The sequence below is a fragment of the Vigna unguiculata genome, chromosome 5, assembly GCF_004118075.2.
Source record: "Vigna unguiculata cultivar IT97K-499-35 chromosome 5, ASM411807v1, whole genome shotgun sequence".
Lineage (NCBI taxonomy): Eukaryota > Viridiplantae > Streptophyta > Magnoliopsida > Fabales > Fabaceae > Vigna > Vigna unguiculata.
In genome coordinates this window covers 13693144-13765232 of record NC_040283.1, presented here as the reverse complement: position 1 = coordinate 13765232, position 72089 = coordinate 13693144, and the positions used below count along the sequence as shown (strand labels likewise).

General features: G+C 31.4%; 3 protein-coding genes across 5 annotated transcripts; 2 read left to right on the top strand and 1 right to left on the bottom strand.

Moving 5' to 3' along the window:
* The first annotated feature begins 2557 nt into the window (after positions 1 to 2557).
* Positions 2558 to 3664, top strand: LOC114183959 (RING-H2 finger protein ATL33-like). The gene has a single exon (XM_028071169.1). It carries the CDS (start codon positions 2830 to 2832, stop codon positions 3454 to 3456), a length of 627 nt encoding a protein of 208 aa, XP_027926970.1. The 5' UTR covers positions 2558 to 2829; the 3' UTR covers positions 3457 to 3664.
* A 17107-nt stretch (positions 3665 to 20771) lies between these two features.
* On the top strand, positions 20772 to 22644 carry LOC114183506 (dof zinc finger protein DOF2.4-like). 2 transcript variants are annotated; one of them, XM_028070544.1, is made up of 2 exons: positions 20772 to 21075; positions 21231 to 22644. In XM_028070544.1, the coding sequence occupies exons 1-2, from the start codon at positions 21022 to 21024 to the stop codon at positions 22278 to 22280; spliced, it is 1104 nt and encodes a 367-aa protein (XP_027926345.1). In that variant the 5' UTR covers positions 20772 to 21021; the 3' UTR covers positions 22281 to 22644. The 2 variants fall into 2 exon arrangements, with proteins under 2 accessions (XP_027926345.1, XP_027926346.1); XM_028070545.1 differs by having other exon boundaries at positions 20871 to 21075; positions 21234 to 22644.
* A 22850-nt stretch (positions 22645 to 45494) lies between these two features.
* On the bottom strand, positions 45495 to 57382 carry LOC114182948 (U-box domain-containing protein 13-like). 2 transcript variants are annotated; one of them, XM_028069760.1, is made up of 5 exons: positions 56841 to 57382; positions 55961 to 56077; positions 54822 to 55274; positions 49040 to 49319; positions 45495 to 46574 (listed from the first exon to the last, which is right to left on the bottom strand). In XM_028069760.1, the coding sequence occupies exons 1-5, from the start codon at positions 57102 to 57104 to the stop codon at positions 45775 to 45777; spliced, it is 1914 nt and encodes a 637-aa protein (XP_027925561.1). In that variant the 5' UTR covers positions 57105 to 57382; the 3' UTR covers positions 45495 to 45774. The 2 variants fall into 2 exon arrangements, with proteins under 2 accessions (XP_027925561.1, XP_027925562.1); XM_028069761.1 differs by lacking the exon at positions 56841 to 57382 and having other exon boundaries at positions 55873 to 56066.
* Between the last annotated feature and the right edge of the window lie 14707 nt (positions 57383 to 72089).

Below are 72089 nucleotides of genomic sequence, written 5' to 3'. Positions count from 1 at the left end.
GTTAAGAAGTTCATATAAAAATTTCATAGGGTCACCCATAAACAAGCACATTTATACCCACAACTATTTTTTAAACTCGTTTTAACTTTGATGAAAAATATGTGTTAATCAAGCATGGATATGTGCAATCCTCAATTAAAGCAGGCATGAAAATAAAAATAAGTATGTAAATATTTATCACATCCTCATGTTTCGTTCTAGTTTTAAATTATTTAAATATGTTTAGTTTATTAGATAATATAAAAAGTTATTTTCAAGCTTATCTTTAGTCACTAGTTTCCTTTTATTTGAAGAACATTTATTTTGTCGTACAGTTTTTCATTATCTCTCTTAATCATTCAACTCATTTGATATCTCTAAATTAAGTTAGATTCCCAAGTTATTTTTCTTTTTGCTTATAACCTCAATTACACCATTTTTTTTCACAACCTTGATCTAGAATTATATTTTGTTCTTATATTAATTCTTCTAGGTTTTCTTGGAGGAGAATTGAATGGAAGTCAACATGAGTGAATCAATATAAACTTGGTGTTCATTACTACTGTTATTTCACATTTACACTCTTTAACTCAAGTTATCATTTACCCAAATACTTGCAAAAAATGTTTATTCAACTCTATTCAGACTAGTTTATAATTTCAAATGAAGTAGTAGGTCAACTCTAAAATGAGGTATGAATAAGGTTTGAGATTTTTTCGCAAAGTATGATAAAAAAAATACTGATCAATGTATATAAACGCTAATAAGCACTAGATTTTCATTTGAGTTGATATATATATACCAACTTTAGACTATGTCCTATTCTCCTTTAAATTTTTCTTAAAAGTTCTACTATAATAAATGATTACACACCAAATATTCATAATGTCATTTTTATTTTTATCTACAAATACATAAAGACACTCCTAACTATATCTTTTAATTTTCTCCATGACTAAGAGCTATAGAGCCTTCTAGATTGTTATTTTTGGCAACCAGTAGATAAAAAATGAAATAATAGATACAACTCTCAAAGAAAATATACGAGGGAGACAATTCTGATTAGAATCAAACTTTAAAAAGTAAAAGATATACAGTAATTTGGAGATAGAATACTATAAAGCATAGAAAAATAAACATTAAAAAAATTTAAAATGTTAGATGTAGTTGTATTTTTGTTTTTTATTTTTATTTTGTGTTCGATGTGTTTTGTTTTACATAGGTTGATTATTGCAAATCAATCTTACACTTAATACTTTGTATTAGTTTTGACCGTAGTCTTCTAATATATTTTATGGCAAAGTTACTTGTAATAATCTTGATTTTTGTCCAAAGTTTTCTTTAGGAAGGATTTATTACATTTTATTGATAATGCAAAAAATATTTCCTTTAGTTGAGACTGTACATTTGATTGTCTCAAATAAATCAATTCACGCATGATTCACCTTGTTTTAGTTTTAATACAATTTTAGATTAGATTACAAATTTTAGTCAATGAAAAAACGTATGATTTTTGTGGACATGGGATATTTTATATGAATTCAAAAGAAAAAAAAAATATACATATATATATATATATATATATATATATATATGAATAATAGTCATTTTTAATATAAGAATATGAAGGCATTTGATTTATTTACTTAGTCTGATTAGTCAACTAAAATAGTTAGTTTATATATATAAAGGTTCAATAAATTTCTCTTTTACTCTGAAGGATGACAGCAATTTAAGTAAACAAAATAATAAACTAGAAAATTTGTTTAAGAATAACTATTTTTTTAGAGGTATGTGAAATAAGGTGAACAAATTAAATTTGACTAATACTGATTAGATTAACTTATTCAAATAAAATATATGTAATTCATATATGATTAAATTACATATTTGTGAAATTTTCTTTCATATGAAAAATATAACTTATAAATAGAATAAAGATAGAGAATAAGGAGAACACGAATGGAGGGAGAGATCAAACTTGGTCATTTAACTAAAAACTCTACAAACAATTGTTCTTTTTTTTTTTTTTTTGATTCTCTTATTGTATCTAAGATTAAATTGCTTAGTGATTAATCCTCTTTCTGTTGGGATCATATGTACTTTGTGACTTTTATGTAAACTTTCTACTATATGTATGTGTAAAAAGAAAGAAGTAGATTTTGTTTTGCAATCTTGTGATTTGGTTGTTATATTGAATGCTTGAAAATAGAAGAATTTATGTTCATGATCTTGAAATGGATTGATATTAGAAAATACTTTCTAAACTATGTCAAATCTTCCATTATCTTTGACAACTAGGATCAAAGCTTGAAGCTTTTGTTCCTACTTTTAATGTAAGAGTATATATTTGTTGATGAAGAAATTGATAGATTATTTTAAAATATTAGAAGACCCATATTAAAGAATTAACTTAGACTAATGTTTTGAACTTGAAAGGTAGAAACTTATCAACAATCAATTTAGTTTCTCGAGTACCCTTAATACTATAAAATTATAAAAGTAAAAAAAATATTGAAAAAAAAATAGAGAATGAGAAAGAAACAAATTAAAGAGGGTCCAGCTACGACTTCTTTGTTCACATATCACCTAGAAAAAAATTCTCCATTTTCTTCACTCACCCACCCAAACCAATTATTGCTTCAAAGAATTCATCCACCTTCAATCCCTTTCATTACTAACAACCATTTTCAATCACCTTTTCTACCATAAATAAATAAAAATAAAACCAACAAAAAAAAAGTTAAAAACGAAAAAAGTTCCCAAATGAAACCACATATCACTTAATAATAATAGTAATAATAAATATTAATAATAATTATAATCCATTCTCTCTCTTTCTCTATCGCAATGCAAAACTCACCCACGGTCGTCGCGGCTCCGCCGCCGCGTCCCGCCAGCCAAATCACCGTCATACCCTTCCCGCCGCCGCATCCCTTCGACGGCGCCCCCAGCTCCATATTCCAGATCACCGTCCTCCCCTTTCCCCCGCCGCCGCCGTTCGCCGACCCTCCCAGCTCCGTCGATCTCTCCCCGTTCGAGTTCCTCCTCGCACTCCTCGCCGTCGTCACTATCCCGGCGCTAATCTACACCTTCATCTTCGCCTTCGGTTGCCCCTCGCACCGCCGCCGCCGCGGGGATCCCTCAGCTAGCGAGTCCTCCGTCGCGTCGGAGGCATCCCACCGTGAGATCGAACTCGCCAGCGTCGACGCAGGGGTGAAGTACCGGAAAGAGGAGCACTCCAAAGAGATCGGCGGCGAGTGTCCGGTGTGCCTCTCGGTGTTCGCCGACGGCGAAGAAGTCCGGCAGCTGAGCGCGTGCAAACACTCGTTTCACGCCTCTTGCATTAACTTGTGGCTCAGTAACCACTCCAATTGCCCGATTTGTCGCGCCACCATAGCCGTCGTCGCCGCCACCAAACCCAACGGTGATTTGCACGAGAGTCACCGTGAGCGTGATGAGTCAAGTATGGTTTGATTTCTAATTTTTTTTTTCTATTTTTGTTAAATATGGAGTTTTTAAGTTTTATATTTATGATGTTCAATTATTACCTTATACTAGAGTACAGATTTTCTGAGTAGTTTCCACTCCAAAAGGGTATGTGGCAGTTGAATAAAGACTGAATTGCAGTGTAATGAAAAAACTATTTCCTTAAAATGAAAAAAAAATTACTGTGGAATGTTTTGTACCTGGAATATTGTAATATTTTCAATATGATGTTTTCATTTTTAGGATAAGAAGGAAATAATCACTTAAATAAATTGAATTTAATCAATTGAAATCAAATTAAGATTTTTCCGGTGAAATATAGATTTGTTTCTTCCATACCTCGCGTGGAGTTTTGGATGTAGCAGATAAAGAGCCGAACTGGAAATGAAGGAGTATAACTAAGATAAAAAATTAAAACGCTTTCAATAATTTTTTTTGCTTTTTTACATTACATCAATATTTTCCAGGTCATATAATACAAGAAATTAAAATATAGTATGTTTCAACAAGTTCTTTCATAAACTCTCACCAAAATAGAAAGTAATAGTTTTGAACAACTTATTGACGTGGGAATCCTTCTGAATAGGGAAATAATCAACTTAAAAAATCTTATTTCTCACAACATTTTCTTAAAATTGATTTGAATAAAACTAAAAGTAACAATGTAAAATAGAAGTATTTTCACCAAATGGCGGCGCAAGGGATAAAGAAATATCTTCTTGTTATTCTATTTTGCCCATTGAAGTTTTAAAATTTAAATCTCAATCATAATTGGTTACAAAATTTGAAGTTATGATTATGTTTCTCATATGAAATTTGTAGTAGTATGTAAAAGCTAAAAGAAAAAGGTGGGTGGCATAGTGAAGTTAGAATAAGATTGATTGAGAAAGTAATGAAGCGTATGAAAATGCAGATGTAGTGGTTCCTGAATGAGTAATAAATGAGTATGAGATAGATCCATGGTTGCATCTTCAAGTTGTGATGAATGAAGTTGTTGTATTGAATTCACCTTTGACAAAAGAACGAATGAAAGCATGTGCAATTGTAATAACCACCAAGAAGACCTTACAACATGGGGTCCACCATTGCTTACAATTCATTTACACTATTGTAATAACTCAAGTTTAGAAAACTAATGGTAGAGTAAATTGAAATTAAGATGTATTGCAATTTGAACTGCCTTTAATTTGTATGATTTTTCAAATAATTTATTTAAATATAATAATTTAATTTGTTTATTTAGATAGTGTATTTTAATTATTAGTAAATAAATAAATCATTTTAAAATTTAAATATATTTTTATCCTTAAAAAAGTATTTGTTTGTTTTAAATTAGTAGGTGTTAGCTAAATTTTTATTCAAGGTCTGATAGCAGTATGTGTGTGCGATTTGTTGTGAGGGTTGGTTTGCAAAATAAAAATGAATGGAAAGGGTAGGGGTTTTGGAGTTTATTACATGTTGGGTGGAATGGGGTTTCAGAAACTCAGCCATAGGATGCTGTTTATGGAAAAAAAATTGTTTTTATTTTGTTTCCTTTTACAAAAAGTAGTATATTCCATTTTTTTCTTTGTTGTGGTATGCCAAATTTTTCTTTACCTTCTCTCACATCGTGTTACAACTTTAGTTTGCAATTTGGTATTGTAAAATAATATTATAATAAGTTATTTCTTATTTAATACCGATGATAATTAGGTAATGGCCATAAAAGTAATTCCAACAATAAAGTAGGTTTAAAACAGTGTGTATAACATAAGACATAATTTATTTACTAAGCATCTACTCTTCATTAAAATTAACTCAAAATTATTAAGTTAATTATGTCACAAATTCAACTGAGTCGATTATCGTTAATACTATGAAAGGATGCTCAAAGAAAAAAAAAATCACCGTATGGAGTTAAGAGTAAGATGTCAACTAGCAACCAACTTCTTGTTCCGATAAAAAAAAAACACTTTTTCTACCGACAACCGGTATTTAGAATATCCTTTAAACTCAAAATCTTTTAATTTGTGCTCTCTGAACTCCTTCTGCAAAAGGGAGCTCCTCCATATTTATAGAGTCAACATTCAGTTTTATATTGAGATATTTTCCCCTTAACTCGGGATACAGTGGTTATAACTACTCGCTAACTACTCGCAAGATCATGGTTTGAATGGTTGCGAAAGTTGCAAGTCGTCTCCTTAGGTATTAGGATATTTAGGTATTTATGCTAGGGTGTGGGTCTAGGAGCTGAGGTTGTGGCTTTGGCATGTGTGGTTCGCCCCCTCTGGTGGATGCATTTGGGTAGCCTCATCTTCTGGATGAGCTATTTCCCCAATGCCTCACCTCGTCTATAGGATGAGGGCCTTATCCTTTGAATGAGCTGTTATGGAGACATCATCCTCTGAATGGTCTGCTTCCCAGGTATCTCACCTTGTCTTTAGGATGAAGACCTCATCCTTTGGATGAACAATTATGAAGACCTCATCTTCTGGATGACCTGCTTCTCAAGTGTCTCACCTCGTCTCTAAGATGAAGACCTCATCCTCTGGATAATCTGTTTCCCAAGTGCCTCACCTCGTCTCTAGGATGAAGACCTCATCCTTTAGATGATCTGCTTCCCAGGTGTCTCACCTCGTCTATAGGATGAAGACACGATTCTCTAGATGAGCTGCTTCCCAGGTGCCTCACCTCGTCTCAAGGATGAAGACCTTAACCTCTAGATGAGCAACTATGAAAACCTCATCCTATGGATGATCTACTATGAAGACCTCATGGATGAGATGCTATGAAGACCTCATCCTCTGGATGAGCTGCTATGAAGACCTCATCCTTTGGATGAGCTTCTTCCCGCTCTAGGGTGTTTGAATTTGTACCAGTAATTAGGTTGAGACGGTACACTATAGTTTGTTAGTTTTGTCATATATATATATATATATATATATATATATATATATATATATATATATACTTTGATTATTTTCTTTACATGTATTGAATAATACAATGTTCACAAATACATTATGTTTCTTGTTTCTTTCTCTTGTTTGTTTCTCCTTTCTTTTTCTTTGTTCTCTTGGTCCTATTTCTTGAAGATGGATAATGATTCTATGTTATGGTATCAAAGCTCTTTTTAGGAAAAACTTTATTGTGATTCACTCTGTTTATTTTTCTTGATTTTATTTTCTCTTTTCTTCCATTATTGTCTTCTTTTCTTTCTTTCTTTCTTCCATGGCATAAGAAATTTCTCCCGTGAACAACTGCATGTATTTTCATCCCAACAAGAATCCTGCTACTTGTTTTGTTTCACTAGTTCTTGAAGGAAATAATTATCACTTGTGGAACAAGTCTATAGAAAATGCGTTGAACATTAAAAACAAGTTAGAATTTGTTGATGGAACCATACTTGAGACGAAAAAAGACAATAAGAAATATGTGGCTTGGTAGAGGTGTAATAAGATGGTTGTTTCTTGGATTCTTCACCCAATTTCTAAACGTATTTGTCAAAGTATCTCATGGATGGATAAGGTGTGAGAACTTAGAAAATCTTATTTTTAGAGTGACAATGTTTTAAAATAATGAGATCCTATTATTATTTTAATAATAAAATATTTATATATAAATAGAAATTTTAAAAAAGGATTTCATTATTTTAGAAAACATTTCATCTCTTTGGAATACGCCCTTTCTAGAACTCTCTCTCTTCTCTCTAAAATCTCTCACCGTACGTTCATCTTTTTGAAGATTGGAGACCTCTAGAGTGATCACTACGGGGAGATTCTCAAGTCTGTCTGATCAGTTTTCTAAATTGAGTAAGTTGTGTTTCTACTATTTTCTTGGTCAATTCTTTTAGATTCTGCATTTAATCAATTCTGCATCGCATATGAGTCCTAAGTTTTCTTTGAGAATCTCTAATGATAAATGGTTCTAATAATGATGTTCCTGATCATGTTTCTATTATTCCTAGGTTGAATTGTGAGCCTTGCCAATGAAAGAAGGTTTTTGGGTACTCTATAGGTTGTATGAGTTATCTACAAGTAAGGGAAACTAATTATACTGCTTAGAATTTTGCATGATTGATTGATTGATTGATTTCATGATTTCATGATTTTATGATTTAAATTGAGTTGGACTGGTGAAATTGAGTTGTTCATTGATGTTTGTGATGCATGAAATTTATTTGTATACTATAATAAGATATTTGTGTGAAATTGCCTGAATCTAATATGTTCTACGAGTTCAAATTACATTGATACTGCTGATGAAATGAGATTGCATGTAAAATCTTATATATGTGAGGATCCTCTAGCTGTATGGATGGGTTATGGTTGCACAATTATGTAGAAAACTATTGTTCTGCATAATTATGCAAATTCGCTAAATGAGTATATACTCGCTGGTATGAATCTGGGATAGCCCTCATGTGGGAGTCGTTGGGCCAGTGATTCTCGCTGGACGAGTGATTCTCTTTGGGCGACTTTCAAAATAGGGATACCTCTATTCGTGTTTAGCTAGGCAAACATTTCTCGTTGGATGATTTATTGGGGATTTAATTCCCTAGACTCCCAATGAGACACTCGTTGGGCAAACTACCTGGTCATTGGTCGAAACATGTGTTTCGCCTAATGAGAGGATGGGTTCATAGGCGAGTGTTCTAGGTTCTACACATATATTTGACAATTTGAAATTTACATATTTTCTTATGTTTTTGTTCTTAATTGATGATGATAAATGCATATTCTTGTGTTTTCGATAGTATGGAATGAAATGTGGATTATGGAATTTCAAGGAGAAATTCTAGATGGAAGTAATTAGTGTATGCATTAGCATAATGATTCTTTATGGTGATATTCTTTCTCTAATAACTGTTCACACTCAAATAAAGTAGAGTAGGTTATGTCGTGAAGAGATGAAGGAGGTCCTAGCCACTAACTTGATCATGTCCTAGGCAGTGGCAGACCTTCTAAGGTCCGCGGGGGGCCATGGCCCCCCAAGATTTTTTACTTTTTTTTTTAATATTTTAATTTTTTTAAAAAATTTTAAAATTGATTTTTATTTTTTATAAAATATAATATTTAATATTAATAAATAATAAAATAAAAAATTAAACATAACAAAGAATAATAAAATTTATTGAGATATTTTTTTGTTCTCTCTCATTTGAAGTTTCTCAGGTATATTATTCATTTATTACTCTTGCATAAATTTATTGTCTCGCACTCTCAATTCTCATCCGTTCTCTTCTAAGATAAAAAAAAAAGATAATTTTCTTATGATAGGAAAATATTAGTTTGATATTTAGTTTTTTTTTTCATCTTATGAGTTTTTTTGTATATTTTTATAAATATAAAAAGAAAAGTTAGGTATTATATGTTTTTTCATAACCATTTCTTAAATGTGACTTCATTATCATATTTCTTTTAGTAATTACATCTCTCAATTTTTGATTGGATTTTGATAAATTATTTTTTAGTCTTAATTTTTTTAAATAGTTATTATTGATGAAAAATGAAATAATAGATTCATTTGTTTTAAGTGATAAAAGGGAAGATACCCTTGAAGATGAAAACAATACAAATTTACTTCTTCACCTATCTTCAAGCATGATACTAGGAATTCAATTGTTGAATTAAAGGACCATTTCTTAAGATTCAAAGAATTGTAAGTAGAAAATTTCATATTAATTCTTTTAAATTATAGGCGGAATGTTTTATATTATTTTTTTGAAACTTATTATAAGAAAACGTTTTCAAATATGAGAATATTCGGGAAAAGAGATGAAGTTAGAAAAACTTATTTAAAATGAGTTTCATATCAAATACAATTTCAAAACTATAATTTTTTTAAGAAAAAATATACAAGGATTTCAATACTAAATTATATATACTTTTTTTATATTAGTAATAATAATTAAATATATAAGATTTTAGTATAAACAGGTCAAGCAGGCCCGATGACTCGTACGGGTCAGGCAGGCCCATAGACCCGAACGGGCCCAAAGAATTAAACGGGTCAAGTGGGCCCGAAGACCCGAACGGACTAGGCGGGCTCGAATAATTGAACAGGCTAGGCAGACCCGATGGCGAAAACGGGCCCAGCGGGCCCGAAGACTCAGATGGACTAGGATGGGTTGGCCTGACGACTTAGACGAGTCGTGCCCGACAATTTGTATAGACTGAGTTATATTGGCCTTAAGGACATCAATATTAGAAAATTCAATTTAAATTTCTTTTATAAAAAATGGATTATGAATTTTGAACTTGATCCATATATTTGGACTGAATTTAAATCTTGATCTAAATATTTGGATATGGATTTTAAAAGAATCCAAACTAGTTTTGCTAAAAAAAATGAATTTGAGTTGAAAATCTAATCCAATTATTTGGATCTAAAATGGATGTGGATTGGATCATTAAAAATCCAATCCATTCTGATAACAACGTTAATTCGGGTCCAACACAAGCTAGTCAAGTTGCTTCAAAAAACATGTGTGAAAGTTAAGCTCAAAGGTAAAATATTTTGTGCTAACAAATTCAATAGAAATAAATGTTGTTGGAACCTTGATTAGGTGTGCAACTGACCATTTTCTTACTCCCTAAATAATTTCCTATCTTGTAATGTTGTAATGCTATGAAACTTGTCATTGTTAAATTGTCTAAAGGAAAATATATTAACGCTACTCATAAAGGATTTGTTAAGATCACTGAAAAATTGTTTTACAAAATGTGTTGTATATAGCTGATTTTGATTATAATATGACTTTTGTCTCTCAATCAACCTTCGGTCACAATCTTAAGCTTGCCTTCTTTTCAAAAACTTGTATTATTCAAGATATACAAACCAAAGAAAGGATTGGTGTAGTTGATGCGAAATTCGGATTGTATGCTATATGTGTAGATACCGATCTTTCTTGCTACTTGAATATTACTGCTATAAATAACATCACTTATATTTGGCGTTTAAGAACAATTCATTTATCCACTAAAAGACCTGTTAATAAAAAAAAAGACAATATCCTTTTATTGACAGTAGAAGCGATTTATTCTATAACACTTGTCATTTGACAAAGCAAAGAAAATCTCATTTCAATAATAGTAAATGCTCAAATTGAGTGTAAATTTGAGCTTATACATGTTAATATATGGGACCATGATTTCACATTTCTCATATTGAGTGTGATAGATATTTTTTGACTATTGTTGATTATAACATACATTTCACTTGGATATTCCTTTTGAAAAATAAATTTGGAGTTAGGAAATGCTTACTTGATTTTATTGAATATGTTATGACTTAGTTTCATAAAACTATTGAATACATCCTTCATAGAAACTCTTAAGCAAAAAGCTACTGTTGAGAGAAAACACGAACATATCCTAAATGTTGAAATGGTTTTACTTTATCAAGCTAATTTAAGTTAACAATTTTAGTGTTTTGCTGCCAAATATGTTGTTTACTTAATAAATAAAATTCTTACTCCTTATCTTAATAACACTTCTTTTGAAAATTTTTATGATAAATTGAATGATATTTCTAATATTAAGGTTTTCGAATGTCTTTGCTACATTAGTATTATTACCGCTCACAAAACTAAGTTGGACGCAAGAGCTAGTCCTATTACGTTTTTAGACTACAAATTTTGATAATCTTTTTTAAAATATCCATATATAAAAGTTCTTTCACGAGGGAAAGGAGTAGTAATTCTAAGTGACTCTAGATGAAATAAAGTTCTTAATATTAAAAGACTTTTTTATGTGTAAAATCTTTAGATTGAATAACAAGATGATAGAGAAAATATTTTCTTTTTTTGTAAAATTTTCATTATATGAATTTCTCTCTCATAAGTAACATTAATAATTTGATCCTATCTATTGAGAGCTTTCATTCTAATCATACACTTTTTTTTTTTGTTTTGCATTCATATGTAGCGGTTAAAGAATATTTATAAAAACTAAAAGTGATTGCATCGTTTTTAAAATTACCTTTGATCTCATGGGAGTTAAAAGAATAGTTACTAATTGTAAACAATAAACTCTTGATTGGAAAAACATTTTGCGGTTTTTAAAGAAAAATTAGATATAGTATAATATATGGATAACTCAATATAAAAACTTAAGTATTATTGTATTTATTGCATTTGTATCAACTTTTGATTATTATTTTTTAAGTTGTTGAAAAAAAAATCCTGTTGAAACATTTTTCAATTACTATATAATCATTCCTGAACTATTTGCCTCATAACAAAAAAATTATATAAAATTCTTTTTAAGTTTTATTCAACTCTCTTGTAAAATTAACATGATTTTTTATTTTTCATTTTAGTTTTCGTGAGAACACCTTAAGTCTAATTGTTTATAAAATACCTAATTATAAACTATTCATAGTGGGCTTCAAATAAACTTAAGGATGGAATTAAACTTGAATCTCCCAGACACTTATTTTTTATTTTTCATGAGCTAGAAATTTTACAATTTCACTCAATCCACCGTGAGTTGGTTGGTTAGTGGATTATCTCACTTACATTTTTTGTAATTTATTTTATATATTTATTATACTACAAAATATGGATAAAAAAATTATTGTTATTGATTTTACCTATTTTTTTTAAAATTTATGTAAGTATGTATAAATTAAAAAAGAAACATACTAATTTAATGGGCTAGATCAATCCGTAAAATGCACGTTACATGATATTTAATATATCGGATAGATAACTGAGTTTCTTAAATATGCCAAAAGAGGATTCAATTTTTTGACAGTGTATGAAAAAGACTTTATTCAAAGAAATAAAACTTAAATGTTAGTCTTATATAGCTTTCAATTATGGGATACCTTGTTCTACAAAAATAATTATGTGTTTTATTTTATTTTAGGATGTACTTTTTAAATGCATGTGTATACATTTTTCTATCACATATAAATTCAATTATTAATATTTATAAAGTGAAATTTTTATTTGAATATTATTTTATATAAACTTTTACTAATAATAATATATTTGAATTCTAAGAGGAAAAACACCCTTTTTATTTTGTGAACCTCTGTTTTGTGCTTTTATTTAATTTCAGCCCAAACATAATGCTCAAGTTTTCCTTTGGAGTTTGAACTATTACTATGAAAGCCATTTCTTTCTGCACCCCCTATAGTTTCTATATGCACTTTTACAAGAGGGAACTTCTTCCTACTTCCATATTTTCTTCCTTAACGATTATGGGTCATAATAAATTATTTTTTTTTAAATGAATATTAATTTATAGATAAATTTATTTGTAAAAATTCATATAATTTATTTAATTTTTCTATAGATTGTCATTGTTAGAGGTATCAATGTAATATAGTTCCTCTCACCTATAATAATTATTTCCGTCCTAATTCTGTTACACAAATAAAAAAAGAAAAATAATAAGCAGATGTACAAGAATAATACTTTAACGAAACTATTTTAATATTATTAAAAATTTAAAGTAAACTTCTCAAAGATATGAGTACAAAACTAATTAAGATTACATTAAAGACCAAAATAACACTGAGACTTATTTTTCGTACACGATACTTATTTATTATAATACGACCAAGAAAATAACGTTTCTACATTATATTTGATAACTCTTTCTCTAAAATTTATTCTAAGTAACAAGAGAATTTGCAAAATTCAAGCAAATTTTGCCAAATTCACCTTATTAATAATACCAAACCAAAGTATTATTTTAATTTATTGAAAGTCCACATTAACTAGATATAAACTGAATTTCATAATATATATGAGGTGCAAAGCTCATCTTACAAGTTGATTTTGTGGGGTTAAGTTAGGTATAAAATTCACTTATAATATAATTAATTAATACATTTTTAATAAATTTAAATTATTTTTGAATAAGTTCCTTAATCTTAATACCAAGTTCAAGTGAAACACACTTTCAAAAAGCATAAATAAATGTGATTAATATAATTAAATGATATTAATTGATATTCTTGCTCAAATGAAAAAAAAAATTGTTATTTTTTTAGGGGAGAGAATAACATTCAACACGTAATGATATATAACATTTATTTTAGCAGGAATAACTTTTTGATGGATAGAGAACTTTCATATATTATTTGTTTTAAAATCTGTGAAACCCTAATTTCTTGATTTAGTTGAATTTTCATTAAAGACGAACAAAACATATTAATTGGTATCTATTTGCATTTTCTTAAATTTATTATGGAATATCCTTCATGAAAAAAACAATCCATAGCAGAAGAAAAACAATTCATTATATATAAAAGAAATGAAAAGAAAAAGTAATTGTAACTTACCCCACTATAAATTACACTAAATTATAATTTTAGTCTTCCTCCATTGTAGATGTGATTTTGGTCTCCTTTTGGCTTTCGAAGGATAAAAAATTCACATTTTTTAGTTCAATTCTCAATTTTGTAGACCGTATATATATTTTTTAGATAATTTAACTAATTTTTTTTTTCAATATAATCTTAATAAACATGTTAAGTTCACTATTCAGTTAGACTAAAATAAAAATATGATTAAATTTTAGACTACAATCATATAGAATTGAGAAAAACATAAATAAAAAATTTAAATACCCACAACTTTTCTCAAAATGTATTTTTTTTTCTATACTAACTTCAGTGGAAACTTTTCGAACTCAACATTGAAGGCACGAACTGTATTCAACAATGGCAATTAAGTAAGGAAGAAGAGATACATTTGAGTGTTAAAAATCTTAGTTTCTATTTTCTTAATTCCCCATTGCAGCTGCATATATTTGATGTGACCATATCCAGATTTTGATGGCAGAGACCTTAATACCTAAGCAAAAGTCCCTTATTTTTGCAACATCATGATCTGACACATTTCATATATATACGTGTTTTGTTTTCTTTGGACAACATTGGATGAATCACTTTTGCATATCTATTAGAAGCCACTTTGGAGTCAACCTGGTGTGGTGGTGTGGATAGAAACACTGTGTCATTATTGGTATAACTTTATTAACCACAGATTGTTTGAAGTTTCATTTCTAATTTCCGATTCTTAGCTATATAAACTTTTTATTGCATAGATCTCCTTATTTATGAAATTATATATGTATATATTTATTTTAAAGTTTTAAAATGTTGATTTCTCATGGATAACAATAAATATATTATATACTTATAATATGATTATATTTAGTATTTAATTTGTAATACTTTAATTAGTATGGTGATATGTTAAGTGTGGGTGTTACATAATTCATGATTATTTATTATTACTATTTAAAAGTTGATTTTTTTTCCTTTTTGTTTACATTTACATATATTTAATATGCGTGAGTATTTAAAAACAAATATTTTATATGTTTTAAATAAAATTATCTAAACATTACTCTAAAAATATAAACTCACATAAATTATACTTCATAAAATATTAAGCAAATAAAATTTCACTCCAAAATATAAGTCTAAAAAACAAACATAAATACAAGTTTAAATAAATACTTCTCGAAACATCAATCTAAATAAAATTAATCTTTTCAAAACAAATTTAATAAAATATAAAAAATCTATCACTATTTTAGTGAAGGTGATGATACTTTTGTGGAATTAAGTCAATCGTACAATAGTAAGAGGTGAAATGGATAATACCAATGTCTTAACCTATATTTCTAAACAATTGGCAACAATTATAAAATCAAATTAATGAAGCCCACTTTATTTCCTATTGTTATAATAACATTTATTTAAATTCTATTTTCCATTTGCAACTATTTTCATTGGACTTTGTTTTTTCTAAACATCAAAAATGCATTTTTACTTGGTGACTTTGACGAAACATGAGCAATTTCATGAATTAGTTGCTCAAGGATATCTAATATAATATATCATATATACTTAAGTCTCTATATGGCATCAAACATTCACCTCACACGGTTTGAGTGTTTTCAGATTGTTGTCTTTTTGAATGATATGAAGTCATACCCATAATGTTTTGTTCTATTGTCATTCTTCCTAAGAATGTATCTATCTCATTGTATATGTGTGTAACATTGCTATAATAAGTAATCATAAAGAGGGTAAATTATAATAGACACACCAATGGATCTAAGTATTAAACTTGTACTTGATCAAGAGAAACTTTATTTCGATATTGAGAAATATAAAAAGTTAGTTAGTAAGCTAAATTACCTTAGTGCTACTAGTCTAGACATTTCCTTTGCATGAAGGGTAACAAGTTAATTTTTAAACTCTCATTCTTAAGACCAATGAGACATAGTCATACAAATCCTAAAAAATACCATGGTTCAGTTACATAGTTTACACGACTTTGAATAGTTTAAAAATTTTTATTTTTACTTTGCTCATGAAAGTCACTATTGTCTCATGTTGTTGAACGCGGACTTTTCCTCCTCCACCATGAAAGACGAGCCTTTCTCTTTTCTTCTTCTTGCTTTGGGTTGTTACCACCCTCATTGTCTTTTGTTTAGGTTCATGTCTCCTTCCTTCTCATATTCTTCCTTTTACATTAGTTTTTGTCCTTTCAATTGATGCTAAACCTTAAATCATTGTTCATGCTTGGTTATTTGCACCAGAGTGACCACCTATATTTTTGCTACCCTTTTGTGTGGTTGTGTTGGTGCCCACATTGGTGTTACTCATATTGCTCAAATATGTTCTCAAGTTTGCCTTCATCTCTTCACATATTTTAATGTATACTTAACAATTTGTTTATGATAATATTTTTTATTATTTGAATTTTTATGTGTTATTTGGATTTTTTTTATTGTTTGAATATGTTGTTTAGTCTAATTTTTCTATAATTTGTTTTTTTGTATGCACAAACTTAATTTGTCTAATTAAATTGTTGTTGCATGGGATGAACCTTAGTTTTCCTATTTAAGATTCAATATCAAAATTTATGTAGTTTCATTTTATATAAGTGGACCCTAACTAGTATCTTTTCTTTTAGTTCATGTTTCAGATATAATATGTTGAAGGATAAAACGATTTCAAGATTACAAAAGGTCACATGGCTACCACTCAAGGTTTTTGTCAACTATAATTGTTTCCTCAATTAAACTTATTAATTGTGTTGATATTCATTATTGTAGTGTAATATAATAACTAAGGGTTTTGAGTGTGAATACTATGTTATGCAATAGATGACAACTATTGTTCGAGCTAGTATTAAAAGGGGTTGAAATATTGTAGTGTAATAAACAAACTATGGGGTTTGAGTGTGGATACTATGTTATGCAATAAATGATAACTATTGTTCGAGCTGGTATTCAAAGGGAGTCAATGATGAATGTAATTGTTCACTCTTTTTGGTTTTGAGATCCATTGGTTTTAGTTTTGGTTTTAGTTCTATTTTTTGTCCAAGTTACTTGATTAGGAGCGGAGAAACTAAAACAAAATAAATATTAAAAAGACTTTGAAAAGAATAACTAGACTACCATTATTGGGAGAACCGTAGTTTATAATTGAATATAGACTACAGTAATTGTAGTCTAAAATGCTTAGTTTAGGCTACGACCTGATAGACTACGATTTTATAATATTCAAGTAAGTCCTAAAATAACTGTAGTCTACGACCTATGTTGCATATTGGTGAAATCGTACAAAATTACATAATCTCTCTAATCTTCTCATGATGTGAGAATCAAACATATCAACACTAGTTGTCATTTCAAAAGAGAAAAAATGAAGTATAAAGACAATCACTACTAAATTTATCAACTCTAATGAACAAATGAATGACATATTCACCAAATCAATGAGAAAATCGATAATTGATTATATTTACAGCAAATTACACCAGTGTAGTAAGGGCTTTTAGCCCCGGTTATTTCGTAATTCTGTCTCGGTTTTAGAACTGAAGCATATTGGGGCGAGGCTAAAAGAGGGGGCCTGTTGGCCTCGGTTATCACCCGAGGCCATAGAGTCGCTTTTTTCCTCGGTTGCAGTGGGACTCGAGACCATTGAGTCGTTTTCTCTTTGTGTCTGGAACGACAACATGTCACGACGGTGCTTGGTTCTGGTTTGGTTTTCTTTGCAGGTCTGTCATGGTGCCTACAACACGAGGAGGTGTTGTTCTTTCGCCTCCATGGAAGTATCTCCATCTATGTTGAGCTGTAACTTCGATGGCTGCGTGGTTGCCGGCATCGCAATGGTGGGGTTTTGCGGTGCGTTCACTGTAACAATGGTGACTGGTGGTGCTGCTGCTTGCTACTGGTAGTGGGAGGCATGCTGCTCCTTTCTTCTTCCTTGGTAGAGGTGTCATGATAGTAGTAGTGGTGGTCTCTCTTCCTGCAGCGGTGGCTCACGCAGAGTTCGCTTTTTGCGGTTTCGTTCACGTCTCCAGCGAGGGTAATGTGCTGGTTGCGACCGTTTCCCGTGAGTTTGTTGCTACTCGCCAGTGGTGGTTCTCGTTTTCGCATGGTGGAGGCGTCCTCATCTACATTTTCGCACAGCAGCTTGTAGAGAGAGAGGAGAAATGCAGCGCGGGGAAGGAGAAGAGGGGCTCGCGAGTTTTGTGCCCTAATTAAACTATCACCAGTGCAAGAAAGGAAAACGACAGCGGTTATTTTTCACTTTTGGCTTCGGGTTCGCACCCGAGGCATATACTGCCGAGGTAAAAAGATACTCCTTTATGCCTCGGTTATCAACCTGAGGCAAAAAAAATAGTTACTACCGCGGTCTCCACCAACCGAGGCCTAAACTCCTTTTCCCACTCTCTCTTCAAACCCCTTTGGGAGAACAAGTATATCACCACCATGCTCGAAGACATCACCTTTATCGGCATCCCTCAAGGGTTTTTTTGGGTCTTTTGGGGTCTTTTGGTTTTCTTGTTCTCCCTTACGAACACAACATCACAGTAATGCATAAGCAAAACCAGCCACATAGGTCCAAACTGAGATCGAAAACCAGATCCAAAACTCCAAATTTGAAACCAGATTAAAAAACAAATCCAAACTTCCAAAACTGATATGCACAAAATCTGCAATAGAGTTGCTCGGAGAAGACGAAGAAGTAGCGGCGCCGGAACAATCTCGTCGATGGTGAAGTGGCAGCGCAACGGTGGTGTAGCAGCGGTGTAGGCGGAACGAAAATGCAGCGGCGCAATGGAGTTGCTCGAAGAAGAAAAAGAAGATGCAGCGGTGGCCACGAACAACCTCCTCCACGGTGCAGCGGCGATGCAACGGTGGTGAAGCCGGGATGAACGATTGGGGTGCAGTGGAAGAAGAAGAAAAGATTTGTGATGCTATATGGAGGAAGATCGGAGAAGAAAAAATCGCAGAAGGTTTGCGCTGCTGCGAAAAGATTTGGGTTTTTTTATAACCCTACGAAGCCATACTGCCTCGGTTAATTCGAAACCGAGGCATATTGTCTTCTTATATGCCTCGGTTGGCAGGAGAACCGAAGCATAAGGTTCATACTGCCTCGGTTATAAAAGAACCGAGGCATAAAAGCAGGTAAAAATTTTCAAATTTTGGAGACAGCGCGCATTTGTAAAATTTTTTAAGCTATATGCCTCGATCAGTATAACAACCGAGGCATAAAAGGTGACTTTAATTACAAAAATGCCACCGCGTGTTTATATGCAGCGGGTGCGCAGGAACCGAGACATATACTGCGATGTAAAAACTCTAAAATGCACTAGTGTATATGGCCTCGGTTCATTTAATAACCAAGGCATACAACCCTATTTGGCCCCGGTTAAGTGCCACCCGAGGCCAAAGAGTCACATTTTTTGCTTCGAGTCTGTGCAACCGAAGCATATGAGCCACCTTTGCACCAGTTTTTTTTTAACCGAAGCATATAACCCTTTTTTGCTTCGGGTTTTAGCTAAACCAAGGTATAAAAGTTGTCTGGAATTGCAAAAATGTCACCGTGCCATTATATGCTTCGATTCCTAGCCAATCGAGACATATAAGACGAGGTAAAAAGCAAAATTTGCACTAGTGTTAGGCACATAAGAATAATATATTCCATAGTTTAAATGTTGTGGTTATACAAATAAGAGGTTAATGTTATATGATGAAAAATATATATAATATATGTATTAATTGAAGCATTTTTATTTATTCCTATATCATATATTTATTGTTAGAATATATATATATATATATATATATATATATATATATATATATATATATATATATAATACTAAATTTCTTCTATTTATTGTTTTCATTTTTTCCCAATATAAGTAAAACACTATATTGTCTCATAATTAGGAATGGCAACAAGGTGGGTAGAGTACGGGTAATAGCTCCTCCGTATCCTACTTGTTAAATAAATATTCGTCTCATACTCATACCTATATTCGTGCGGATATTCGTTATGTGGGTCCCTACATATTTAATATTGAACAATATATTTTAACCATAAATTCAAATAAAAATGCAATGCACAACATTCATAAATTTGATACAAAGTAAAAATAACTCATTTAAATAGTGTTGAATGACATTTTACAAAGAAGTGAAAGTTTTTCAAAACCAATTGATAAAAGACAACTCATTCAAAATCAATCTGTTAATGCTTTAATCACATTTCTTTTTATTTTTTTTTTAATTTAAATGAAAATATAACTGATACAAGTATTCATGATACTGATACTATGATACCAGTATCTGTCCCGTTAACACGCGAGTATAAAAAATACCCGAACCTATTACATGGGAATATTTATTTTTAATATCCATTTCTACTCCGTAAATACATAATTTTTTGACATCAATATTCATAATCACATTTTCATCCTAAAGCTTTTCTCTTCGCCACATTTGTGAATGGTTTTATATTCTAGATACATGTGAATTAAAAAAACAAAAAAAAGAGTGTAAAGAGTTGGTTTAGGGTCCTTGGCTTTGTTGTAAGCATGTAATGTAAGCCAACGTAGTCTGGCACATTCCACATATGAGTTTGACTCGATGTTGATGATGTGGCGCGTGAGATGCAAGGATAAATGTTTCCATGCAAAAAGAAAGAGGAGTGGGGAAGGGAACAGACCTGACCAAGAAAAGGTTCACTCGGTCGGGACACACTAAAGCACAAATGGACACCTTTTCTTTTTTTTCAACCCAATATTTAAAACCATAATCTATCATTCATTCATTCATAATCTATTTTATAATACAATCATAATTAAAGTTTCCTTTGCCCATTCCACACACCAAATTCCTACTATATACTATGCCTCTCTGGCTACGCTGCTTAGCACACATGACATATCAGACTCAACACTTACCTTTTTTCATGCACTCTTTTTTCTAACCACACCATCAAAAAAGAAGCTTATGGGTTAAGAAACATCGCCTTCTCAAAATCCTCAAAAGCAAAAACAACAAAAAGAGTGCTATCGGGGGAAATCAACAACAAACTAAAATTATATATAAATACTCAAAAGCACTTCCTTTATTTTTGCTTCTCATTACCTCTTCTCCCAAACCCTCCCCTCTCCTCTCTTCTTTCTTTCTTTCTTTTGCTTTCTTTCTTTCCCTTTCTCTCTTCTATCTTCAACTCTCTCTCTAACTCTTTCATGTGATTCTCTTTACAAAAGAGAAAGCTCCAAGAGGAACCATGGTTTATACCTCCATCCCAGCATATATTGATCCAGCCAACTGGCAGCAACAGGTAAAAAAAATTCAACCCTTCTTCAGTTTCCTTCTTTCTCATTTCATTTCTCACTTCAAAAGCCAAAATTCAAAAGATACATATTCTTTATACCCTTCTCCTGAATATACCACATATTTCATTTCTTTGCTCCTTCCAACTTTATGTTACTGCAGCAGCCAAATCATCAGCACCAAGGAAACAACACTGCTGTAACCTCCCACCTTATTCTTCCACCACCGATACAACCGCCGCCACCGCCGCCGCCCTCACAACCCCATGGACTCGGTGCTACTGCCACTGCCGCCTCCATCAGGCCGGGTTCCATGGCGGATAGGGCCAGGATGGCCAACATACCCATGCAGGAAGCTCCGCAGAAGTGTCCTAGATGTGAATCCACCAACACAAAGTTTTGCTACTTCAACAACTACAGCCTCTCTCAGCCCCGCCACTTCTGCAAGGCCTGCAGAAGGTACTGGACTCGCGGCGGGGCCTTGAGGAACGTCCCTGTTGGCGGCGGCTGCCGGAGGAACAAGAGGAGCAGAGGAAGCTCCGGTGGCAGCGCCAGGTCCCCGGCAAACTCCGATCGCCAAACGGCGAGTGCTGGCTCCGCTTCCACGACCAGTGGCTCATCTTCTGCTGACATGGTGGCAGGCCTTGGCGGCACCGGGGTGCCGCCGTCTCTTAGATTCATGGCTCCATTGCATCATCTTGGCGATCACCACCTCGGTGGTGGTGGTGGTGGTGGAGGAGAGATAGGGTTAAACTATGGCTTGAACTATGGCGCGATTTCAGGTCCAATGGGAGGAATAGGGGACTTGAATTTCCATATTGGAAACGCTTTAAATGGTGGTGGTGGTGGTTCTGTGTTGTCTGGTTTGGACCAATGGAGGATGCCACAAACTCACCAATTTCCCTTCTTGTCTGGTTTGGAAGCTTCTTCGTCACACGGGTTGTACCCATTTGATGGTGCTAGTGGTAGTGATGGCTATGGTGGCACTCCCATTAAGGTTTCAACTTCTGGGGTGATGTCTCAGTTTGCTTCAGTCAAAATGGAAGATAATCATCATCAGGAGCTTGGTTTGCAGAGACAGTTCTTGGGGGTCAACAATAACCCTAATACGAATGAGCAATATTGGAGTGCTGGTGGTGGTGGTGGTGCCACTTCTGCTTGGACTGATCTTTCTGCTTTCAGTTCTTCTTCCACTACCAGTAACCCCCTATAGAATTTTCTGCACTCTTGTGAAGTTTCTGGCTTTTGGTTCTTCTGTTTCCTTTCACAAAGTTTCAACCAATTCGGTTACAATTACCCCCACGTGAAAAGCTTCGAGGATGGTTAAGTACTTTGCTTTCTTTTATGATCAAATCAAAAACCCTAGGGATGTTAGTTTTTCTATTTCCCCCCACTTTTAATCTTTATATGTTGTTATTTCTTCTTCCTTTTCTCTCTCTTTCTTAGGTTTAGGTTGTTTTGTATGGGAAGGTTTTACTATATATGGTGAAATTATGAGTTCAAGAGAATGAATATTGCAGTCGATAATCAATCATGTCTGATAAAAAATTATGTCTGATACCAGTATCACTTGATTTCCTCGTATGTATCTATCGAAAATATGATCATTTTTCTAATGATGAAGAGTGTTGAATTAAGCAAGCTTTATCTTCACTTAATAAACGATTTGGAGGAAAATTTGTTGCAGTGATAATAGAAAATTCGCCCCCAAATCGTGGATTCAGAATGATTCATCTCTGTGCGTTTACAAGAATCAAATTTCGACCTATCATTTTAATGAAATAAAATCTTGAACTCATTTGTACTGTTCTTAAGACATTCTGAATTTTCCTAGTGAATGGATAGTAAAGCAAGAGTGGTGGTCAAAGAAGAATTAATAAACATAGGTTGTCTTTCTCATTGTATACATTCCTCATATATGTTTTGTAGTGGAAAAGTGTGATTTTCTTCCTTTAAAAATTAGATTTTCCGTTATTTTTTTCCTTTTAGAAAGTTCTTTGTAACGACTACAGGAACTTTTCCTTGATGTTAATACCATTATCCCTTTTAATATAATTCTCTAAAAAGATTTATCTTGCAACTTAGTGTGGTTATTTTATTCATAATGTAAAACAGCCTTTCTCTCCCTCTCGTTTTGTTTGGTTTAGTTTTTGGCTCTTCAAACAATTTTCTCATCATCCAAGATAATACCAACTTTGAATGCTTTTATTTTGTTGACGCATTCACTTTTCACACAGCTAAACCTTAGATCAATGGAAACAAACAAAACTTCTAAGCACAAAAAGGAAAGTTCTAATGTTTAAGTACTATATATATATATTAAGCTTTTCATTCTAGTTAATTTTAGAGTTGTATTATTGTCACCCTTTTAAAAGCATCACTTACCAGTGTTTATATATCATGACTTAAGCATATGAAAAGAATCCAATCTAAAAGACCAGTTATTAGGTGTTAGTGTTTGATCTCATAAACTATTACATTGAACTTCTTATATCTCAGTGATTAATGTGAGACAGCAAGAACTTCTTAAACCAACGCAAAGTAAGGTTAAATAAATTACATGGCATGCATAAATGACATTTTTGACGTTTCTTTTCTGTACCATATTTGGAGTGCGAACGAAGGATTTAAATAGTAAATCTTGGATTTGAATAGTAAACCTATATATCCTCTTTGTTGAACAACCATAGAAAGAATTTGAATTAGGCCTTGCTTGGTTATAGGGATTACTTGAGAGTTAATTATAGTGATGCAATTATTTGAGCAACCAGATGAAGAACTATTGAGAGACCCCATGTTTGGGACAAACTCTAACGACTTCCTAAAAACTGAAAAGGTGGTGCTTGTCATATTGTTGGGAATGTGATCTCTCAATTTGGAATTTTCTATGAACAGGGATAAATATTGTATGTAGGGTAGTTCCTATTCTCCAAAACCCAGACATTGTTGTAATTCCTTTTATTTCTTTTACAAAATGTACATGATTGTGATGTCTCATCTTGCGCAGCCATACCTAGAAATGGCTTCACTGAAGAAAGACGAAGTTTTAGGGTTTTTGTTTTTCCTTTTGAAAAATGGGTTCTGATATGTTTCATCTGGCGCAGCCAAAGCTAGGTAGGCATAGTCTGAGTGAAGAAATTGAGTAGTTCAAGAAATTGCAGCGGCTATATTATTCATGAATGATTAAATATATTTTCCCAATGGAGATTCAAATCTGAGGTTCCAAATTTATGTACAAAACTTTGAATACTATAACATAAACAAATCCTCCTTGAGTTTAGTGACTTCCAACTCTCCACAGAGAATCTGTTAGTTGTTATATCATTAAAAAATGATAATATTTTTGCATGTGAGTGTCCTTTTCTAAATTATTGATTTCTCCAATGACAAACGTTGTGTGAGGAAAGAGAGAGAGAGAGAGAGAGAGAGAGAGAGAGAGAGAGAGAGAGAATGATTTTGTGATAATATGTACTTGATATTAAGAGAAGAGAATGGACTGTGTAAAGTGTAAACTTTGGGTAATTATTTAGCGGTTTTGGTGGCAGAGACGCGGAGAAAGAGCATCAAAAGACGACAAAATGGCCACACAGAAACCTTAAGATCATAGTATTCTTCGAGATTAGTTTCATCACCAATCACCATGTTTATGATGGCATTTTAGGTATGTCAAAAATCTTCAGCTTCCGTTAAACCTGTTAAAGTTCACCTGTCATACCTTCCACCCAATATATTCCCTCTAATTTCACCAAACAAACGTTTTAATTAGTTGGATTAGTTTAAAAGGTCAATTTTTAATTAACAATATGTATAGTATCTATGAATAAGTTGATTAAAAAAAAATACTATTATCCAATGGGATTTGAAATAAAAAAACAAAAATAGATCTACATATGCATCATTCCCCATATATAGTAACCCGAAAAATAGAGCAGTAAGTGAGCAACATAAACATAAGGTTGTAAAAGAATGTTTGTCTCTGTCCCACGAACTAGCAGAGTCAAAAAGCGCAAAGATTTTAGCAATCTCTAATTTGATGCGTTGTTATTACCACAAAGTCACAAACTCAGCGACACAAGCTGCTACATGCTAATACAATGTCTGGACAATCTGACCAAATCGCACTTTCTCACGCGCTAAACGCGTGCTACTACATGAGGATTAATTAATCAAAGATTTTTTTTTTTACAATAATATTGTTGACCTCGTCTTTATTTATTTTTATTATTAGAAAATTTCTTCCAGTTGTTTTAAATCGAGAGTACACATTCTCGTATCCTTTTAAACATCAATGAATTTTGTTATGAACAAATTGTCAAAAATAGAAAAGTATGCCACCATAACAAGCAACCGATCTTAATTATTAAGAAAGTAAGTGAAAATAAATTTATTCTTAAACTTAATCATAATTATCAGTTTCAGTAAGATCAATAATAAAAATAAAATAACTCTTTTAAAATTATTCTCAAAGTAAGTATTTGTATGTTTTAACTAGCATGATACTCTATTTTTCCAATCTTAAGTTTTTGTAAGTTTCTTTTTCTTTATTTTAATTTTTATTTTACAATATATATGATTAATTTAAGTATTTTTCTTTATCACTTGTTGTGAAGTCTAAGTCAGAGATCGAATTATAGGTTTCTATTAAGGGAAATTAAAAATCAAAATATATGTGCCAACTTTATTTGATATAAAATGATTGAATATATTAGTACAACATTTGATGGCAAAGAAAATTTTAATCATTATCCTAATCTATCAAACATACGAATACAATACCAAAATTGTTGGTACTAGTAGTTCAATATTTGTATCCACTAACCAAGAATCAAAATTTGATCATCGATTCGAATATAGTTTTAATGGTCCTACATTAGTTATATCAAAATATACTGAACAATGGAAAGAAGAGTACTGGGTGTTCAAATAACCCCCACAAATCTCCTTGTTACAAAAAGCTTCTAATGACTCTAAAAGAAAAAAGAATTTTGTCGCTTAAAATAGTTGCATTAATTCAAATAAAATTGTCTTGTATAAATTGATTATGGTCTTTTACAAAAACAAAAATCAAAATAATAAATTATTTCTTTATCCAAATATGAAATTTAAATTGTAATTTGAAGTGCCCTGATATGGCATTAACATTTAAAAATAAAGCATTTTAAAAATTTAGAGTGTTGAATTTAAGATTTTGCTTAAAGTAGTGAAATATGTTAAGAGTTGAAAAGCTACATATTTTTCCTTAAAGAAGAGGAGAAGAGAGTGTATGTCAGTGTGGAAGTTGGACCGTAAGAGAGAGAGAGAGAGAGAGAGAGAGAGAGAGTGAATCTGGTGGCACGCCCTTCCATGCAGGCACAGCATGAATGAACACTAGTTGTGGCTTTCAACAAACATTGTTTGGTTCATTGTAAACGAGGAGAAGATAGATGCATACATACTGATGCATACTGCATGCGAACCTGCAGCACTTCTCTTCTTTTCTTTTGTTTTAATATTTCAAACCTGCATCGTATTGCATGCATCCTTCTCCTTCTTCTCTGGATCACATCACATCATCTCTCACTCCCTTTCTTTTCTTTTTCTTTTTTTTATTTACACTTTTTATCACATTATAGTTTAAATAATACAATGTTATACCATTAAATAATATAGTTATATACGTTTTGTGTGTATTAATTTTTAGTAAAAATTGAAAATAATTCATTTTAAAAATTTTGGCCAAATTTAGTTCCTCAATTTTAGAAATATTTAGATTTAGTCTTTTTAACCAATTTTAGTTAAGTTTATTTGACGTTTCAAATACATTTTAAGATATTATGATAGTGTCTTATTAACATTAAAGCGAAATGTGTCAAAAAATATAAACAACTCAATTTCAATCATGAACGACGTATTTGAAACGTTAAAAAGAACCTTAACAAAGTTATGTTAAAATGATTAAATTCATACATTTCTAGAGTTAAAAGACTAAACTGGGTTAAACTTTCGAAAAATGACTAATTTAAAATTTTACTAAAAGTTAAGGTATCAAAAACATATTTAACCTTAATATAAAACATTTTAAAAGAGAATTATTTTCCCACAATTTTTTTTTTACGTATGTTATCTTAGAATTTGTAGGTCTAACGTAATAAAAAAAGATGTAATAATAACAATAATAAATTTATGTATTTTGTACTTACAAGTAGGTTTATGTCTATTGTTTGTTACAATGTTGTAACGACAACAAGTATAAGTTTTTAATTTTTTTCTTTTCTCAAATTTACACCGATTTTTTCTTCTTTTTCTTCGTTTCCTTATTCTTCTCCTCCTCCTTGTTTTTCTTCATGTTTTTCTCCTCCTTTTTTTTTCTTCTTCATCTTATCCTTCTTCTTATTATTTTTCTTCATATAATAAATCTAGAATTATATAAACATAAAACATAATAAATCTAAAATTAATCAAACATCTAATATTGTTAAGAATAGTTCAAGTGTGAGCCAAAAATCCTATATTGGATAAAATAGACAAAGTTAAACACTATATAAGAATAAATATCCATAAACTATTGCCTTAAGATTTTTGGGTAAAAGTGATGTCAAAATGCAAAAATGAAGAATGAGAAACTAACATCAGTGTAAAACAATATTCGAAGGAAAAGATGTTTTCCAATAACCGAGAATAGGGATGTCAACGGGGCGGGTAGGGTACGGGTAATAGCTCTCCCGTACCCTACCCACTAGATAAATATCTGCCCGTACCCGTACCCATATCTGTTGGGTATCCGTTATGCGGGTACCCGCCTATTTTTTTCATATCTGCAGGTATCCATGGGTACCCGCGGGTATTTACAAAATTATTAAAAAATAAATATTTAATCATAAATTCAAATAAAATAAAATAAAATACATCATTATCATAAATTTTAAATAAAGTTCAAATAAACTCAAGTTCATACAAGTCCAAATAATTATAAAAGTAAATATAAAATGACGTTCAACACAATGAAAATTCTTTAATTAATATTTTGGTAAAAAAGTTCACCTTCTCCAATTGATTCCTAAAAAATAAATAAATAATAAACCTCAATTATCACGTGCCAAGTATTCTTATTTTGATTCCATTATTTGACAACAAGCATACCATAAACGTTATTGTCTATATAGGATTTGATGTATATGCCCAATTTCAAATAAATGAAAAAGAAGAATGTCAGGGGTGTACTTGGAAACGTACCAATAGTATTGAAGTTTGAAGAATGAAGACAAAAGACAAGATGTGCAACTTAGAAAAAATTAGACCAGAATATTTTTTACTAATATATATATATATATATATATATATATATATATATATATATATATATATATAAATATGAGGGTATTTTTGTGAATTAAAGTTTAGCGAATATGGATATCCACGGGTACGGATACTATGATACCCGTACTCGCCTCGTTAACATGCGAGTATCAAAAATACCCGTACCCACGGGTAGCGGGTATCCATTTTTAATATTCATTTTCTACCCATTGCGAGTTTTATCCGCGGATATCCACGGGTACGGATTTTTTTGACATCCCTAACCGAGAATGATAAAAATGCAGACATAATTAAGGGTTTTTATTCTCACGCTTATAGGTCATATGAAAATATTGACAATTTAATTATAAAAATACCATCTCACACATTTTGTACGTATGCTACCTATATGTCAGACACAAATTATTCAATTACGTAATAAGCTATTTTTGTATTAGTGTTTAGTCAGACGAATTTCCAACTTGAAATATGATTATTAATTATGAAAAATGTGTTAGAATTGTTTCATTATTAAAAAATTGAACTTTGGTCACTTTTCTCATAGAATTTAGGGAAAAAAAGGGAAAGGGGGAATAATAACATAAAAGATAATTAAAATTGAAACAAATAATTATAAATGTTGAATTGAGTTTTAATTTGGGTTGGGAGAAATAAAAATAAAAAATAATTTAAATATAAATAAATAATAACAAATGTTGAATATAATTTAAATTTGGATTTTTTTAATTTAATTTAAAATATAAGTTATTATTATTATTTTATAATAATAATAATAATAATGATAATAATAAGGGTTTATAAGAAAATTTAAAGAAATATATAACAAAGTATAAAAGTGTATTACATACTAATATAATTTGAAATAAAATATTATTTTTTTAAAGTGCATTAGCAAGTATAAAATTAGTAAGAAAATTTTAAAATAATTTATATTATACCATTTGTTTTATTAGTATCCACTTTTATTTTCTAATTTAACCCTTTAATTTTTTTTAAATTAAAATAATTACTTCATTAATTTACTATTTAAGTAATCGTTTCTTTAAATTTAATTGATTTTTTCAATTTGACTGTTTCTTAAATTTAACTATTTTTTAATTATAAAAATATCTATAAAATAAATAAAAACATTAACAATAGTTATAAAGTTTATTTATATTTAATTTTATAATTATAACAATATATAATAGTATTAATAATAATAATAATTTTTTTTACCTTTTATTATTATAAAAGGAATGAACACATGTGTTATGCATATATATTTTCACTGATAAATTTAATGAACATTCAAAAATATATGATGAATTAAAAATATTTTATTAACATAACATTTTGAAATAATATTTCAATTGTGTTTACGTTGAGTTAAATACGCAGTTTTATTATATGAATTCAAAATTTTTTAATACTAAAATAAATATATTGATAAAAATTAGCATGTTAGATTAATTTAAAATTTATTTTAATTTAATTCAGCGTGAATAAAATATTTGAATGTTTTTCATTGAAATTGTGTAATTTATCTTAATAGATTTGAATGTTATATTTTGAAAAAAAAAATGTAAAAGAATATTGGAAATAAAATTTAGTCATCAATGATGACCGTAATGTGATGGGTTATACTAAGGTAATTGTGGTTGTGGTGGATACTAAATCATATATTTTTTTATTTTTTTATTTTGGAGAGATATTGGGAATAGTAGAAAGATAGTGAGCTTGATTATTAAAGAACGTTTAACAATAAATTTCATCTAAGTATTACTTTTTTATGGTATTGTAAGAACCACTAAAATAAATAGAAAAAGAAAAGTTGAATTGTATGTGAATGAGTATCTTATATCGTTCATAGTAAATTATGGTGTAAATATCATCAATTGCTTAATTGTATGTGAAATTTTATTACAAAGCATTGCTTACAATACAATGTATTTCGGGTGTAGGGATCAAGCACCAACAATCAACATTTAAATTACCTTTTTTCTCCTCTTGTCTGACGTCCTCCTTACCAAACTTATACAATTCTTTCTCTTGCCGCTCAGTCGTCCAGTCAAGCTCTTCTCGAATCCGCCCACAGTTAACATCCAGGTCCTGCATTTCCCTCCGTAGCTCGGTTCTCCTCTCGTTCGGCTGGTCGAGCGATCGGGGTACCTGTCTAAAAGGCTCTGATGCTTAAGTCAGTTTAAGACCGATCGGTAGGTAGTAGTAAATGCTGTAATAAAATGCGAGTTGAAGGTGCTTACCAACCTACCTTGGGCTTCTATTTATAGTTTTTGGTTTGGGCTTGTGATTAGGGTTTCTTAATCATGGCCTAATTACATTTTAAACCTGATTATTGATTCAGGTTTTGGTGTGGCCGCCCGACCGATGGGTCGTGCGTCCTGTCGGTTGTCTTCATAAATGAGGGTCCACTTGACCGATGGTCCTTGGTCCGCCTGACCGATGGTCCGGTGGTAGGCCATACTATACACAAGCCCCCCAAGCCTTGAGCAATGTTAAAGATGAAGCGAAAATGGTTTATCAAAAAGCCCGATCGAGGCACAGTGAAATGATAGGATTCTTTGTTGATGATGATCAGCTTACGTGTTTGCCTCACTTTGGTTATTTATTTTCTAATCAGCTCGCGTAGGGGCATTCGTTTTGACAGCACATGTCACTTACACCCTATCGGGGTTTCGTTTGACCGCTTGGGTTGGTCCTGTTCACATGGGGCTTTCGAGAAAGCTCACCCCTTGATCGAACAAGCTTGGTTCGGGTCCCGTAGGAAGCCTCGGTCGGCCTATCGGCCCATCGGCATTGAAAAGCTATTTTTAGCTAAGTTAGTGGAATGCCCTGTAGGGGCATTCCTTTTGACAGCGCGTGTCACTTATACCCTATCGGGGTTTCGTTTGACCGCTTGGGTCGGTCCTGTTCGAACGGGGCTTTCGAGGAAACTCGCCCTTTGATCGAACAGGCTTGGTTCGAGTCCCGTAGGGAGCCTCGGTCAGCCTAGCAGCCTATCCGCCAATCGGCATTGAAAACTATTTTTAGCTAAGTTATTGTAAAGCCTTGTAAGGCCAAAACTTGAATTCTTTCTTAGTTGATCATTTTTGCTATTCTGCTACACTATCAATAGTTTCTCTAATATTCACGAAATTACATCAAAATAACATTAGTTTCATAATTACCTACTTCTCCATACTAACAAATTTATGAAATCCCTTAGTAATTATCGACGACATATACACCATCGTTAAGTTCATATTATCGATGGGCATTTGGCCATCTATAATGACATTGATAGGTTTAGCGGGACATTACCGACATATTTTTTTTCCATCGATAAGTATGTTATATAGAACTAGTGAAAAGTTATTTATTATATGCACCGAAACAAAATCTGTTAATATAATGTACACAGCCAAATAAAAGATACATTATAATATATTGAACTAATAATATCATATAATGAAAACTCCTATACAATGAAAACTCCTAACAATGAGAACTCCTAATAATTAAAACTCTTATACAATAAAAATCCTAATAATGAAAACTCCTACACAATGAAAACTCTTAACAATCAAATGATCGAACATCTTAACATATGAAACCCAATAAGAATGACATTTGAAGTTTATAGTGTGTGTAATTGATTAAATATTTTTCCCTCCTTTTCAAATAATTACAGTAATTTAACTTTTGTAAACTCAATATCACATTCTTTCAATTAAGTCTAAAAAGAGTAATTTATAGTTTAAATCTTTTAATCTTTACTAAAATATCAGCTACCAAAAGAGGACATAAATTTCTTTGTCAATAAATACCTTTCTCCGGTGCCGTTAACATTTGATTCCGAATGTATTATGTGAACTTTGAACTCAAGATGAATAAATTCTTATCGGACAATGAGCGTTTGACATTCAGCAAAGAAGTTGCCTCGTATTAAGCAGGTTAAAATGGTTTATGCTTTCTTCAATATGGATTAAGTAAATGTTGATGACGCTACTAAAGACAATTTGAGTCTTGTTGACAGCAAGAATATCTTTAGGGGTAGCATATGAGAATATATTAATAATTTTTTAAGGATTCATAATTCATTATATGCTAAATTGGTTATAGCAGTTCTTGATATATAGAGATTAGTAGGGAAAAGAATTCATTGGATTGCCAAATTGTTGAAATTTTGGGGTGTCACCGTCCTTATAAATTGATAAAAGTTCATAGTCATTCCCAATATGATTTAATTAATTAATAATCACAGAACTACTTCATATTATTAAAAATACTTATTATATATCTATGCTTTTCTTTTAGCTGAGTTCATTGTATGCTGGTATTTCTATATATAGCAAAATCTCACAGAATATATGGTGGTGGCCTGGTAGGTTGGTTTCTGGATTTTATACTTTATTTGATGTATGCTGAAGCATCACACCACCTTATACTTTACTTTTCCCAAACATTTTTTTTTTTTTTGTAATAACTAGTCTAACAAAATGTTATGCATTAGTTAAGTTGGATTTATTTAATTATAACGCTGGGATTTGAAAACAAGTGCATGAAATATAAAAATGGTGGCTGCAGGGTGCAGATCAATCTCTTAGAAACTTCTCTGAAACATTGATATGGTGTAATTAAGGGCCAAAGATACTCTTGTTTTAGGATATAATATATGCAAAAGAAATAGAATGCACTTTCTGTGCATAAGAAATTTGAAAATGGGATTGGCCACTCTGAAAGAAAGGAATCTTTGTTAGGGTGTTTGGATTCGCTTTTGATAGGACCAAGGAGGTCTTACCAAGAAGGAATAAAGCACATTCAAAACCACCAAACACATCAAAAATCTCACTCACTCTCCCATGGTTCGTCTCTCCCTCAGTCACTCTATATCTATATTTATTTATTTATTTGTTTGTTTGTTCAACAGTGATGTGCAGTGAGTTCTTGACTGTTGAGGGTGGACTTGTTGCAGAGTAATGAGTATAATGGGATTAGAACTTGAATGGACAAGTTGATCCCGAAATTTTCGACTTTGAAATTCGGGTATTATTCTCTGTCGCAATTTTTTCAATATTCTATTGTATTCAAATTCTGTGAAGTGATTGAATGAAAGTATAAAATCTAGTACCAAATCAAAGACTATTGTAGAATGACCAAAATACATTTTGTACGTTGTATATTTTTCTAAAAGAAAGGTTTTTTTTTTTTTTTATAGAAAATGCTGAATAAAAAAAATTAAATTATTAATGTAAAATCAGCATTTATAAGAAATGTATTTATTTAGAAATTAAAAAACAGCATGAATCTTATACAACATCAATTTAATCTTTCATATTTAAGAAAATATAATATAATATAAGAAAAAAGATTAATAGAAGGTTTTAAAAAATTTGAGGGCTCCGAATTCCAAGCTATGAATCCATCATGATTGTACTGTCTGTATTCCTATGTATGCAATATATTTGAGGCAAGTTGTTGATATATGATAGCCACATGCACATCTAGATATATATGCTGCATCTTTCTCTTTCGTTTTCTCTAAATATGTATTGCAGCTTTCACTTTTGTAACGTCCTTGTTATAAATATTACAACACTCTCTCTCTCTCTCTCTGTAAGATGAGTAGTGATGTTGATGAACACATGGTGGCAAAAGAAGGAAAGGCACTGAGATTCCTAGCTGTTCTCAGACTCCTCATGTTCCCCCACATGTTCTCAATCATAAACATTAACCCACAAATTTCTATTCCCTCTCCCTTATTATCATTACTTAATACTTCAATACTTCAACTAATAATACTTAATTAATTCAATATTTCTTACACCTAAGAAAATGATTGAGAACATGCCTCTACTTCAATGGACCCCATAACTATAACATATGCCACTTTCCTTAATTCATCAATCCATCAACTCCACTTCAAACAAACTACAAGATAGGCCAAGAGAAAATCAATCCACAACTTCATCTTTTATAATTTGAGATAACTTTTGCATATATCTATTCATAATAAAACTAGTTAGAAATCTCATCCACTAAAGGTAAAACAGATTTATAATATATAATTGAATACAAATTTTATCTAATAAATCAATTTAATAAAATTGAGTTAGATTTAAAGACCACTTCTTAATAAAAATATTATAAAAATTTACTACACGAAGCTAGTGACATTATTTTATGATTAAGTGCATCAGTTGCATGTTGATGAAAATGGTCCTTAGGTGCTGCATGATAGAGAAACAGATGCATAGACTAAAAAGGGGGAGAAATTATTGACCGAAGAGATTCTTTGTCACATTTCTCCTTTTTATGTGAGCATCCAATGAAGCATCTAACGGCCTCATTTCAATATTCCATCTTCAGAACTGAAAAAAAAAAAAAAAAAACATTACGTGCTGAAAGTTGTATATAATGTGCAAATGTTTTGTAATTAATCATTGAATAATTCATTCTACAAGGATATGGATGATTAATTATTAGGTTAACTTTGGTATGTATGAGTACTTTACTTAAAACTAATGAAACACACAAAACGCACGTGTGTGAGTGTATAGAAAAGTAAGAATGTCGCTTATTTAAAATGGGTTGTTCTTAATAAAGTCATTTATTCTCTGCATAAGCATATGATTGATATCGAAATTGATTAAACAAATTTGAAAATGATATACGTAATTAACTGTTTTGGCTTCAAACCTAATCAACATAAAAACATGAGGTTATATTGATTTAAAATATTCTGCATTATCTCACTGTGCGCACTAGTGAACTCGCTTTAAAGGGTCAAAATGTACGTGGCTGTAATTCGTGGTTACTAGATAGGGAAGAGCAGAAAAAGAAGAACAAACAAGAGGAAATACATCATTAAAAAATAAACAAAAACGTTTGATTTTAGCTAAATAATGAAACATATATGTAGTCAAGTCGAAAAGAGAGATTGGATACATGTAACCAAATAAAAATGTTCCGTAATGGATTCAAATTAATGTGTTGACCACTTTAAATAAAAACCATTAGAAAATAGGGTTCGTTTGCAAAGTGCGGTGTCGTGTTCCTCATGCAAAACAAAACAATTACATAGCACTCAATTATTTTGGTCCTTTTCAATAGAATAAACCACTGAACATTATTTTGTTGTGGCTCTGTCAGTCTTTCAATTATGGATGACCTAAGACTCGTAATGGGAATTAATAGAGAGTGTGTGTTTGATGTGATTTTGGGGATTTAAATTGTGTTTGATATTTCATGCTTTTGCATGGAATGGAATAATAATGATATATTGAAATGGAAGCTTGCGTGAGCAAGCACTTCATCATCTCAGTATTATCCAATGGAATATTTATCCGTTCCGTACGTTAAGAATAGACTGCAATAACCAATTATATATAATATATCAATCACTCATTCACTCACTCATAGTCAAACCTACACATACATGCAATATTTTTAAATACAGATACAAAAGTGTTTCATATATAATCTATAAACGCAAGATGTAATATACAATTTAAGGAATAACTAAGAGAGACAGAGAGAAAGAGACTTTTTACTGTTTATTCAATTTTGAACTTTCAAATTTCAATTATCACTTCACTATTTTTTTGTCGGAATATTTTCTTATTGTGAGACAATAATCTATATATAAAACGCTGAGGCAAACATATTCCAACAAAGGACAGTTTTATTTAGTAGAATTGTGAAATACCGTGGGTCCTCCTTTAACATATACGTAAAATAAAGAGGTTTCTTAAATTTTAAATATTTTAAGATGTAGCAATTCAATGTAAAATAATACCCATCATTAAGAATAGTTTATTAACGTACAAGGATGTTAAAAATAGTATAAATAACACTAGTGATGCAGACAATCCTTAATCCATAAGAGTTGACGAGATTTATTAAGTGAACTTTAAATTTAATATAATTTTACATAATTGATTTATAAAATGAGTTTTACAACTCACCTATATATTATAAAATTATTTTATTTTTTGTTGATGTGGCACTTTCAACAAAAATATTAATATAACTAATATATGAAAGTTTATACTAATGTTTAACATGAAATTATTTAAAGGGTTAAATATGTTTTTGGTCCCTCAAGTTTCAGTGAATTTTGGAATTAGTCCATCATCAAAACTTTATATCAATTTAGTCCTTCATCTTTCAAAATGCGTGAATTTAGTCCTTTTAATCAGATTTTGTTAAGTTTATCTGACGTTTCAAGCACATTTCATGATAGTATTTAAGTTAACATTAAAGCAAAAATGTGTCAAACAGTGTAAATAATTTAAATACTATCATGAAATGCGCTTGAAACGTCAGATAAACTTAATAAAATTTGGTTAAAAGGACTAAATTCCCCTATTTTGAAAGATGAAGGATTAAATTGGTCAAAAATTTTGATGAGGGACTAATTCCAAATTTCGCTGAAACTTGAGGGACCAAAAACATATTTAACCCTTATTTAAATATTATTTTAAATGTTTCTCTTTTTTTTTTTTCTCTCTCTCTCTTAGTGCGTAATAGTGGTACAGAAGTAGTATTGAGAGATAGATATTTATGTTTGTAAAGTAATTGTAGTTGTTTCCGTGTGGCTTGTGAGAAACAAAAAATGAGAGAAGCATGTTTATGGGTGGACCCTTTGATATATTCCTGAGCTGATTCTGGTGGTGCATGGATATAGATAAACTATGGTTTGTTCTATTCAGACCACACTTCTCTCTGTACTCTAATCATTAATTGCTTACAAAAGAAGTAATGGATTGTTTTTTGGAAGGCATAGCAATACATTGTTGAAAAACAAATCCCTCCATTACTTTATTTCAAACATCGTCTTTAAAAGTAATTACCATCTATTACTATATGAAGCTATGAAGAGCAGATGACATAGAACCAAATTTTAAACCAAACCTCCTATGGTGAAAGAGAGCGTGTGAAGTGTGTTTTGGTGTTGGGATGGTTAGTCCTAATCACCAACAAATTAGAGTCTATCATCTTTATATCAAAAGTCTTTATGAAAGGTTTAGGTAAATGTGTCCCGTTAAGATGATTGATGGTGCAGAATACTCGTAGTTAGAAATGTTTTCGTTTGAGGAGGTCTCTGTAAACCAAAAACAGAATATGATCCTAATATTGATTCTAATAATCAATCATATCGCCCTTGAAAGAAAAATGATGAAAAATCCAAGCATAAGTATAAATTCACAAAGTTCACAATATGAATGAGAAAGTTCAATACCATATAAAAATAAATATTCGTGAATTTAGTGTCTTTAGGTTTTTTATTAGAAGCGGGGATAATTACTTGAATGGGTTGGACTCAAGTCTTGTTTTGTTTATCTATCCAATTCAACTCAAATTAAGTATAGTACTTGGTAGAATAAACAATTAAGACATGTAAAAAGGTAAAACTCAATTTTTAAGTAGTTCTTATAATCTATGGACTCAAAAGAAAAAAGTTTATTATGTTAGATGATAATAGTTTATTATCCCTTACTAATAATCTCTTCTATTTTGAAAAGACTTGTCTTGCCTCTCTTAAAAGAAAAGGTTAAACGGCTACACAATTTTAGTAAGAGTAATAATTTAGCGGTACATGTCTAGAAACCATGAGAGTTTAGTAACTATTGATAAATGAATAAATAGTATATTTAATACACATAGTAAATAGTATATTAACTTTAATACAATTAACCTTGAAAGAAATAACTAGGAATTTTAAATGTGCTGAGTAAAAAATAAAGAAAAACTACTTTCAAAGTAAATAGCATATATTTAACTTTGTTTTAATAATAAACACACATGAAAAATTACTAAACACCAAACCCAATTTCAATTATCTTAACCATGAAGTAGTTCAAACAAAACTAAGGAATTTAATGTTTTTGTACTAAGACTTGTTTTTTTTATTGTACTAAAAACAAAATATGTGAATATTTATTATATTGAACCAACTATTTATCCATTGACAATTAATGATTACTTTAGCGACATATTTAATTTATAACAAACAAATGATAACTATATATAATGGTATTATGAATGACTAATAACATGATAACAAATACTAACTCGGACAAGTCGAGATATTAGGAAAATTAAAAAAACGTTGTTATGGGATTGAGATGCTAAGGGTAGAAAGATAGCATGGATAAAAGTGGATGATGTCTGTAAACCAAAGAAAGAGGATAGATTAGGAATAAAAGATATTACGATGTTTAATATAGCTTTAGTTGATAAGTGGAAGTGACAAGTTCAATAAACTAACATACTAGAAAGAAATTTTGAGACTCTAAGTATGGGTAAGAAATATGATGTTAAAAGAAAGTATAATTATGAGTCGTGATGGTGGAGAGATTTAAGAGAGGTGTGTAGACAGTGGCGGAACTTGCTCGATATTTATGGGGGTGCCAAAATATACTTAAAATTTATATATTTAATTATGGATCCGTAAGATTATTTTACTTAATAATAATTGAATCAATACTAAAATTTTTAATTATATTTTGTTTTTAATGTAAATCATATCGTCAGCAAAAAAAATTTATCTTCCGTATTATTTTGCAGTCTTATTTTGATAATTTTTATTGTAGAAAATTATCTTTTTGATATAGTTGTAGAAACAAGAAGAGTTAAAATAAGACGAGACAGAATAAAAAATCAATGAAATAGATGTAATTGACTTCCTATTTTTGTCAAAGATTGATTTTTTCTATTTTCTTCCTCACAGTAGCTTCCATTTTATCACTTTTAAATAATTAATTTATTCTTTTATTTCTTCATCAATATACTTATGTTTTAAAAAAAATACTAAAAGATAATTTATCATAATCTAAATAAAAATTGTGATATGTAATTAATAAAAGAAAAATATATGATAATCAAGTCATAATTAAAAACCAGTTATTAAAAAACACTTAGTGCATTGCTTTTTCTTGATATTTATAAAAATAAATATACCAAATGCTCGTGAGATAAAAAATAATATTAATTATTAAACTAATATTTCACTATCAATTGAGAAAAAAAGAATTACTTTTCTCTTCAATAATAGAAGAAAACATACAAAAATGAGAGCACAAAATAATGAATTTGTGTTCAACTTTCTTTTTTCTTCATAAACAAAAGAAAACAAAACAAGTAAAAGTCTAAAGTGGATACAATATGTGAGAAACTCAAAAAACAGTGAGAGACAAAATAAAAAATATCTTAATAAATTTATTTATTTTTTATTAAATTTAATTTTATGTTTTATTATTTATTAACATTAAATGTTATATTTTATAAAATAAATAAAAAGATACCTATTTTAATATTTATCAATTCCTAATATATATTTTTATTATTTAAAAAATTCCAAAACATTAAATTTCTTATACATAATTTAAAAAATAAAAAAAAAGAAATTCATATAATATAAATAAAAAATAAATAAAAAACGTTGGGGGGGCCACGGCTCCCCCCCCCCCCCCCCCGTCCCTTCCTGGGTCCGCCACTGTGTGTAGAGAACTGGAGCACCATAATATACCGATCAATTATGTAATAATATAGATTGAGATAAACATCTATGTCATTCCCTAGTTGTTGTGGATCAAAAATCATCATAGATAGTATCATGTATCTTCTCTTCATACACAAACCTTGAGACAAGTTATAAACCACTAGCAAAACAGACCATGAACTATGATTGTTACTTAAATTTTCATAAATATTCATTCTACAATAGTTAGTCCAAGCTTAAATTCCTTGATTCATTTCATAATTCAAGAAATTCTTTATCAATGTTCTTCCATTGCACAGAATAAGTTGGATGACGTAGTAGTTCATCACATTTCCGCACTCCGGTATTCCATCTAAGGTTTTTAACATCATTCTGGTTCACAAACATATGCTTATTGGAAGATACCAAATTGTCTTCGAAGTAGGATTGTGTCTAGGGATGTCAAAGAAATATGTACCTGCGAATATCCGCGAATAAAACCCGCAACGGGTAGGAAATGAATATTGAAAAAGAATACTCACGGATAACATGTACGAGTATTTTTTATATTAGTATGTTAATAGGGTGGGTACGAGTATCATAGTATCCGTACCCGGTATATTCTAATTTAAATTAAAAAATTATTAAAACATTAACACATTAATTTTGAATGAGTTATTTTTTATCAATTGATCTTTAAAAATCTTCATTTATTTGTAAATTGTCATTCAACACTATTTAAATGAGTTAGTTTCACTTTGTTTGAAATTTATAAAGGTTATGCATTGTATTTTTATTTGAATGTATGGTTAAATTTTTTTATTAAATATTAAATATTTCTTTTATAAATACCCACGGGTACCCGTGAATATCTTTGGATATTAAAAAAATATGAGAATACCCGCATAACGGATATCTGCACAAATATGAGTACGGATACAAGGAATATTTATCCAATGGATAGGATACAGAGGAGTTACTACCCGTACCCTATCAGCCCTGTTAATATCCCTAGTTGTATACATTGTAGCCAACCTCGTTAGTATTCTTCTAATCACCATCTTTGACCTTAAAACATGCCAACCCACACTTGGTCCAATTTTTAATTGTGCAAACTCTTTTCTATATAAAATACACTAATTAGGACATGAATGGATCTTTTGATATTTCATATCCATAGAACAAATTATCTTGTTGCCTCGTAGTTTCAATTTCAACAATTGAAATAATTATATCAAGCTTTTATCAATTCATCCACTCAACACAATTTAGTTTCGAACAGTAAAAAAAACACACATATGACCAAAATATTCCAGATATATAAAACATACTAACAAAATATTCCAAAAAAAAACATACTAACAAAATATTCCAGATATATAAAAAATGAGGGCCCAACGAACGTCTATATAAATCATATAAACAAATTAAATTATTTAATTATGTAGCGAGAGTTTAGGGTTTAATCCAAAGAAATATTTTTTCAATAAAATAAGATATTTTTAAGGGGTGGACCGCCCGCTAGGGTCAAACTGATGCTGGTAATGATATTGATATTAAAATTTTAATATGTAGCGTGGGCTTGATCAACACAAGTAAAAATATTTTTAAAAATTAAAATTTTAGGGTTTAGGGTTTAACCTACACAAATAACAATATTTCTTTAAAAAATATAACTTTAACGATACTAGAAATGTTTTTCTAAAAAATAAAATGTGGATGGGTGGATGTTGTGAAATGAAGCTAGGATTTAACCACACTATTTTGAGGCTAATCCGAACATAAGCATCGGCATTTTAGATTTCAAGAGGGGTTGCCTGGGACGCTTTTTTATGCTTTTTTTTTTTTCATGTGTTATAATACTCACATTTAACAGAAAAAAAAAATTGTAGCTTAGGTTAAAAAGACATAGAAATTGTGTTTTGATATTTATTATGCTTATGTGGAGTTTGACCGCAAAACTCGTGAATTGAACTAATCAAAATACTATGATTTGAGTTAGGTCAAAACTCATTAACATAGAAGGTATTTGCACTTCTTTTTTTTCTTTCAAAATGACTGAAACTAAACTCATTAATATAGAAGGTCTACTAATATTATCGGAAAAGGAAATTAAAACTGTAAAATTCATTCGTAAAATGGATAGAGTTTATTTAATTATTAACAGAAAAATAACCTTTTACATATTAAATATATTCGGAAAACGATTTCTTATTGGTAGGAAGAAGTGCTCTACTAATACAGCCAAGTGTCTGGGTTAACGTAACTTTACGTCTTTTCTATCATAAATGGACAATAAAAACGGATAATGCATAATTTCTTATTATATTTTTTTTTTTTTACTTTACACCTTTATGTGGAAAACAAAAAGATAATCGAAAAAAAGTGTGGAGGAGAATGAAATTTATCCATGAACGCAGGCATTGATAAAAACAAATTATTAGATTTTATTCTTCTCACTTTTTCTTCCTTTTATTTCCTAATTAAAAGTATGTGAATCAATATTAAAAGTTAGGCCACTATTTCATAGAAATGTATGTTGAGAGAAGAATAAAAGAGGATATAGTGGGTGTTAGGAAAATGAGCTTAGCTCATAAGATGAGAAAATCTTATACGCTTCTAATTCAACTTTAAAGGTAACATTTGGCATATATTTTTGGTTTTTTTCTCTTTCATAAAAGTCACATCTCTTTGTTTACAAAAATAAAAAAAAGTGGCATGTCGTTTTCCTAACTCTTGCCATAGCTCTATTTTTTGGATTTTTCAATTAAAAGTTTTTTTTTTCTTTTGAGAAATTTTATTTACCTGTGTCTGATTCGTGATTTTAAAATATCATTGAAAATATAACTATACTAAATTAAAATCAGGGTCTCGATATTAAGACTATAAAAATGAGTCCATTCCATCCATTCAGCCTATTAAAATATATGAATTGTGTTTGAAAAAAAATAGAAGATAAAATATATTTTGGCTCTCTATACCTAACATTTATTTGATTGTTTTACTTTCATTATTATGTGACTTTTTTGTTTGGTGTAAAACTAAGAGAAGGTGAGTTAAAATGTTGAAGTTAACTACTAAGTGTACCCCCTCTAATTGCTAAAGTACTCCTACATATTGTGCTTTTTTGCTTTTGATATTATCCAAAATACCTTTCCATTTTGTTAAGCATGCCCCTTAATTGCAAAGTAGGAAGATTGGCCCTCAATAGAATATTCAAACTATATGCAATCTTTTCAATATATAGTAGCTACAAAGATGGTCACTAGTTATGATATTCCATATTAAAGCACTCAAGTTTTACAAAGAGGAAAAAGTCCTTCCCAAGAACTTAAGAAAATATTTTTTTTTTCTTAAGTTAGATATTGGCTAATTTTTCTTGAAAATTTCTCATCTAATTTCTTATTTTAAACTTATGTATAAACTAATTTTAGTTTATTAAAAAAATTATCTAAATTTTAAACTTATGTATAAACTTATGTATACACTTGCTAACTTGGTGGCTAAAGAAAGATGTTAGTGAGAGAAACATGAAATGAAGGAGTGGAGTGAGTGAGAAGAGAAAAAAAAATGTAAAATTATTAACAAAAGGTAAAGGATATGAAAAATATTGAAAGGTATGTCTAGCAATCTCTTAAGTTGAATTTGAATTTAAGATTTTGAAAATGCAATGTTTCTCTCTTTTTTTATTAACTTATATATTCAATATAAATAATTATGGAGTAAACTCTCTTCTTCTTTTTACTCTTTATTGTTCTATATTTTGTCATTGACAATAACAACCAAGAAAATTCAATAAACATTTGATATATTTTTAAAAAATATTTGTTAAAATTGTATGATTGGCCTTTTATAATAGTTTTATTGCTACGAAAATGACTAATCATCTTTGAAGAACCTAATTAGACTATGATCTACTCTTCCAACCACATTTCTTCCATGCACATAGTTGAAACCCCAATTCTTACTTAAGAACTAAGTATAGTACCATCATACTAATGATATATTCATCATTCACTTAAATAAACATAATTTTAATGAATTTTTTTTTCTAATATATATTTATATTTTAAAATACTTGTCTGTTAGGAAATTTGATCTATTATTTTACTCTGACCCATGTAATATCATGATCATCCTACCAAGTTTGTACTTCTATCTAAAATCAAAATAAACAAAGTTATTTTTGTTTGGTATAACTATGAAAAACAAGGTTAATAATTTATTTATTCTTTATAATTATACAAATTTTAACTTTTTAATTTGTGTACTTAAAATCTCATTTCTCTTAATCCTTAAACATATTATTTTGAATCTCATTTAGCTATTAGAATAAAATAATGAAATTTCTTTGTTTCTCTCTTGAATAAAAAAATACCAACAAACTGAAACAAAATACCAATTAATATAATATCTATAATATTTAGAAATCTGAAAACTAAATCACTGATTATATATAATATTTATAATATTTAATTATTTTTATTCTAATATTAGTCTCTATTAATTTAGATAATATAAATAACAATTAAAAATAACATTTGTAAGGGCTAAAAAGATTAAAAACTATAAGTAAAGAATAAAATTAGTTATTTTCAGGTATGAAGACTAGAAAATAGAAGTTTCATAATTCCAAAAGCAAAAATGAGTTAATAAAGCTAAAAGTGGGAAAATTTTTGAAGTATGATGAGCCAAATAAAGAAGAACATTATTAGGAGGGTTCCAAGAAGTGGGTTTTGGTGATAATCGAAAAGGCATGAAGATGTGGGTTTGTTAATGAGATGATGCACGCATTGTGGAAAATGAAATTAGTTTGAAAGAGAAGGCAGCCACAAATTTGGCAAACTAATAATGTTGGAAGACGTTACTATCCAGTTACTGTCTTCCTGATTCCTGGTCTATGTAGTGGCAGTGTGTCTCTTTCACTACCATGCTGATTCACCTTTGCAATTGCAACCTTCTTTATCCATCATCTCCTTCTAACAACCTCAAGTACCTGCTTCACTGTTTTTCATGATAATGTTTCAGTACACAACATCATTCTTCAATTTGGATTTTTTATTCCATCGTTCTTCTGTTATGTCTTTAAAATACACTGATACATAATGATTTTGATATTTTAAAATATGTTAAAAAAACTTTTAATATATTAATATCAATGTATTTTTAATGTTCAACAGATAACAATACCATAAATCATGCAGATAATTTGATATCCATCATCCTTCATGGTCCCTCTGCAACTGTTGTTTCATATTACGTAATACCTGTCTTTTCGCAATTTCCACATCGTGGCCCTTTTCCTTTTTGCTAAATACATTTTTGTGAGAATAATGACATCACCCAAAACAAAAGAAGAAAGTGTGTTATAAGGGAATCCTAACCAGGAATAATGAATCACGTAACCATGCCTCCATTACCTACAATCATTTTACCATATCTTTGTGGAAATCAACATCGAGACATGTATCTTTTCTGATATGACATGCATACAAAAACTTGCACACCCACAAAGAAAGGGAAACATATTATAATATTGTAGCCTTTTGGATCAAGATGTGTAATTGAGACTCACCACCGAAAGACAAAGAATCTTGGATCACAAGTGATACACTAAAACATGAGACTCAACAACACTATTCAAGACATTTCACTGGGAAAAAGAAATGTCAGTAGGAGTTCGGATGAAGTATATATATAATTTTTTTCTAATGTCAACAAAAATCTATATTTCAAGCTTAACACTTGTTGCAAGCTTTACTTACAGCACAACTGTTTCAATTCAGCTATATAATTAGTAGAGTAAAATTGAAATTTCCTTTAAACTAAAAATCAAAAGGAAATATTGGGGATTCTATACTAGTAGCCTATAGTATATAAATCATATCTTTGATCACAAACCGTGCTGGCTGCTGTAACTTAATATGACAACAGATGCACCTAAAATCTAGTTAGAAGTTTTCATAGTATGTTCACAATGATTTCCTATTAACTCAAGAAGCTGGCCAGCTTTCCGCCTGGCCCTTTCTGAACCATTTTCTGTCAAGTCCAAGAGAATATTGATCACCATAGGCGAATTGACAATGGACAAGTTTAGAGGATCTCCATGACAGAGGAGAACCAACACTGAAGTTGCATTCTCTTTGTTCCTAGGAGATCCATTGCTCAATAATTCCACCAAAGTGGATACAACATTCAAAGATCCAATTGCTGCTTTTCCATCGGGATGGCTAGCTACTATAGCCATTATTGCCAATGCCTCGTCTCTCATTGCCCCATCAGGTTCTATTAGCATTTCTATCAACTTGGGCCCAATACCAGCCCTAATTGCCCGTCCTTTATTTCCTTGAGATAAACAAAGATTGAAAAGTGCTTTTGCAGCATCCAACTTCCCTCTTGGACTTCCCTCGCAAAATAGAGTAACTAATGCCTGGATTGCTCCAGATGCACCAATTGCTAGTCTGTTCTCATCCACCGTAGAAAGGCTGAAAAAGGTGGCTGCTGCATTTTCTCGGGCTGCCATACTACCATTTTCTAGCACATGAAGGATGCCTGGCACAGCCTCAGCAGCCATGATACGCTCTTTATTGTCCGCATAGATAGACAAGTTCAGAAGAGCAGTAACTGCATGTTCTTGGATGACAGCATCAGATGTGTAAAGGAGATCAACAAGGCGAGGTATAGCACCAGCTTCAGCAATCAGCATTCGATTTTGACTATTTTGCTTGGCAAGAAGTCGGACCTCCCCTGCAATACAATGAGGATAAAGGCACTCCTATCAACATACAACATTAATAGGAAATACAACGGTGGGGATTTGAGAGGTCTATAAAAATGCTTTTCCTCAAACTAAAACAATGTCAAAAGGCAAAGCAAAAATCCTCTGAAAATAAATCTATGATCTCTTCATTTGTAGGATTGAACTGCATAGACAGATGGGTCTTGGGTTTGATACTACTAAGGCTTACGGCATATTAAATTTAGAAAGGGAACATTATCTCATCCTAAATTTTTATTTAGTCTACTCCCCAGAACCCCAAAAGAAATTATAAATTTGTGATGCTTTCTTAAATCTAATTTTAAACATACAATTATACCTCTGTGCACTTAGCTCGCATAATTTATATTAGCTAGATTCTGTCTATATGCATTAAACCTAGCAAGAAGTTCACCAGGCCACCAGTTGTAGCTGTCATCATACTGGGAGGGAAATATGGAGAAAAGTGCAATTCGGAGAATGGTACATACTAGCATTAAATCATGCTATAAAAAAAAGCAGATAACAAATTCCTTTTTAAGTAAAATAAGCCCCCCCAGAAAACACAATATATATATATATATATATATATATATATATATATATATATATATATATATATATATATATATATATATATATATATATATGCATAAAAGAACGGACAACACTGCTTTTGGAAGTGCTAAAATCATGGGAAACAATAAAGCTAAGACAAAGAATGCGTTTGCTGAAGGTTGTGAGGTAATATCAATCTTTAGGCACAAAAAGTTGGGGAGAGTTATATACAAACATGCCTCGGAAGAGAAAGAAAGTAAAATACAATAACAAAGATGAAAATGTTTTGTTAACTAAGCATGATATAATGGAATGATGGAAGATTTGTTTCTACAGTTTATTCAATGATGAATATACAAGAATAATGGACTTTGAGGAGTTTTAGCACTAGAAAGGATAACCCAAATTAAACCTACCACAATTTCAGAGAACTTTGGGTAAGTGACATGGTAAAGAAGATGAAAAATAAATTTACCATATCATATACCTATCGAACAATTAAAGGATGGAAATATTAAGTTAGATACGAATTTGTTCAATGCAAAAACGAGGCCTAAGAAAATTTAAAATTGAGTACCAAAAAGAACGTTGGTACCTATTTACAAGAATAAAGGAGACATACAATTACAAAACTATGCAAACTAGATAGGAGCCAAACTTGTGTTTTGGATCCACGTTATGAAACTAAGGGAAAAAGTAAATTGTGGTAGATTAACACATACCAGCATATCGAGGAACCAATTTGATTTTATGGTCATAATGTGCCTAACTGCTGAAGAAACTCAACAGAAAATTATACCAGACAGCTGTAGGACCAGTGATGCGGTACTGAATTTTGGTTAATGAAGAGCCTAGTATGCAAAATAATTAGTGTATTGAAGATAAGAATCCTGAAGCAATGAGGGAAATACAATAAAGATAACATCAGGAATAAATTTATCCAACAGAAAGTTGGACTAATACCTATTGAGAAGATAATGGAAACTTGCCTAAGGTGGTCTAGTGGTGTGAGATATACCATTTGAAAAAAAGTGGATCAGACATAGAAGATAGCCCAATGTGTAAGGCTAAAAAACATTTAAGAAAATATCAGGAGAAACCACTGAAAATACCTTGCCCTAACCTCAAAGTGATTTTATTAAAAACTTGGTTGTATTTATAACCCTTTAATTCTTTGTCCTTCATTTACTTTTTTCATATTATTAGCTCTTCAGAGGATTACTGAACAGAAGCCTTACAATCAAAATCATCTTGATGTTTTGAATTAAATTACGGATGGTTGTAACGATACTCCAAATCCGAAAGGCCATACCCAATCAACATTACGTTGTGGAAACAATTAGTACAGTATGTGGTAAGCCATATTTTATTTAATTCTAAACTTCCAGTTCTAAGGGTATTTCACTAATTTTTCATATTTTCTTTTATAGCTTCAATAGTAGGTACTCATTTTCACATATTCCTCATTAATGCAGAATAAATTAAAGGTTTGTTCAACATGTTATTATACTTCCTTTCCGAAAGAAGGAACATAGCAGAATAATGCAATCCTATTGATTGTTTGTTTTAATCAAACTTTGTACTTCATGTAAATACTAGATTCTAGCTTTCATGCGATAGATTACTTTCATCTTATCTTCTACTTCATATTTTCATCAAATTAGATTTTGCAGACATCAAAGATTAACATTGGTATGCATCAACAAAAAATAGTCCTCTCAATTTTCTTGATTACAAATTTTCCCTAAATCCACTAATCTCAAAATTACTAATTTCGTAAGTTATGTTGCCATCACTCTAACAGCTAGCAATCCTACCACTTAAACCACAATAACCAATATATTGTGAAGAGAGAGAGAGAGAGGAAGAGAAGAAATGTATGCGATACAATGCTCACCTACAGCACTTCGTTGATCCTCAATACCTCTGGAAGAAAGTTTGCTCACTAAGATATCAAGATCTACTAATTCAGAAGATCCATCCAATGTTGTCTTACAGAGCCATAAATTCCCTAACCTTTTAGGTGGTTCCACTCCATTTGCCTCACACCAACTTGATATCAGGCCATATAAAGCATGGTTGGGTATGAGGATGGGAGTGGAAAGAATCTGCTGAGTCTTGGGACACGTTCCATGTCCTGCTTCAAGCCATTTCTTTATACAAGATCGTTCATATGTCTGCAAAAAGAGTCAAGATAACATAATTACAAAGTTACTAAATGTAGACAACTTCTAAATAATATATTATCTTACAAGCCCATATTTTCTAAATTATGGATATGTTAAAAGTATTGTTATCATCTTATCAAGCACCAAGACTAAGGGGGAGTCATCTTTAATTTTTTTTTTTTTTAAATCCACTATTTGTTACATAGTGTTTTTCTTAAGCATCCCCCCAGTCAACCATGATCATATTAATGGATAACTCTGCCACTGACCAAAGCCCACTAACCACCCCAGAATGAAAAGAAAAGAAAACACTGGTCCAACCCAGCTCAGCCACTGACAATACTAGAAAAGATCCAATGGCCAGCATCCTTCATACTGAAATATAGTTTCAATGCATCTTTTCAAGTACCTCAAACTCAAATGCATCCTTTTGAGAATGATATCACCCAACCAGAATTGTTGTTTTAATTAACATTGTTAAGCCTCATGCTCACTGATAGCAGTGCTCTCAGAAAACTAAATCAAGCATTCTATGGAATCTACCCAAATTTCTGTTGATTTTAAAATGAAAAACTTTCACAGCTTTTAACGCATTGCTTCAGACAGAATAACATTATATTACCCTTACTTCCAAAGGGAAAGGAGAATAAGAACTGGTTTTTTCCCAAATATTGTCAGCATTACTTACAAGTTCCTAAGTACAATACAAAACAGAAAATCTTTTGGTATCCAAGTTATCTTTATCCACTATATAAGAAACCAATTTTTCAATGATACATGCGGTTATCTTCATCTAATTGTATCATAGTATTTTATTTAAGAAAAGAAATTAGATTAGAAAGTTCTAATAACTAAAAGTTATTATATAAGCTATGATCACATACAAGCCTGATTCAAACAGAGCAGCAAAAAGAAGCTGAAAACTGCTGACAAGCCTGATTTTTACAGTTTAATTTTTAGATATGGGAGTATTTCGGTATAATATACATATTTTAATGTTATTTTTATATTGAGAAAACTCTTCAATTTATGAGTCAAGTTTACAAAGTTTATGTAAGAAGCTCACAATAAAAGGCAAAGAAAAACAATAGTGTAATAATGAAATCTCTAAATTATGGATCTAGTAAGCAGTATATGGTTCTTTACATCTAGGAACGATGGCTAGCACTGTAATCAGTGAAACAGAATACAGAGAAGAAGAATAGAAATTGCCAGGCAGAGATGAAACAAATTCCAATATATTCCTGCCTTCCTCGCCCTCTGCCACATGTCTATTCTTCATAACGGTTTTCCCACGTTCCCTTCTAACCAATTCATCATTTCCATGTGACTCCTTGTCCAGCGACTCTTCTACTCTCATAACATTCCCTCACCCATAAAAAACAACCTTGTTCTCAAAGTTGAAGTTAGGATAATCTCTGCTAATAATAACGGTGTCCTGGCAAGTAGCTTGAGTTGCATCTAAACCATTCGATTGATGGAAACTTGGGAAACTTGAGCAATATGTTGATCACCTCTTATGATAATTCGAGAATCAAGAATTCTGTTAGATTCAACAATAGGGCTGAACACATTGATGAGTAAGGGAAGTGGCAGATATAGCTCTTGACGATCATCTTTGCATCTCTTTAAACAATGGAAGATGGATGAATTTCAGTTGAAGCAAACTCGAGTAACTTATATGCCACTGAACCAATTTTTTAGACAATGGGAAAAGGACCAAAATATTATAGTCCTAGTTTCTGAAGCTTTTGAAGAGCCATTGGATGTTGTCTATATGGCTATAATTTGACCAACAAGAATTCAGCTTCTCAAAACTCTAGTGGAATACGCTTTTTGTCTCAAATTTCTTCATTTGATGTTAAGCCTTAATTGAATGGTCTTTTAGATGAGGGCTAGGTCTCGTTGTTGCAACAACTCTTGTAGGGAGGGTGGATCAATGTAACCCAATTGGTAATTGGAAACGTTGTGAGATCTCCACTATAAACAACTCAGAAGGGGAACCGTCAATGCTAGATTGGAAGGATCAATGTAACCCAATTGGTAATTGACAATGGTATTGAGATCTCCACTATAAACAACTAAGAAGGGGAGTCGTCAATGCTAGATTGGAAGGAACGATTGCACTAAAATTTTGCTCATGGATGTAGCTTACTCCATTCCCTCAGGTTATCCACTATGAAACACGTCAAATACATCTCTAAACACCAACTCAGGGCCTCAGTTCTTCACCACTTTGGGGGTAGTATGCTAAGTTCATGGAAATGTAGTGCCACTCAGTTTGAACAATTGTTGCCAAAAATTGCTACTAGAGACTTTGTCTCAATCGGATACAATTGATTTTGGAAGGCCATGCAATTTCAAAATGTGCTTCCTGCATACTTCTTCAACTTGCTTGCTGTTATAATCAATTTTGAGTGTGACAAAGTGAGCACATTCAGATAATCTATCAATAACCACCAAAATAACTGTAAAGCCATCAGGGAGGTAAGCCAACAATAAATTACATGACCAATTCTTCCTAAATTTGGGTAGGAACTGGAGAGCTTGTAACAGGCCAGAAATAACATGTTAGTCATTTTAGCTTGTTGGCACAGGAGACATTGTTGCATGTGGTTCTTAATGTCCTGGTACATGCCTTGCTGGAAAAAACTAGGCAGAAATTCTAGCCACAATATGTCCCCTTTCAAGATGGTCTCCGGTGGGAAAGTTATAGAATTCTTGGAGAACTTGCTAAATAAAGGGATGCATAGGAGGAATTACCAACCTTTGTTTGCATAGAAAGGATTACCTTGTTTGCATGCTTGAAGAATCTCATTGTGCTTAGAATCAAATGTGATTGAAGCTCTAAACAAACTGCAAACTGATGATTTTCCATGTAGGTTGAGAAATAGCCAAGAAAAATGATTTGGAAGGTGGATCAAACCCTAACATTATCTTTAGCAAATTTGTATTCAATACAGAATTCATAGCAAAGGAACTTATGAAGCCAAGATTGTTGTTCTAGTGATTAGACGATTTGATTTGAGCGACATTTTCACAGAACTTGGATAAGATTTGAATCTAGAACAATAATCAAAGAAACAAGAATGACTTTTTTTATTTAAAAGAGACCTTCAAACACTATCAGTTCTCAATTGAATTAGTCCCAAGTATTTTGAGGAACTTGAACCCTCCCACACAAAACTATACATATGATTAGTTGGTCTTGAATTAATAACCCAAACATCCTAAGACATAGGGCCAATTGTATTGAATTAACTCATCTTTCATGGGCAAGATACACAATATAGAGAACATACTCGTTGATTCAGTCATTGTTCTCAGACGAACAAATTCATCCTTATAAGCTTTCTTATCAAGATCTACTTGAGGTGGAGCACTAGGTTGATATGTTCTTCATGTTTTGAGGTAGTATTGCTTACCCATCTCTGTGAGGTTCCTTTGTTGCCTCCCATGCCTGCCAAGACTTTATCTCTTCCATAAAGTTTGAAACATGTTTCCTTAGTATGCCAAGATCTTCTATAGTATGAACAATATTCTCCATGGTTATCTTTTACTGATGACCTCCTTCTCGGTTTAATCCCTTGAAAATTCCTTGTCCTATTTTCATGACGAAGTCTATGTTGGAGATTCTTTCATTGAGTATGACAACCTTTTGACTTTCTTCTCCCTTCTAATAAAAAATGCTTCCAAAAGAGGATGCAACTTTTCTTTCCCTGATATTTGTATCCTAACTATGTCATATTCATGGTTCAAGCCACTTAAGAATTTAAAGATGTTTCCTCTTTCCATGACTTCAACATGTGTAGTTGCATTTGTTTTACACATCCCCAAATATTGGTACCTATCTAAAACACACCACTTTAGTTGCAGACAATAAAATCCTTCTTCAAAGAAAAGTGTTATTTAAATAATCTCATATCTCTTTAGCAAAGGATTAGAACATATAGTTTCGACTTATCTCAGGAACCATGAAATGCCATAGATCATGATTAGTGGGGCTTCATTATCCCAAATCACAAAATTAACGTCATTTGACCCCAGTCCTCTGCCATCTATGTGATCTAATCTTGACCATCCCTTCAAAATCATCTAAATATATTGGCTCCATTACAAATATTTTCGGCCACCAAACTAGTAGGAGTCCACCACATTTGGAAGATCATTGGATCCAAAAGGATAAATTTCACGTCAGAAATTCCGTCTTAGAAGTTGAAGGTTGCAAATTCAAGCCTCTTCAGAGGGATCACAAAATTAAATTTCAACTCATGTCGACACTAGTTGTGACGCATGACGGCGACTCCATCAGAAACACAGTTTTCAACCTTGTGATCGTCAGTTTAATACACACCTTTCTAACCCACCATTAACCTCAAAGGGTGATGGCAACAGCAGACATTTGTGTGGCAACAGAAACAAAGCTCTTAACCCAACATTTGGAGTTATTATACCAACTTGAACTATGTAAAGAAATAAACAATATTTTATCAATGATAATCATACAAATTACATTCTCATCAAAAATAACAAAAGAAAAATATGTTTAAATGAATAGCCAGATTCTAAAGATATTTTTCTCCCAATTACTATGGACATATCGAAGATACTATTTACAAGAGATTTGGTATTTGTTCACAGAAATCTTCTACTTCTTTCAAGGAATACTCCACACTATCATGAAGAGGAAACAAAAATGTAGTCATTGATAGAAAAGATTTTAATTCACTTGATGATTGTGAAATTCTGGAAATTGTTAATTTGTTTGTAGAAGAACCTGAGCTAGAGTGTCTTTCACAATGATTATGATCAACAAGGGGGTGGAATGTCTTAAATGAACTAAAATCTCTTTTCACTTTTTGGATTTTAGATGGATAGATTAGATCCAGATCCATTTTTGTTCCAGGCAACAATTTGTTCAATCTGTTACATTTGACTAGCTTTTTTAAGATGATTTTGAATTTATAAATCTTGATTGTCATATTACATAATTCAAATATATATATATATATATATATATATATATATATATATATATATATATTTCCATGTCATCGGGTCCTACATTTTAGATAATACAGATGTCATAGTGAATGTGCCCGTGTTGTGCCCACTGTCTGTGTTTCATAGTTCTCAAGTTTACATAACTCTCAAGTTTGACATATTTGTATACGGTAATATTCGACCTAGTCATATACCACTAAAAACCACGCAACATTTTTGGTTACTAATTGCTGTTTAAGGTTCGTTTAAAGTAAACAAGGTCACGTTATTGAATAACGTTACAGAAAAGAACAACCAAAAAAGTACTCATAGATTACCTTGTATAAAAACTCAAACTAGCAACCATAAACTGTATAATAAATGAACTTAATTGAAGGTGACTTTGAAGAAGCAACTTTGGTTTCTATTGTTACATGCCAATAAACTAAACATATCAGTCAGCCGTAATAGCTTCTGAACTTCTATAATACATAAGGACAATCAAAAAAGGTGATATTAAGCACAAACCTGTCCTGTGCAAATGATAACAGGATCTTTCATTAGCTCTAGAGATATTGGACAGCGAAACTCATCAGGTATAACCAGTGATTGCGTACATGATTTCACAAATGACTCCTCAGTTTGTCGACATATATCCTCACTTGGTGGCACAATAATGTTTCCTGATTCCTCCATTAAGAAATCTTGGATTTTTTTCAGCACAACCAACGACATATCCTGTATCCTTTTCTGAGAATGATCCCACCTCTCTACGCCCATCTTTTCTAGAGCAAGTGACTCTTGCTTGACATCATCCACATTGATAAATTGTAGCTTTTCACAGATTAAACGTAGTTCAGCAGTTTCAGTGTTCACATCATAGCTCTGGTTGTAAACAGACAATAGTTGTTCATAAAGCTGAAGACCCGGTGGATCAAACTTCTCTTTAGCTCTTCTAAACTGAGTGGTCACAAGTGCAACCTGAAGATGACAACAGTAGCAGAGAAATGAGAACTTACAATTAAGACAGAACGAAAAGTGGCATCTACAGACAAACAAGATATTGATGAACTCACTACAAAAATGAAGACAAAGAAACCAAGGAAAATAATATTTTTTGGAGGATATTTGAAAGATCTATAAAAAAACTTATTTGAGCTTAACTTTTAATATAAACACTTAAACAAATATTTAATTTTATAAAGTGGCTTATGACTTTTCTGTCAGCTCTTTTTAGCTTATTCCGATATTTTTCTTAGCGAAGCTTATATAAACAAGCTACAAGTTTCACATATTTTGGTGCTTCAATATGGAGAAAGAGCAATAATCTGCCTTAATGAAATTGTTAAATCGAAAAAAGAAAAAATAAACAATTAAACAAGTCTGAACAAATAATCACTTATTTCTTTAAAGCTCTCCCAAGCTGACAAAAGTAAGCAAAAAAATATGTTTAATCTGACACGCACTAAACTATTTACCCAAATGTGACCTCACTTTCTTAGCAATTAGCAATGCTTCATGGCATAACCAAAAAGAAAAAATAAAATTATTTCTCAAGATATTTAATGTACTCAATCACCTTTATAAAATTACTAACACGCAATATTCTCCTTGAGTTAGAAGTATCAAGTTCTCCCGAGAAAGAAAGCTTTACAAACATTATTCACCTGTTCCTTGATTTCTTCTGAAACATCAAGCTCATCAAAGGAGATCTTGCTCATAGCATGTTCAAAACGAACAGCAACATCTGTGAATCTGTGCTTAACTTGCTCTCTGTCCAGTATCTGCAATTCCAAGCAACATCCACAGAACCAAACACCAAATGAAATTCAAATATACAACAAATGACATTACAAAAAGCAAACCATAAAGAAGTACATGCAACACACCCTATAATATTCTTTTGAACGCACAATATTAATTCAATTCCAGTTTAACTACTCATTTGGCTACCCTAATTCTCTTTTGAACAGACATTGCTGATTAAATTACTGTGGTTTCTACTCTTACAATTCCTTCCATTTCAAATTCCTATATCTAAAAACATTTCCTTCCAGCGACATACATAATTTTTTTATTCTTTATCATCTTTAGTACCTACATACACATATAATTTTAATATTTTTTAGTTTATTCAATGAAGACTACAAATTTCATTTATATAAATTTGAATTGTCTGATGCTATATGTGTCTTCAGAATACATTAATATATATTGATTTTTATATTTTAAAATAAACTAAAATTTTTTTAATATATCAAAATCGATGTATTTTATATAAAAATAAATTAATTTTACTTAATCTATCAAAGTCAATATTTTGTAGAGACATTGAGAAACAAGTAATTAAACCTAATTTTCTTTTAAAAAAATTATAAAATTACGGGTAAAACAGTGAATCTCATTAAAGTATAGATATGGTGTAATAGGTGCTTGTAACTTTTAATGAATTTTAAAATAATTAAAACAAAATATTTAACAATCATTTTACAAACGAGTAATGCAGTTTAATTACACAAAGCTCCTGGAGTGAATTGAAGATCGCACCATGAAAACCTGACTTGCGGTGGTGGCGAATTGGAGCAAATCCTTGGCCTTGAAGAGCGCTTCCTGAAGCGCGTGGAAGGAAACGGCACTGGACAAGACGACGTTGTCATGCAATTCGAGGAAGAGAGGAGCGAGGAAGCGTATGCGGCGAGCTAGGTCGCAGCATTGGGTTCTGAGGATAGGCTTAAAGGAGGAGAGGTACGAGATTTGGGTGGAAACGCGAGAGAGGTTGCGGAGAACCCAGGAAGGGTCCGTTTCCGCCATAGAAGAAGCGAAGCGAGAATGCCAAAGCGCGTGTGTGGGTCCCACAATCACGTGGTGAAGGTGAAGTTAAGCATAAGATCGAAGAAGGGTGACGGGTTGTGAAATAGCGGTTAACTCATGGCGCCGCGGATGAAGATATTTGAGGGAACGACGCATGTCGTTCAGTGAAAACCGTTGCTGAAAATGCAAATTTTTATATTAATTTTCAATGAACAAATTATAGTTTTAGTTATTTTACTATTTCCTCTTTCTCTGTTTGTACTGTGAATTTGTGAGATTTTAATTTGGAAATAGTCGAATCGTATTACCGGTTCTATACATAAAACCCAGAAGTGATTTTTTCATAGTTATTTGCTATTATAGATTGAAATTGTATCAAGCTTTTCAATTTAGCTTTAGATTATAATATATTTATTTTCACAATTACGTTTGTTCAGAAAAAAATTCAAAATTTTCTTTTTTAAACATAAATAAATGTTTTTATAACTTATTTTCATAATAATGATACCTATCTAGTGAAGAAAAAAAATACTAATCTGTCACCAAATAATCCACACACAATGCATGAGTTGATGCACACAATGTCAGCGATGTGTACAGGGCCTAACAGAAAACCTTGAGGCTTCTACTTTCTACACCTCCATAATTTCTTCTCATACCCCCAATACTTTTAAAATAACACTCTATCCTTCGTGATTTTTGGAAAATTTTCAAAACAAGTTTTTCAGAATTTTCAGAACAAGATTATACAGCAAAATTTCTGAAACAAAATTTTGGGATGTATGAAATACATCTAAAAAAAGGTTTTTCAGAATAAACATTTTAGAGTATATATAATACCTTCTAAAACAAGTTTTTTAGAACATTTCACATAAAATGCATTTGGAAAGAGTTTTCTGGAACACATGAAATACTTTTCAAATGGAACTTTCTAGAACGATCTTTTTTTTACACTCATTTTGTTCTTGAGTAGTGTTCTCCATGTCTTGTTTTCGGTGACAACTACAACGATGTTTGACATATGAAGATATGTTCAACATCGATCGATCATCGGTCGTTCAAGTTATGATGCTCGACATATATGAAGATATATGTGACATCGATTGGTGATCGGTCGTTCAAGTTATAATGCTCGACATATGAAGATATGTGTGACATCAACCAATCATCAAATGTTGAAGTGATGTTAAACAAATCACTACGATTTGACGATCACTTTGAATATTATGAAGGCGTGTGTAACATCAACTGACAAACGACCGCGCTTGTATAATGATGCCGCACGGGAGCAACCGAAAGGCGACAGGAGTAAACAACCAGCTTCATAATTATCGTAAATAGGTTCGTAATCAAGTTTAAGAAACAATTAAGTCATGATTAGGTCAACCCTAATCATGGACCCATGTAATATCATAGCCTCTTTATACACCTAACAGGTACACTCATTAGTAGGAGAACCAAACAGACAACTGGAGTAAAGATCTAAAAACGTGAACAAAATTATTTAAGTAAATATTAGGCCCTACACTCAAAACATGTTTACTAAGCAAATTATCACTTTAACATCGTGAAGCACTATTCTAATTTAACTAAGTGAATCACTCACCCAAAGTAAATTTGTCTCAAAATTAAATTAGAGAACAAAGGAAAAACACGAGGAAACATATTTGAAGACGAGGTGGAGCTCTGCAACGTAAGAAGAAAGGATAGGGATGTAGAATGTAACTTCGGTTACGGCTAAGTGTAATAGTGGAAATGTTGTTTTAAGTTGTGATGCTATAATTTTTTATATTATTTTGGAAAAAATTTTACTCAAAATGTTTAGATACAGTAAACATTCACTTAAGTCCGTATTTTGATCTTGAGAGTTTGATGCGGACTTTATTGGGATGCAGACTTATAAAATTTCACGAGTCATATTACAATATGAAATATTAGGAGTCATATGATTACAACATCAAATATTATGAGTGTCAGAAATTTGTAAGGGTTTTAAAAATATGAGAAATATGAGATAAAAAAGATATGTTACGGGAGGAACTTGTTATTTTATGTTATTCATATGACTGAGTTGAAAAATTCTTCGTATATATCATCAGACCAGTTAAATCAAGCTAAGAGTGTGTTCTTCACCTTTCGTCGCATCTTACACAATGGCTAATCGACAATCATATGTGAATAAATTGAAAATAATTATCAAATAACTTTATGTGATCTTTTCTGAAAATAAAGTCACAAAATTATTGATCTAGGAATTTTTTCTATCCAAATAAGGATTTAGGTGGGATACATACTTAAATGAGTGCAAACTTAAGCGAATGTTTACTGTATATCTAAATATATGTTTGATTAATTTTTTTATAACTTTTAGATTTTCTTTAAATTTGAAAATGGATCAAATAAAAATAAAATGAAAGTTATGGGTAAGAAGTTGTTTTGTAAGTTTAGGTAAAAAGTTTAAATTAAATGGATAAATTATATATATATATATATAATAGTTTTTAAAACATTTTATTTGTATAAATTTTATAAAAAAATTATTTTTCTTTAAAATTTTGAGGTCAATTTTTTTTCTTTCTTTAATGAGAGCGTCAAAACAATTAAAATTTAAGATAAACTATTTTAATCAACTTCTGATTTTGAATAAGTTTTTCTTCATATATATCTCCAATTCTATGCTTGCTTGTTGCATGGAAAATATGAATACAAAAAATTAATATATTTCAGTTTTGATATGTGGTTATAAATCAGGTGTGTATGAATAACTTAGCATTTATTTGACTTTTCGGTACTTAAGAAACACATAAATTTAAGAATAAGTATAGGAACATAACTTCATTTACTTGGAAAGAAATTTATGATTATAATAATGAAACTTTTGTAAAATCAAATCTTAGGATAATACTTTTGAATTAAATTGTTATTTATTTGTGATCGTATTTATTGGATGTAGAGTTATTTATTTGACCCACTTCACTAGGTTTGACTCTAATCCACATGCAATTGGACTAAAAAAGTTCACAAAGCTAAAAAGTTCTCCATTAGAAAAATTAACAGGTAAAAATATCCACAAAAAATCTATTAGTCAGATCAACCTATGGATTAATTTTAAACATGAAAACTATTAATGTTTGTAAATATATAATTGGACATATACACAATAGTCATTATGAAAACCAAAACTTCAGTTCAAACTAACCTTTGGTCTTGGTCCGCCTGTCTCGACCTTCATCCCAGGTCAATTTGTCTCGAACTTCTACTCAGGCCAAATCTGTCATAACCTTCGATCTAGACTATCCCATCTCAACCTTCGGTCGAGAGTGGTTTGCCCGAGTCAACCTCTCATGACCATATCTCCCTTGACCTTTGACATTGGATGACCAATTTCGATCTTCAACTTTGGATGACCTATTTCAACATTCGGCCACGAACGACCCATCTTGACCTTTGGTCTTGACCGACCCACTCAACCATCGATCTGGGTAGGTTTGTCTCGACCTTCGATCCGATTTAGCCTAGTCTCAACCTTCTGTTTGGGTTAGCCCGTCTTACCCTTTGGTTCGTGGCAACCCATCTCGAGCTTCAACCCAAGTCAACCTGAACCAGCTTGAAATGATCCGTCTTGACCTAAGCCAGTTTGTCTTGACCTTTGATCCTAGAGGGTTTGACTCAACCTTTGACTCAGACGGGAGGTTTTGTTTTTAAGATTTAATTAAAGTGTTGTAGTGGGGCCAAGCCCACCTTGATCTTTACCCTAACCCACTTGAGATGAGACTTTAGGGTCCAGAGCTCTTTTCTTTCCTCATTTGGGGACCCTCTAAAAAATAGCTTATTTAAAGATGGGTTTAGGTTGACCCATGGATCATGGATCAAATTCACAATTTTAATTGATGGTTGATTTGAGTGTTACAACTTAAAGGAAAGATAACCCTAGTATAAAAGTGAAATTTATGCATTTAAAATGACCATCATTGACAAGAAAGGGATGTAAAAATAAACATTATAGCATTTTCAGTTAACATTTATTACATTGATAACTATTAGAGTTAATGTAATATGTATCATAATACATCAGTTATGCATTGAATCGATATAACTTGTGCATGCTATATCGATTCTAGTAATAATAATGTGATAAGGAGTCGACAATTACATGTTACTATTAGTCGATTAATATGTCCATATTATATCGGTTCAAAACATAACCAATATAATATGGTACGTACCACACTCTCTTTCTTTGATTAGAGGTAAACTTTGTATTTGCGTGATTATTGCTAGACGTACTACGAACCACACTGTATTTTTTGTATTTTTATTGTTTTTGGCTACCTCTTTTGAACATTAGATATGCAACTTCTTCTATCATTTCGTCTTTTTCTTGCACAATTCTTCTTCTTTTTATCCAACCGATTAAAGTCACAGTTTTTCCTTAATAGTGTTTCAAGTAATGTGTATCATTTTCATAAATCAATTGTTTCTTCTCTCAAACTATATAGGACAATGTTTCATAAATGTTATCTTTCTTATGTTTCTGGTCAAGTTTTTTGTTTAAGTGTTAGTAATTTTGGGTCATGCATATATATGACACATAATTAAATGTGTTAGGGCCATTATTTATAAAGCCAAATAATAAAGTGATCTGACTAAATTAAAGATTTGGCTAAAGGCATATGTCATGAAAATAAATATTGTGTAGAGACCAGTTAGTAATTTCTAATTTGATGAGGGGCCAAATTAGAAATACTAAAACTTAAGTAATTCAGATTATAAATGGTCGTGGTCCCCTTCTGAGAGCACACACAGAGTCAACGTACTTTTCCTGTTCCTTTCCCTCTATCCCCATCAAGAGAGAAAACCAAAGGGAAATCAAGGTGCTCTACAGGAGGAAGATCACTGCGCATATAGGAGTGCTCTAATATTATCGTTATGGCCAATTCAGGTACGCTTCCGTTTACTATTTACAACATGATTATCAGTATGGGTATGTGATATTGTTTATGATTGATTGTCAGAATCAATAATAGGATCATATTCTGCGTTTATGCTTACATGTGGTATCAGAGCCACCCATACTTGATTCATGTTTGTCTTTGGTTAATTTAATTAATTTCTATTCAGAACCCTAAATCCCTAATTCTGAAACCCTTAATCCCAATTTTGTTTTTTGGGAGAAAAACCCCAAATTGAGAATCCTAGGGTTTCTTAAAACCCTAATTGAAGTAAATTATTTTAATTAATTTTGAATTTTGGGTTCAAGACATTTGAACATAAGGATTTATATTTTAGAATATAAATAATTTTATTTATTTTATATATTTTTTGGTTGTTTAATATATAAAATAAATATATTTGGTTTTGGAATAAATATATAATCAAATTTTGGTTTTGTTTAATATTTTTAATGAATTAATTGAATCAAGAAGTCACCTAAGTGACCTCTCTTGAGTAGATAGTTCGTGAAAAAATGTTAAATATTGGTGTTTATGTACGTTCATGCGAGTATTGATCAGCCCAAAGGAAGATTAATATTTGGCCGGATTGTATACACACTTGTGATGATAAACATGTGATAATTATAAGGATTTACTTTGTCGACGATAAATTAATTCAAAGATTAGTTTGTTGTTGGACGTGTTTTATTATCAATGTTTGATCATTACAACCAGATACCTCTAGGAGTTGATATTACTGTCCAAAAACTTGATATTAATGGTGCATTGGGTGTTTTGGGATGGGTTAAACCATTATTTGAATATTTTTATAATGATTTATTTTATTATGTGAGCATAATAAGTTATTTCTCTTGTTTTATATATATATAGCTTCAGTTGCTTCTGTATCTGCCAATGTGAATTCTGTTCCGATCCTCAATGGAACAAATTTTAAGGACTGGAAGGAGAATATTGAAATTATTCTTGGCTGCATGGATCTGGATCTTGCGTTAAGGACTGAGGGACCCCCTACTCCTACGGCGAAGAGTACTCCTGAAGAGAGGAGTGATCATGAGAAGTGGGATCGCTCAAACCGCATGAGCATAATGATCATTAGGCGCGGCATCCCAGAGGTGTTTAGGGGCACTGTTTCTGAAGACGTTACTACTGCCAAAAAAGTCCTTGCTGAGATTGAGAAGCGCTTTGCAAAAAGCGATAAGGCGGAGGCAAGTACTCTTCTTCAGAACTTGATCTCCATGAAATATCAAGGCAAATGAAATATCAGGGAATATATTATGAGCATGTCTAATATTGTCTTCAAACTCAAGGCACTAAAGCTTGAAATCTCAGAAGACTTACTCATTCATTTGGTGTTGATTTCTCTTCATGCACAGTTTAATCAGTTTAAAGTATCTTATAACTGTCAAAAGGATAAATGGTCTCTTAATGAGCTCATTTCATATTTTGTGCAAGAAGAGGAAAGACAAAAGCAAGACAAGACAGAAAGTGCTCATTTTGCAAGCACCTCAAAGGCTAAGGGCAAAAGAAAGAGATCGGAGAATCCCAAGAAGGAAGCTGCTAAGGGTCCAGAACAAAAGAAACAATCTCAGGAAAGCAAATGTTTCTTTTACAATAAGACTGGACACGTAAAGAAGAAATGTGCCAAATATCATGTTTGGCGTGCAAAGAAAGGTATGTTTCTTACTTTGGTCTGTTCTGAGGTCAATTTAGCGTCAGTACCTAGTAACACTTGGTGGTTAGACTCAGGTACAACTACTAACATCAGTGTTTCTATGAAGGGTTGCCTAAACTACCGAAAGCCAATTGATTCTGAAAGATGGATATATGTTGGAGATGGCAAATCGGTGGAGGTGGAGGCTATTGGGCATTTTAGATTATTATTATGATTATGTACTGGTTTTTATTTGGATTTGAAAGACTCTTTTGTTGTGCCGTCATTTAGACGGAATTTAATTTCAGTTTCTTATTTGGACAAATCCAGTTATTCTTGTTCATTTGGAAACAATGAATTTAGTTTGTCTTTTAATTTAAATATTGTTGGAACTTGTTCACTTTTGGCTTATGATAATCTATATTTGCTTGATACTATGACCACCTATAATGAAACCCTCAATACAGAATCTCATGATACTAAATGTAAAATTGACAATACTCAATCAGGAGCATTATAGCACAAGCGCTTAGGTCACATCTCTAAAAATAGAGTTGAACGACTTGTGTCAAATGGAATCTTAGAGTCCATTGACTTCACAAACTTTGATGTTTGTGTTGAATGCATTAAGGGCAAACAGACCAAAGCGAAGAGATTAGGTGCATATAGAGCTTCAGACGTCTTAGAGTTGATTCATACGGATATTTGTGGGTCATTTCCTACACCTTCTTGGAATGGTCAACAATACTTTATATCATTCATAGACGATTACTCAAGATATGCATACTTATTTCTTATACATGAAAAGTCACAGTCTTTGGATGTGTTCAAATCTTTTAAAGTTGAAGTTGAAAATCAACTCAACAAAAGAATTAAGTCTGTTAGATCTGACCGTGGAGGTGAGTACTTTGGCAGATATGATGGATCAGGTGAACAGCGTCCAGGACCTTTTGCCAGGTACCTAGAGGAGTGTGGAATTGTCTCACAGTACACCATGCCGGGATCACCCACTAACAATGGTGTAGCTGAGAGACGAAATCAGACTCTTAAGGATATGGTAAGGAGTATGATTTGTCATTCCACCTTACCAGAGTCACTATGGGGAGAGGCACTAAAGACGATAGCTTATATTCTAAACAGAGTACCAACTAAAGCAGCTACTAAAACACCTTATGAGCTTTGGATTGGGCGAAAGCCTAGTCTAAAGCATTTCCATGTGTGGGGTTGTCCAGCTGAGGCAAGACCTTATAAGCCAAATGAAAAGAAATTGGACTCCCGAACACTAAGTAGTTACTTTATTGGTTATTCTGAGAGATCCAGGGGATATAAATTTTATGATCCCATATTAAAGACAATTTTTGAGATAGGGACTGCTACATTCTTTGAGGATATTGAGTTTGGGGGAAGAATCAGATTAGGAAATTTGTTTTGGAAGAAGAATCGGTAATAATTCTAGAACCGATTCAAACAATTACTTTTGATGAAGTAAGTTCGGAACCTCCACAAAACATTGCTGATGAACCCCATACTCAAAATGATTTGGTTGTTCATGAAGAAAAAACTCAAGATCCTCAACAACCTATGCTTCATGAGCCAGCACCTTTGCGGAGATCCATAAGAGAAAAGAGGAGTGCCATTTTAGATGATTATGTTGTATTTCTCCAAGAAAATGAAGATCCTAACAATGGTGTGATGGAAGATGACCCAATCACCGTTCGTCAAGCCATACATGATCCTAATTCAGAAAAATGGATTGAAGTAATGAGGGAAGAGTATAAATCCATGCAAGACAATAAGATTTGGGAACTTGTCCCATTACCAGAAGGTGTGAAACCCATTGGTTGTAAATGGTTATTTAAGACCAAACAAGATTTTAACGGTAATGTGGAGAGGTATAAGGCTCGTCTTGTAGCTAAGGGATTTACTAAAAAAGAAGGGATTGACTTTAAAGAGACTTTTTCTCCAGTTTCGTCGAAAGACTCTTTTAGGACAATTATGGCTCTTGTTGCACATTATGATTTGGAGCTTCATCAAATGGATGTCAAAACGGCGTTTCTCAAAGGTGACATTGACAAGACGATCTATATGGTGCAACCAGAAAATTTTGTGTCGGGAAACCCAAAGAATATGGTTTGCAAATTGACTAAATCCATTTATGGACTAAAACAAGCATCCCGTCAATGGTACCATAAATTTCATCAAGTAATTCTCTCATTTGGCTTTGAGATGAATCTTGTTGATGATTGTGTGTATCACAAGTTTAAGGGGAGCAAGTTTATTTTCCTGGTCTTGTATGTTGATGACATTCTGCTTGCCACTAATGATATAGGCATATTGCACGAAATTAAGAAATTTCTGTCAAAGAATTCTGAAATGAAAGATTTTGGTGACGCCTCCTTTGTATTAGGAACTCAAATACACCGAGATCGATCTCGGGGTATTCTAGGATTATCACAAAGGAGCTATATCGATAAAGTTCTTAAAAGGTTTAGCATGCATGAATGTAAATTCGGGGATACTCAAGTTGCTAAGGGAGACAAGTTCAGTCTCAAACGGTGCTCAAAGGGAAATTTGGAAATTGAGGAAATGCAGAAGATTCCTTATGCGTCAGTTGTAGGGAGTTTGATGTATGCCCAAGTATGTACGCGTCCAGACATAACATACATAATTGGGGTTCTAGGCAGATACTTAAGCAATCCAGGAATGGACCATTGGAAAGCAACAAAGAGGGTCATGAGATATTTAAAGAGAACAAGAGGTTATATGCTCACATATAGGAGGTCAGACCAGTTGGAGATCACTGGGTTTTCTGACTCAGATTTTGCAGGATGTCAAGATAGCTCGAAATCTACTTCAGGTTACATTTTTATGTTGGCAGGTGGTGCGGTTTCTTGGCGCAGTGTCAAGCAAACCCTTACAGCTTCATCCACCATGGCAGCAGAATTTGTAGCATGTTATGAGGCATCTAATCACGGGATATGACTGAGAAATTTTGTCACAGGGCTGAAAATTGTGGAAAGCATTGAAAGGCCACTTAAGTTATATTGTGACAATAAATCAACTATATTGTATTCCAACAACAATAGGAGCTCGACTAAGTCGAAGCACATCGACATTAAGTTCCTAGTTGTTAAAGAAAGAGTACAGAGTGGACAGATTTCCATAGAACATTTAGGGACAAACTCCATGATTGTAGATCCTCTAACTAAAGGACTTCCACCCAAGGTCTTTCATGAGCATGTTGCTCACATGGGTGTTTTACAGTTTGAGAAATCTGAGGTTTAGTGGGAGATAGTCATTTTTATATGTTTTATGTTCTATGTTTAATTTCTTGTATGCATACATTAAACTTTCAGACATATTTGGTTATTTATATATGTGGTTTTAATTTTACACTTTGTACATTAAGTTTTTATATTGATCCCATTAAGTTAAAGTTTGGACCAGTTGAAAATAGATGTTTATATACAGATCACCTTCACATAATTTTTCATGCTACACATTTCATGATGAATCCATGTCATTTGGTTGTGTCAGAATTAGTGATCATTGTTGGTTTTAGTTGCGATTGATGCAATGAAAAACCGGTTTGGTTCTACATACTGATATAATCAATGGACGAGACTTTTGGAGTATGCTCGAGTAATATAATGGCAATTTTGAGCTCATAAAGTCTAACACATTTATAAGGTTGTAAGGACATATATATTTGTGACCAGTTGGAGATTGTTAGTAATTTTGGGTCATGCATATATATGACACATAATTAAATGTGTTAGGGCCATTATTTATAAAGCCGAATAATAAAGTGATCTGACTAAATTAAATATTTGGCTAAAGGCATGTCATGAAAATAAATATTGTGTAGAGACCAGTTAGTAATTTCTAATTTGATGAGGGGCTAAATTAGAAATACTAAAACTTAAGTAATTCAGATTATAAATGGTCGTGATCCCCTTCTGAGAGCACACAGAGAGTCAACGTACTTTTCCTGTTCCTTTCCCTCTATCCCCATCAAGAAAGAAAACCAAAGGGAAATCAAGGTGCTCTACAAGAGGAAGAAGATCACTACGCATATAGGAGTGCTCTAATATTATCTTTATGGCCAATTCAGGTACGCTTCTGTTTACTATTTACAACATGATTATCAATATGAGTATGAGATATTGTTTATGATTGATTGTCAGAATCAATAATATGATCATATTCTGCGTTTATGCTTACATTAAGGTCTAAAACATGTGTTAATTTCTATGTTGTAAAATTATTAATCTTTTCTATATTCTTTACATTAAATTATTATTTATTAATTTGTATTATTTTATATTTTCACGGATCATCTAAATAGAAGTTGATAGGTAAGTCAAGACTTCTACTGGCTGACTTTTGGTTCATGCTCATAGTTGTGAAGACTTCATTACCTTTTCAAAGTTTGCAACAATGTTCAATTTGATGTGTTTAAACATCACATTTGCATTCCTATTTATATTCAGTGAAGTTGACCCATCCCGTGTTAATGCTTTCTGCAACATCATTGATAACATACAACAAGACAAAGGTAAATATCCTTAATTGTTCTCTCTTATCTATGATTCATAATAACCATATAATCATTTTTTTATTGTTATGTTCTTTACTTTACCCTTTACTTTGGTTTCATGATTTTTTTTGTGATATGTATGTTGTAAAGATAGAAGTTGACATATTTTAGGTTTAGGGTTTAGATTTTAGGGTTTAGGGTTTGATATAGTAAATTCTACTGGAAATACCTTTCTAAGGCATGGGGTTTATACTTGAATATGAATATTTATCTTTTTGTTGAAATGAAAAAGAATGTTGTCATTGTTTTAGGAGGTTTAGTGATATTGTTTGTCATTACAAACTAAAAGGTAAGTTAAACAATTCTCCTTATTATTTTATTTTTCTTGGAAACGCTTTTTGTTTACTAATTGTTATTATGTTGTAAGGTTTTAGACTCCAAAGTTATTGTTTGAATTTCAAACTCATCCCTTTTTTCACGACACAGTGCTTTAGGTCTCGTTCAGATTATTTGCTCTATCATATTTTCAATAATTGCTTAATGAAGGTTTCATAAATGATTTTTGTGTACATTTTTGTTTTTAATGTCATTTAAATGATTTTTTCAGGTTGTTGATTTAGAAAAGGGTTAAATATGTTTTTCATCTCTTAAGTTTTAGTAAATTTTGAAATTAGTCCCTCTTAGAAATTTTATACCAATTTAGTCATTCATCTTCAGAAATGCGTGAATTTAGTCTTTCTTACCAGATTTTGTTAAGTTTATTTAACATTGAAGTAAAAATGTGTAAAACGGTGTAAATAATTAAAATACTATCATGAATGTGCTTGAAACGTCAGATAAATCTAACAAAATTTGGTTAAATTGACTAAATTCACACATTTTTAAATATGAAAGACTAAATTGATAAAAAATTTTGAAGATTGACTAATTCCAAAGTGTACTGAAACTTGAGGGACAAAAATATATTTAACCCATTCAGAAAACATTGAGGGAGAAGATCTATTACTAAATTTCTAGAATGTTAAGAAAGAATCATAAAGATCTATCATTTATATATTGATGGATTTTGCAAGTCATTTAGGGATAATGTAAAACGAAAGTGATGGAATTTTTTCCTGAATGTGTGGAATTATTATTTATGTAATAGTTAATATTAATGCCAAATATTTTCTTATTACGGTACAATTTGATTTTTCAAAATGAAGATGATAGTGTATTATGAATTCTATGTATTAGTACAAATATAGCTTAAGGAAAATGCTTATTGATTTAATTTTCCTTGTAATAAGAAAACTAATTACATTCAGCAACTTGTTATGAAATAAAGTGAATAATAGAGAGAATAATAGATAATAGAGAAGAGAAGAAACAATAGAGAATAGAGAATAGAGAATAGGGAGCAACTCATTTGTGTATTATTATTGATAGGAAGAGTCCTATTTATAGATACAATATGTAATCCATAAAGGAAACAAATCAACTTAGTTAATATAAATATTTACCATAAAGAGTAATGAATCATATGAGTAAATGTATCAAATCAATGGACAATCATTAATTCATAACACTCCCCCTTCAGTGTCCATTGATAAAGAATGTGCCTCGTTAAAACCTTACTAGGAAAAACCCTTTGGGATAAAAAACCTAGCGAAGGAAAAAGAGTACAACATTCTATATTCTTTAATACAAAATGTTCATCACATATTCTATTTCTCCCCCTCATGTAAACTTACATCATTAAGGTGACAGAATCCGAATTTGTAAGTCATTTGCTCAAAAGTTTTTCTTGGCAAAAACTTTACAATTAGACTTGTCATATTTTCAGATGAACGAATTTTTGGATATCTATATCATCTTTTCAATTGAACAATACACTATTGTCTTCATATATGGTTGTTGATTCCATCTTTCTCGGGGATAGTCACAAGTTTCTTGCACATGTTGAATTATAAACCTTAATCAAACATATTCACAACTTTCCTCGTAATTTTGTATGATTAGACGATGTTGCTACTATGGTTTGTTTCATATACCTTCATGAAACCATTGTGCTACCACATGTGAACAAACATCTTGTTTGTGAGCAACCATTGTGATATTGTAAGAATATGTAAAATAACATGCATATCCATAACCCATTGGTCTAAATCTGAATCATTTGGATGGAATAAGCTCATATTCGTAGTACCCTTAAAGTAACGAAGTATATGTTTTACTCCAAACCATTTTCTTCTTGTAGTTGAAGAACTATATCTTGCTTAACAAATTTATAGCAAATGCAATATTAGATCGAGTAAATTTGTTAAGCAAGATACATTAGTGTTTCTATGACACTAAGATATGGTGCTTCTAGACCAAGAAGATCTTCATCATTTTCTTGAGGTCTAAGAAGAGTCTTTATCAACATCTAACGACCTCACAACTATTAGAGTTCATAATGGACATGACTTGTCCATTTAGAACATTTTAAGCACCTTAATCATATAAGCCTCTTGATGTATAAAAATACTTTTATTTAAATACTCAATTTCTAATTTCAAACAAGACTTTGCCCTTCAAAGATTATTCATCTCAAATTCTTTCAATTGCCTTGTGGGCTCATTAGTAGTTTCAACGATGTTTATGTCATCTACATAAACAATAATTATGAAAAATTGATTTTCTAATATTTTCATATAAATACAAGGACAAAAAGGATTATTTCCATATCCTTATTTTAATAAGAACTCAATAAGATGGTTATACCACACACATCCTTGCTTTAATCAATAAAAGAGCATGTTCAATTTTATTGCATAACCCTCTTTAGAATTTGTCTTGTTGGGCAAATAAAATCCTTCAGGGATTTTCATATAAATATGATTCTCAAAAGAACCGTACGAATAGGTTGTAACATCATTCATTAAATGTAAATGCAAACCTTGTTGTGCAACTAGTATAATCGAATATTGCAATGTTGTTGCATCCAATACTAGTGAACATGTTTTTTCACTAATCAATACAAGGTTTTGTGAATAACCTTGAGCAACCAATTATGCTTTGTATCTAACAATTTTATCATTTTTGATTTGATTTTTGCGCAAAAATCCATATGTACCCAACAAGTTTCACAACTTCAGGTGTGCGAACTATACGTCTAAAAACCTTTCGTTCAGTAAGCAAATACAATTATGCTTCTTTGCATATTTTCATTTTGGCCAATCTTTTCTTCGCCAACAATCTTCAATGATCATTGCTTATTGATCCTCATTGTCATTCATACCATTCATCGCCATGTTATAAGTAAAAGTTCCGTCAATGTTAACTTTATTTTGGTTCCATATTCTATGATTCATGACATAATTTATTGAGATCTCATCATTTCAACCATTTCAGGTACTTAAGGTTCTTCTGGAACCGAACCATTAATTATGTCAAATGAATCTTTTGGAGATTTCAACCTTTTCGATTAGGTCATTTTGCATATTAACTCACTTTCTCATTCAAGAATTTTTATCTTTGGAACCAATAGGTCTACCACGCTTCAAACGTGTCCACATGAGTTTTTCAACCTTTTTTTTTCACATCATAATAACTGATCATGTCAAAAAGTCAATCATTTTGATTTGTAAATTTCTGATTTACCATGACATGCATTTCAATTGTACTAATAAACTTGTAGTACAAACTATAAGAGAATGTTGATAATTTCTCCAATACACTTTCTTTTTCAACTCAATCATAGAGATATAAAGATATTTCATATCTTTTTCATTGTTTGTCTCAATATAATATCCATTTAGACAAATATCATTGAAACTTAATAAGTTTCTATTCAACTTCTTGGTAGAAGTATAGTA

What these genes read in the sequence shown, in the direction of transcription:
- LOC114182948 (XM_028069760.1), bottom strand. Translation starts at nt 57,104, where the DNA reads ATGGCGGAAACGGACCCTTCCTGGGTTCTCCGCAACCTCTCTCGCGTT. An exon ending in CCGCAAGTCAGGTTTTCATG is followed by an intron (nt 56,078 to 56,840) that starts GTGCGATCTTCA and finishes TTGGAATTGCAG; the next exon opens with ATACTGGACAGAGAGCAAGT. An exon ending in GGATCAACGAAGTGCTGTAG is followed by an intron (nt 46,575 to 49,039) that starts GTGAGCATTGTA and finishes ATTGTATTGCAG; the next exon opens with GGGAGGTCCGACTTCTTGCC.
- LOC114183959 (XM_028071169.1), top strand. Translation starts at nt 2,830, where the DNA reads ATGCAAAACTCACCCACGGTCGTCGCGGCTCCGCCGCCGCGTCCCGCC.
- LOC114183506 (XM_028070544.1), top strand. Translation starts at nt 21,022, where the DNA reads ATGGTTTATACCTCCATCCCAGCATATATTGATCCAGCCAACTGGCAG. An exon ending in CAGCCAACTGGCAGCAACAG is followed by an intron (nt 21,076 to 21,230) that starts GTAAAAAAAATT and finishes ATGTTACTGCAG; the next exon opens with CAGCCAAATCATCAGCACCA.